Raw genomic sequence first — 72,089 nt, 5'->3', positions numbered from 1 at the left:
TTGGCTTCTCACTTCCCATGTCTTCACATTTCATTTTTTGAGGGCTTGACTACCTGGAGCTTCGTGTTATCCTCCAGTCCAGATGACCATCACTTCTTTCAACCTGTTTTATTATGTGCACCTCCAAAGATGAATTTTAATTTTTGTTTATTAATTGGCTATCTTCACGCAGAGAAACAAAACAATAATCATGAAAGATGAAGAAGTGACAATTCATATATACGTATATATGTATATATACAATTATATATATATATTTTATCACTTTTCCCTGTATGACTTCCCCTGTATAATTATATAATTTTGTGAATCATCAATAATAGTACTTTATAATTTTTCCTTTTCTCTCTTTTGTCCCTCTGATACAGGATAACAAAGTGATGGATAAGAGTTAAGATTTGCCTTTGGAATTGCACACAATTAAATAATGTGAATAAAGTGAAGTACAGTGTGTGGTCTGGAGGGTTAGGATGATGAGTCTGATGTTCAAGTGCATAAGAAATAAGATATAAGACTTGAAGAGATGGAAGTAGAAGTCTAAGTAAGAAGCAGAAGTATTATATCCTTTAACTCCTCAATACTTCATTTTAGTTTGTGAACATTCTTCACTCCCTTATATATAGATACTCATTTGGTATAATTTGATCCTCTAAATGCTACCAATTTGACACATGAAAGACAGTGGATTTTTTTTCACTTTTATATTTTTAAATAACTTACTAAACTAAAATTTTGTTGGTAAATGTGCCCATTATTCAGTGCCCAAGATAAATAAGAGCATCCAGAGGGACAGGCCTATAGGGAAAGGAAAATGCAGGAGACAGGGTGATAACTAAGACTGAGGGTAAATACCTATCTACACTGAAAGATGAGGTGCATTCTACACTGGGTGGAAAGTAAAATAATCTGCTTCAGAGCTGAAAATTGTACAGGACCTACATGTTTCCAAAAGACAGTTTCAGCCCTGGGACAGAGTCCAAGAGCTTGACAAAGACAGAATTCCTGAGAAAGGCCAGGTGTGGTGAAGTACAAGGTTTTCATCTTGCTGCCAATGTGGAAGTGATGAGGAAGAGTGGGAGAGGAGATGAGTCTAGCTGTGAGGATATAGGAGACTGTTGCCAGGAGCAGGGAAATTCAATAACTGCTAGGAGGGAGCTGAATTGGTGAGATGTTCTCAATCCCACACTTACATTCTAATAGGCCTCTCACCTAGGTCTCTATATACTGAAAGCAGTACTAAAGCTATAAAACCTTTATTTTTTTTCTATGAAACAGCATGGTTCTGAGACTGACCCTCTATGATACTGCCATATCCTTACCATTGAGTATGATTTAGTATGAGGTAACCTTTACCACATTCAAGAATTTCCTTTATTTAATCCACATTGCCTCTTTCTATATTTGATTATAAATGTAAGGTTTAAAAGTATAAGTTAATGATAGAATATTCATTGTATACATGGTGTCTTCTTGGGTGATGGGCTTTAGCAATTTTCTAGTACTGTGAATACTGCTTGGGACACTGGAGTGTGTGATGTCATCAAATAGGTCATAATACACTGCTGAGGTCTTAACAGTAGCTGGTCTCATAACAATCCTGATGTTGTGCGGAGCACTGCTCAAGTCAGAGATTTGGCAAACAGCCTCTCCTCATGTTATTTCATGTTTTTGAAGGTGCAGATTTCATTCTTAGCCCTCATCAACTAACTCTTGGAGACTTGAACTTCAGAGAGAAAGTTACCTGGTCTGAGTAAGCCTACAAAGAGTTGTACCATGGGAAACATCTAGAAAACACCTTCATCATCCAGCCATCAAAGAATTCAAGGGGTTTATGTAGAAAATTCTCCTGTCATGAAATATCCAGGAACTGCCTTCTAAAAAAGAAGAGAACATTTCTAATTTGTGATGGATGATGTGAGGAGAGAGGGAGAAAGGTCAAGAGAAATGAAAGAAGAAGGAACAAAGAAATGTTTGCCTACAGGGTTCCTGAGGTCTTCCTGAGGAACCAGGTTGTCTGAGAGTGAAGAGAAGATTCAAATGAGTCAGGTCTTGACTTTGTGACTTTGTCTCCAGGCCACATACACCAAGTACTCTGTGTCTGTCACAGGCATAGTGACTGGTCTAGAAAAACTTTCATTGACTTCTTCCTAAAGGAAATGGGTAAATAAATGTTGTGAATTTTCTTACAGTACTATTTTCTGCTAAGGAAGATGAAAGTGTGTCTCATAAAAATGAGGGAAACATTGAGAAACGTTTAAACCCTTAAAAAGTGGTTGTGCAAAGATGAAGATAAAGACATATAGAATGTATATGCTCAGGAGTGGAAAGTAATTGTTCTGTTTAAGACTATGAAGATGCAAATTATGGCTCTTGTGTGAAATGGAAAGACTATAAGAACACACACACACACACACACAAAAAAAAAAACACAAAACACTATTGAACCATGATGGCTAAGTTGAGGAGATTAGTTTTGGCTCTTTATGGGAAAAGACACAGCTGTGATCAACATGAAGATTAAGAGTAAACAAATCTCTGGCAAAAATCACCAGTGTTCAATGGTGGTTGTGGGAAAGGTTGATGCCACCCTTTACCCTTTTAAATTGTTGGTCATGTTTCTGAAGCTAATCCAATATTTCCAAAAATGTTTGTGTCTTGTGTGTTCTGATGGTCCCTTATACAGAAAAATGGAGAGAGAAGTTGTCTTCATTCATCTTCAGTAAAATCAATATGTATTCAAGATGTTACTGAGTATAAGCTCGACATGCCCAACACATACACCTATTCATATCCACACACACACACACACACACACACACACAAACACACAAACACACACATCAAACATATAAATAGTTAGGGGATGACATTTATTTACATCTAAGATAACTGAACATGTACAGTATATCAGGCAGATTATTTGCCTTTTAAAATCATATGTGGATTCTGTTCAACATAGTTCTCGAAACACTGGCCAGAGCAATTAGACAGATGAAAGAAATTAAAGGCATAAAATTGGAAAAGAAGAACTTAAATTATCACTATTTGCAGATGACATAATTCTATACCTAGCAGACCCAAAAGGGTCTACAAAGAAACTATAAGAGCTAATAAATGAATTTAGCAAAGTGGCAGGATATAAAATCAACACGCATAAATCAAAGGCATTCCTGTATATCAGCGACAAATCCTCTGAAATGGAAATGAGGAAAAAACATTCCATTCACAACATCCTCAAAAAAAATAAAATACTTGGGAATCAACAAAACAAAAGAGGTGAAAGACTTACACAATGAAAACTACAGAAAAATAAAGAGAGAAATAGAAGAAGATCTTTGAAGATGGAAAAATATACCCTGTTCATGGATAGGCAGAACTAACATCATCAAAATGGCGATATTACCAAAAGTTCTCTATAGGTTTAATGCAATGCCAATCAAAATCCCAACGGCATTTCTTGTAGAAATAGATAAAGCAATCATGAAATTCATATGGAAAAACAAAAGACCCAGAATAGCAAAAACAATGCTAAGCAGGAAGTGTGAATCAGACTTCAAACTATACTACAGAGCAATAGTAACAAAAACAGCATGGTACTGGTACCAAAACAGGCGGGTGGACCAATGGTACAGAATAGAGGACACAGAAACCAATCCACAAAACTACAACTATCTTATATTTGATAAAGGGGCTAAAAGCATGCAATGGAAGAAGGATAGCATCTTCAACAAATGGTGCTGGGAAAACTGGAAATCCATATACATCAAAATGAAACTGAATCCCTTTCTCTCCCCATGCACAAAAGTTAACTCAAAATGGATCAAGGAGCTTGATATCAAATCAGAGACACAGCCTCTGATAGAAGAAAAAGTTGACTACGATCTACATACTGTGGAGTCGGGCCCCAAATTCCTCAATAGGACAACCATAGCACAAGAGTTAATAACTAGAATCAACAAATGGGACTTACTAAAACTAAAAAGTTTTTTTCTCAGCAAAAGAAAAAATAAGAGAGGTAAATAGGGAGCCTACGTCCTGGGAACAAATCTTTACTCCTCACACTTCAGATAGAGCCCTAATATCCAGAGTATATAAAGAACTCAAAAAATTAGACAATAAGATAACAAATAACCCGATCAACAGATGGGCCAAGGACATGAACAGACAATTCTCAGAGGAGGACATACTATCAATCAACAAGCATATGAAAAAATGCTCAGCATCGCTAGCAGTCAGAGAAATGCAAATCAAAACCACCCTAAGATACCATCTCACTCCAGTAAGATTGGCAGCCATTAGGAAGTCAAACAACAACAAGTGCTGGCGAGGATGTGGGGAAAAGGGTACACTTGCTCATTGTTGGTGGGACTGCAAATTGGTGCAGCCAATTTGGAAAGCAGTATGGAGATTTCTTGGAAAGCTGGGAATGGAACCACCATTTGACTCAGCTATTCCCCTTCTGGGTCTATTCCCTAAAGACCTAAAAAGAGCATGCTACAGGCACACTGCTACATTGATGTTCATAGCAGCACAATTCACAATAGCAAGACTGTGGAACCAACCTAGATGCCCTTCAATAGATGAATGGATAAAAAAATGTGGCATCTATACACAATGGAGTATTACTCTGCATTAAAAAAATGACAAAATCATAGAATTTGGAGGGAAATGGATGGCATTAGAGCAGATTATGCTAAGTGAAGCCAGCCAATCCCTAAAAAACAAATGCCAAATGTCTTCTTTGATATAAGGAGAGAAACTAAGAACAGAGTAGGGACGAAGAGCATGAGAAGAAGATTAACATCAAACAGGGATAAGAGGTGGGAGGGAAAGTGAGAGGGAAGGGAAATTGCATGGAAATGGAAGGAGACCCTCATGGTTATACAAAATTACATACAAGAGGAAGTGAGGGGAAAGGGAAAAATAATACAAGGGGGAGAAATGAATTACAGTAGAGGGGGTAGAGAGAGAAGAGGGGAGGGGAGGGGAGGGGAGGGGGATAGTAGAGGATAGGAAAGGCAGCAGAATACAACAGACACCAGAATGGCAATATGTAAATCAATGGAAGTGTAACTGATGTGATACAGCAATCTGTATACGGAGTAAAAATGGGAGTTCATAACCCACTTGAATCAAAATGTGAAATATGATATGTCAAGAACTATGTAATATTTTGAACAACCAACAATAAAAAAAATAAATAAATAAATAAATAAATAAAAAAAATCATATGTGGAGACTTGGAAGTTGGCAGAAAGGAGCTACACAGCAATTCCTGATGTCCTCACAACATGGAAAGATGACACGAAGAAGCAATAGATCTGAGAGCTGTGTGACAAAATAAATGTACTAAGACCTAACAGTACAAGTCTGGACCTAGAGAGACTTGAAGATTGGTTACCAGAGTTAAAAAGTAAGGGCAGAGTTTCGCCACCCCAAATCCAGACCAGGGTGGGGAAGTGCACTGAGACAAGAGAAAGAGGGAGCAGAAAAGTGCACCCTTAACAACACTTGGAAAGAAAAGGAGAAAAATGTGTCTGGAACAGTGGTCCTTGAAGCAGACCAGATTTATAAAATCAAATTGTGAACAGAAAGCCCTGCTGGGCACTGCAGGGGAGCCCACATTTTTGGGGAGCTCACAGTTGACCAGATCTGATCAATGTATCTCCACACTCCAGAGTGAGCAACCGGCAGTAGGTCCTCACAGGAATTCAGCTACAGAGAGGGCAGATGGCAAGGTAGAGGACAGTGCCGTCCACGTCCCTCAGTGTTATTGGACAAAAGCAGCATGTGGACTGCTTCTGAGCGAGGAGGGTGAAAGAGGGATTTTACTAAAATTCAATATTGGATTCTCAAAGTGGTTCAGGGAATCAGAAATTTGGGTACAATAGCTGGGTATGTTGGTGTACTTCTGTAATGCCAGCAGCTCAGAAGGCAGAGGCAGGTGTGTGGCAGGTTCAAAGACAGCCTCAGCAGATTAGTGAGGCTGTAAGCAACCAGTGAGATCCTGTCTCAAAAATAAAATTTTAAAAAAGGGCTGGCGATGATACTTAGTGGTTACGTGCCATTGAGTTCTACCCCAGATACAAAAAAAAAAAAAAAAAAAAGAAAGAAAGAAAGGTGAATCAAGCAAAGAAAAAAGAATACATAAGAGCCAACCCAGCTGCCACATCAACCATCAAAAGCAGCAATAGTGGCCCAGGATTCATCATAGAGGGAGGGAGAACTCAGAATGGGTATGGAAAAACTTGAGATCAAAACAGTTGCCTAAACATGGCTGAGAGAGAGGCGCACTATACACTGCTGCTTGAAAAGCATGTTGTAATCTCAACTGGCTGGGAGGAGCTAGGGCAGGCACCATCTTGGGGCAATCTTGCTAGAACAGTGTCCCAATAAATAGGAGATTGGAGCAAAGTGTGTCACAGTATTCCAGCAGGTGACAACCTGGTGGCCCAGGGGGTGACTGGAAGAACATGAGTGAAATAGGCATATACCTAGGAGGATTCAATTCAAAAGGGGGAAGGAGAGCCCAACTCACTTCACCTTTGAGTCTGGTGGTTTCCATGACCAACTGAAGTGGGATGGGATTCCGAGCAATGGGAGCAAATTCACTCAGGGACTAAGCCTGGGAAGGCCATGCTCATGGGCAGCAGTGAGTAGAGGACTGGCCCCCATTCTCCATGATTTGGAGTTCTTCTGAGGCTTCCTGAGAACCAGGACCCCTATCAGAGATCAGCTACTGTCCCTCCCTAGAGGCAGGTGGATCTAATGTCTCCAAAGCAGACACCACCCAACAAAGCCTGATTACACCTGAGGCCTGATTGGCCCTCAGCCCCACCTGCTGGAACTCCCCTCACAGATCCCGCAGAAGCAGTACCTTGAGAATGCTCCAACTGGTCTGAATGGACAGAATGCCAACTGACAGCCCATCCCAACTCACCCCGCCTCATACTGGTGAGAAGGGAAGCCGAGTCTTACATCAAACAGCTTCAGTATTAGGCTGCTCCAACTGGCAGCTCAGAGAGCAGCACAAACACTCCTTGCTCTATCAGTGCATAACTCAAGTTAACTGGAAATGAAGATTATTGGACATGGACAGTGACAACCCAATCTTGTCAACTCTTTTGACCATCTCAGTGGAGACGGTTCCTTTATTCTTTAGATTTTTTTTCTTTTCCTGTGTGTGTGTGTGTGTGTGTGTGTGTGTGTGTGTGTATCTGTCTGTGTGTGGAGATTCTTCTGTACTGATTGGCTCAGACATATACACATACACTAACTTGTTTGTTTTTCTCTAGTTTTTAGCATTTTTAAAATGTAGGGTTTTTTTTTTCTTTGCCTTGTCTTTTGAGGGTTAAGAAATTTTTTTGGATTGTAGTTCTTGGTTTGATTTTGTATTATTTTTGTTAGTGTATTTCTCTTGTTTCTCTCTCTTATCTTCTGCTCATGACGAAATTCTATTGCTTTCCAGAGTGTTTGCACCAGTTTGCAGACCCACCAGCAATGTATGAGTGCACTTTGTCCCCACATCCTTGTCAACATTTATTGTTATTTGTATTCTTGATAATTGCCATTCAGACTGCAGTGAGATGGAATTTCAATGTAGTTTTAATTTGCATTTCTCTAATTGCTAGAGATGTGGAACATTTTTTGATTCATTTGTTGATGATTTTATTGCTTCTTTTGTGAAGTGTCTGTTTAGTTCCTTATGTGATGGTACCTTTCACTCATTGTTATACCTGAAAAATTCAGTGATGCTGCATGTGACCCTAGTTTGTTCATTCTCATTACATCCTATGCTACACAAATATAAAACAACACATTAATTACACATAAACTTGTTTTCAAACCCCATTTTTTACTTATAAACATCTAGTTTCACATCTTCATATTCTTGGATTTTTTTCTCCTAAGATGTCACAAATACATTAATTGCTCTAGTCTCTGAGAATATTTCATTAATTACATTGAACAGATAAAACCTATTAAAATGAACAGTGCACACAGGCACAAACACACCAACTACACACACAGAAACACTCAAGTCCTTCACCACAGGTCAAGAAATCCATGCACATAGATATGTGTCAAACTAACAAAGAGACACAAACTACATTCATTCTTGCCCAAACTATACTTTCTCCATGTTCCCATCTAAACACCTAGTTCACATTAAACCAGGATCCAATTTTAACCAACGTGCTATGAACTCACTCATGCCAAGCTCACTCATTCCCCACACACCATTTGGCTGCAGTGTGTGCCATGCCAAGCTCACTCATTCCCCACACACCATTTGGCTGCAGTGTGTGCCTAGCATATGTGCAGAAGCATTAATGAGAGACCGTGATCATCTCGGACAATTAAATATTGGCCGGAATGCTTAGTAAACAGGGAGAGTGACAAAAGATTATAAATATTTAGTATTTTCAAGAATCAGATTTTACCAACTATTTGAGTTGAGTCTGTGATTCTCTAGGATATGAAATGGAGAAAATGAATGTATGGAAATTCAGAAAAAAGCAAGCAGTTCCCATGATTTTCACCAAGGTTTGTGGGCATGTGGAGTCTAGAGGGTAGGGTCATGGTGGAAGCACAGAGTATTGAAACATACCGGTTCCCTGTTCAATCCAGAGGTGATTGTACAGAACAAAATAAGTATCTATGGGCAGTGTCAGAGAAGGAGAATGGGGAGGTGAATGCTAGGAGCTGAGCAGCTGTTTTAGCTGTAAGATCTTATCCCTGATGATTCTCTAGAGTTTGCTCGGGTATTTTAGTTCATCAGGGTATTTTAGTTCATTCAGTCAGCAGAATTTTCAAAGCAAAATTTGGCAAAATAATGGAAGTCAACAGTTGTACTTCATAAACATCATAAGTAATAGAGCTTTAGTGGATGGCACAGCGTCCTATCCAAATGAAGGAAGTTTAATGCAAACCCCAACACGCATGAGAATATAGTGCTCATATAGCTTTGCTGTGTGGCAGGAGATGCAATTTTTTAAAAATAATGTCACGGGTCTTAGAACTCAGCACATGATATTCAAAATTTTTTTATTTGAATAAATGAGTGCACTAAATTTCTACTATAGCTCCACAATCTTTGTTCTCATCTTTAGGAGCTTTAAACTTACACATGAACTATGGGAGACAGTGTCCTGGTCCATGATATTATTTTATTCTCTGATTTGGATATCTTCTCCTGAGACTCCTCTCTACACACACACTCATGCTGGCAGGGGGCCAGGCAGAACAGCAAACTCTAGATCAGTAGAATAGGGATCTGAGAACAGGAACACCTGAAGAAATCCAGCTCAGCATCTCTGCTCAGTCCCTGAAATAAAGGCGTAGTCTGAACCCAATCCTAATCTTCCATTCCTCTGTCTTTTGTTATGGTCTCTGTTTCTGTCCCATCAACAGGATCTCATCAATAACTTTGCATTTTGGGAGGAAGAAGAGGAACTCTATGGCTACATTTTTTTTTTTGGAGAAAATGTCAAATGTGAGAGGAGAAGAGATGAATTCATGAGAAATGATACTTCAACTTGTATTTTCAGTCAGACTTAAAAGCAAAGAGTAAACATAAAATTAACCTCTGCCAAGTAGAAGCCCAGTAACATCTGGCATGTCAGAATGTGGAACTATGAATAGTCAGTCAATCATCCTTAAGATGGTTCTAAAGACAATGCCTTGAGAAAAAGGAGTTAACAACCTAAAACTACAAAACATGCAACCATAATGTCAATTCTTCCAACACAACAAACAACATATTTTAAGTTGTAGAAAGACATATTAACCAGCAATTTTGGGGGGATGGTACATAAGTATGTTTAAATCTACTGAGGCTATAAAAATACAATCAAAATACTATCATGAAAGGATTTTAAAAATAGTAACATTCTAGAAAACTTATTTTATCTTGTGAATGAATGAAAACATCCTATACTCCTCTATGGTTGGTTTCTGGGCCCAAATGTGAAGTAAAGAGATGAAAACATTCTTTTGACTCTAATAAAGTTTATGAATTCAAAGAAAATGGCCCTTCCCATTGGAAATATAGATGCACCAAAATATTAAAAGCTAGAGATTTTTATGCTGTATTTTAAATCTTAGATGCAGTAAAATTTATTCAAAAAGATAGAAAACATGGAAGAAAAAACACCCAGCTACTCAAAGTGCTCTTCCATTGGGAATCTTCCAAGGTAGCTTCTGAGTATAATGAGTAGAGATGAGAAGCTGAGAACACTGTGGGCAGAGGATATTTTGTGATATGGGAAAGGTGTCACAACTGAGTACTAAGTACTGTCATCACACAGAGATGCAGACACTCATACAGATACACAAAACACACATAGTGATACATGCTCATCATGACTCCCTTTAAACAGCACCACACATAGAACATGCATAAAATTTGGGAAGACATACCACAGCTTCATATTCTCCACATTTATATTTATTTTTTTTTTAGTTCTCGGCAGACACAACATCGTTGTTTGTATGTGGTGCTGAGGATCGAACCCGGGCCGCACGCATGCCAGACGAGCACGCTACCGCTTGAGCCACATCCCCAGCCCTCTCCACATTTATGCCAGGATGACATCTCAGATAAGACATGCCACACAGACAATTCTCATACTTCACAGATACATTTACCCACATTCCACAAGCTCTTACACAGGAACATTCTCATGGCCATTCTGTCTCCTTACATTTGAAAATTTCTTTCCTAGAAATCAATTAATTACATTAAAGTGTTCCATGACCTGGTCCCTCTGAAATGACTCTATAGAATACAGAATTTGGCAGAATCTGAGTTTTCTTCCCTTTTCCACATATTCAATTTGCAACAGCCTTGGCCAGTAAGCCTTTTCCATCCTCAGGACAAGTGAAAAAGGAAAGAGTTATGAAGGTTTACTATATGCATGTCCAAATGAAGAGGGGCATGTCTGTCCTGTAAGAGACCAGAGAAGCCCTCCAAGGGAAGGCAAGAATTCAAACCATTGCCTTTTTTCAGAGGTGAACTTGTCCCATGTGTCCACAAAAGAGCACTAATGGGCAGTGATGTCAGCTTGGATGGTGTAGCACAAGAGGGGAGGAAGGGAGTGGACAGACCAGCAGAGCTGCCTCCTCTGGAGGAGAGTCCAGAGCCACATCCCCTCTGTGGCTGGCTGTTGGGTCAGCAGAGTGGCTACAGGTGTATGGTTGCTGCTGGGTCTTCCCAGCTTAGATACCCATCTGGATCATGTGCAGCATGGGGTCAGAGAGGGCTTTAGCTGCCAGGCTTTCCATCTCACCTTTGCCAAATAGAGAAGCCAAAGGAGGAGGAAGAACAAGAACGACAGGAGGAAACAGAGGAAAATGGAGGAAATGATCTCCGGATTCAATTAGTAAAAAGAGCTGGAGATGAGGAAAGGCTTGTGGAGCAGTGAGCCATGTAGGTAGAGAGACCTCAGAACCCTGGGAAACATGCTTTTCATGCCTAGAGCTGTGAACGAAATAGAAGATTGATGACATCTTGGCAGGAGGTTAGACGAACAGCGTGCTGATGACGAGGATTTAGAGGGACATGGCACTTTGGTATCTCACTGCTCAAGTCTCCATATGTCATCTACTATGGGTGTGAACACCTGGCTCTTCTGTTATCCTTCAGGCCAGATTGCCTTCACTTCATTCAATCTATTTAATTCTGTGCACTTCCAAGGATAATTTTCAATTCTTGTTTGCTACCTTGCTGTCTGCAATCAGAGAAACAAAAATAACATGATAATTTAATTCACAGGGTCACATGCTTAATTTGGTATGAATAACTTCATTTTATGACTTTCCCCTGTATGAGTATAAAACTGAATTGTCAGTAATAATGGCTCTTAAATTTTCATTTTCTTCTTCTTTTTTTATTACTGAAATTAACCTTTATTTTGTTGTACTAAAACTTTTTGATACAAAGTAACATTTTAGTACAGAACATCCCAGGCTGTCAAATCCGTACCCGCCTGCTCACTGCCCATCACAGCCTGATCTGCCTGCATCGTAGTAAAAGAGCATGCAAGCAATGCCTCGAGAATGGTCTACACTTTTTCTCATTTGTCTGAGCTAGAAAACTTGTACCTGGAAAACAAAGGACAGCACTGAGGACTGAGACTTGTTTCTCTTGAACAGCTGTGCAAGAAAATATATCCTTTTTTTAAAAAAATGTCAGTAATGACTAAACTACAATCTAGTTTCTAGAATCACAAAGAATCAAATCAAATCAAAGACACCTTGCTATTAAAATGAAATGTTAGGAACAGTATTAAAATATAGGTCCTACTCCAACGACACTTACAGAGTCTGGTACAGAGCCTGGTACAGTACCTGGTACAGGACACACCATTTAAGGAGGAACCACATCAAATCTTCAGCCAGACTCACCCGACATCGGAAGTGCAAAGGAAAGAAATCGAGAGAAGCCCAATGAGCCCAAAGTAACCTGACAAATGCCAAAGTCAGGCCCATGCTGTGAGCCCTGGGACCAAGATGAACAAGGTCGCAGGTTTTCTTTTTAGATATTCAATAGTGGCTACGCTAACCATTAAACTCCCCCTACAAGCTCTCATTCAAACATCTGAAACGTGAATGTTTTCACTTCTAAAAGAACGGATGCACCTGCCCTGCTCTGCGAAGCTGAAAAAGGCTGTTGGGACTCTCAGAACCTTGAGGGGAGCCATGGCAGGCGTCCACCCTTGCTTGACACCCTGCCCAGGACCCAGCTCTGTGGCTGAGACCCGACGGGGACATGATGGACCAGACAGAATGTTTAAATAACAAATACAGCTGGAGAAGAGTCAGGAGACCGATGAGCGCTTGGGGAGTGGAGGAACAGGAGGGAAAGGCCAAGAGGTGAGTTTGTGTGGATGCCCAAGCTGCCCTCCCGGGTGTGGGAGGAAAACGCAGTGCTGGTGAGTTGACCCCACCCAGGCACTGGTTCTGCCATCTCCAGCAGTCTGAGCACCTGAAGTGATGATGTCCTTCGAGGAGAGGTACCGCCTCTGAGGAGCAGGACGTCTACCGAAGATCTGGTCCCACTGACAAGAACCTCCTGAGGCGGGACAGCCTGCCCCACCCCCCAACTAAAGCAACGGGGGCGGGGGGAAAGAGGGTGGGGTGGGCACCAGCAGCATGGGGCGACCACCTAAACATAACCACCAGATACTTAGAAAAGGCTTGTAAACGTGTGATCTGAAAGTCTCTCTGTGCAGCATCACTGATTGGCTGGCTATAGGAAGGTGGGTGTTGTACCCCACTATCAAGTCTTTTGCGTTTTCTGCTTTGTTTTGTCTTAAAGCTCATGTGAGAGGAGCGGTCTGCTGGCCTGGGCCCAGATCAGAACCGCCAACCCCCTCTGTCTACAAAGGAGGGGCTTCTGGAGTCCTGGTCTGGATCCTTCCCCTGCATGTCCATAAACAGGCCCATCTCTGTTTTCAGTTGCTGGAGAAGAGCAAGCTGGTCTCCACACCAGTGGGTGGTCCAGTCGCCTCCTGGTGCCCACTTCCCCTAGAGTGGGCAAGCGGGGATCCACAGGACTTTATTTTGTTCTTGATTGGCAGTTGCCAAGATCTGAGTGCAAATGCTCCACAGGGCTCCTCCCTGGACCACCCCTATGAAGTACCTGCTGAATTCCTGTTCAGTCTTCTGAGCTGTCTCAAACTGCTCTTTGGAATGCCTCTGTGTCACCTTGTCCCTCAGGTGGATGGGGTCTCTCTGCTCCTTGATGTGCTTGGCCCTCTTGTAGTGGATGAAGATGACAATGGGGTATGTTGGGGTTTGAGTGTGCAGAGTTTAGCTCCCTCAGGACTGACATTTTGTAAGAGCTGTGGTTGTGATTTAGGTCAGCTGAGGCAGACCTCAGTTAGGAGGAGAAAAAGTTCTCTTCCCCTTATCTCAAGTCACAAGTTCTGCATGGTTTGGCTAGGAGGAAGAAGCTTCCTGCATACTTTTCCTGGGAACAGTACATTCTAAAGAAACAAATGAATCCTCAGAGGATTAGATAATGTCTACAAAGAACTTTGGGAGGGTACTTATCAAATAAACAGGAACGATCTGAATTTAGCTCTGTGTACCCGCTGAGGCATGATATTTGGGCAATGTGGGTAAAGTGTTATTGAAGAATTGCTTGCTTTGTTAGAAGAAGAATATAAAAGGAACTTGCAAATAAATCTCAGCATGCAGTCGCAACTGTTGCCTTTGCTCTGCATCCCCTGTGTCCTGGTTATTTCGCGACCCTTACCCAGGGACCCGAACGCTCTAGACGTTCACAGGGTAGATGTGCATGTGGTGTAGGCGCTCGATGGCGTGGGGGGCGACATCCAAGAGGCAGTGTCGATTCTTTTCTGTGATCTCCTTTATTGAAGCCACCGTGGTCACATCAAAATGGCCTCTCCTCCGCTTGTAGGCCTTCATCACCTCCAGCGGGCATCTGCAGAACTTGCCAGGAGCCTCGTTTATCAGCATTTCCTTCACCACATCCAACAGAGGCCCCAGAATCAGGACAGGACTCAGAGAGGTGCAGTCCACCTTCTGGACCCGCTGATAGGGCAGACTCACTGAATCTTCAGAGTGGGAGGGAGTCGTTGGAGAAGGTGTCCAAGGCCAGGAGGTCTTTCCCGTCTTTGGACCCACTGCGTTTGTGCTTGTGCTTCCTTTGAAAGAAGGACTGGTGAGCGGCTGCTGACAGCATCTTGGCGACGCTAATGTCATCTTTGACCTCAGACATGCTGAGCCTCCTGGAGAATTCTTGGTCCATCACATATTTGCTGGGAATCTGCCCACGCTGGATCTTCTGGGCGTTCTCATCCAGCTGCCACGCCATCCAGGACCCGAACCTGCCCTGGGGCAAGGTGCCTTCCACATAGAGAATGTTGTCCTTCATAAAGCTCAGCTCATGCTTCACCTCGGCCAGCTGGTCATATAGGGCCCTGATGTAGAAGCTGTCACCAGGCAGGCCCTTGATCCTGGTGAACTCCTCTGGGCGGTACTGCACCTTCAGGCTTCAGCATCTCCATGTAGACTTCCTCACCGTCTTATTGCGCACATCCAGGTTGCCATACTCAAGGATCAGGTCCCCTGGCACCAGGCCATCAGGACTCCTGGCAGGACTGTCATCCTCTACTTCGGCCACAAACATCCCGTGCAGGTTCCCACCACACAAATGCACCCCAAGGTCCAGTTGGGACTTCTTGATGAAGACAATGCGTGGTTCTGGGGTCTTCTTGTTGGCATCTCCCATGATCCTGGGGCGGGGGTGCTCTGCTTGGCTGGGGGTGTGCCAGAAACTTCATCCTGCTCCATGAGCGGATCAATGACAGAGGGGTGCTCTGGGGTGGTGCTACCACTGCCCTGGAGAGTGACGTGGTTACCGGCAGGGTCCAGGAGGGAGCTGGAGTGGGAGTGGCTGCCAAGCTGGTGCATATGTGGGTTGTACTGGGCCAGGATGGTGATGGTGTCACACTGCTGCCCTATGATGAGCCGGGCCTCCTGCTCTGTGGCACTCCGCAGGTTAATGCCATTGAACTCAAGTAACTGGTCCCCATACTCAAGGCCAGCCTGGTGGGCAATGCTGCCCGTGGTCACTTTGGAGATGTAGATGCTTCCCTTCTCTCCACTCACAATGAAGATGCCCAAAGGCTCTGAGCTCTTCTGTACCTTCACATGGCGTGGTTCCTCCATGTAAGGCCTGTCCTTCCTTCGCTCCCCGAGGGATGCAGGGTTGACAGCAATCCTGGGCAACGTAGAGGCAGAGGTCTGGGACTGGCTACAAGTGGACAGGGTGTCAATGTTGAGGGGCAATTGCAGAGGGGTGCTGCATTCGGAATGTGACAACGAACCTCTGTCAGAGCCCATGACAGACTGAGGGTACCTCGGCGTTAATGGGATCTTAATGCATTCTGCCTTGAACTGCAAGTTACTGGAAGACCCCAGGCTGGCTCTGGAAGGCAGCGAGTAGGACCCATGGGAGGCTCTCAACTCAGCATAGTCACTGCTGGCCCTGTGGCTGAGGTCCAGGCTCAGGCGGCCTTGGTGCTGGACACTGGGAGGCAAGCCCTGGGGGCCAGCATCTTGGGGCACAGGTGGAGAGCTGCAGGGGCCAAGATGGGGTTCTGCAGGATGGAGCTCACAGCAGTGCTGGGGGTCATGCTCTGGGGAACAGCTCCCACAGATGGTCTGTTGGAGTAGAATGGGGGGGTTCCCATGCCGGCTGGAATGCCCTGGTGAGTCAGGGGACCACTCCTGCACCTCGGGGGAGAGTTCTCCACTAGCTGGGATGCACTTCTGCTCCTCCAGGAATTGAGCAGGAATCACTACCAGAGCAAGGTCGGGCTGAAAACTAGGCCCAGACTTTGGCCGGTGGCGCTTCTGCCCCAGCTCATCTGCCTTCTGGGAAGTGAGGTCCTCATCACAGGACTTCTTGGCTGGCAGGTAGGAGGAGTCCTCATCCCCTTCGGGGTAGTAGCTGGAGGCGATGCGGACCCTGGCCTAGCGAGGGGGTGATGCATGCATGGGTTCTCCGAGGTCAGTGTCCGGGGGCGAGGCACCTGGTGGGCTGGTAGATGGAGAGCTGCCCACCAGTGTGGCCTCTTGACTCAGAACTGGTTTCCAGTCTGTGCTGGAACTTGATGGAGTCGCTTCTCCTGTGGGGCTTTGGGGTTGTCAGAGGCCCCATCCTCTTGGAGGGCTGGGGGAAGTGAATAGGCCCAGGGCCTGGGAGCAAATAGTCTATTTTGGGGGGCGTCTGGGGACATTTAAAAGTGTTTGGGTCAAAGATAGACTTTCTTTGCTTTGGCTTCTTGTAAACGGAGAGCTTCTCCGGCCCTGCTGTGGAGCCGAGCACGGCCTTGGGCCAGGTCCCACCGCTGTTGGAGCCCTCAGCATCCACCTTGTCTAGAGGGGCCTCCACCACCCCACAGGGGCCCACCTCGGTCTCAAAGGGCATCAGGGGCCGCCTGCTCCGCATGTCCACCAGCCCGTAGCCACGCTCCCCAGAGGCATTGGAGTGGAAGGAGCTCAGGCTGCGCTCCGAGGTGCTGGGACAGGTCTGGGGGGAGACAGGAAAGGAGCTCCCAGGGAACAGTTTGTGTAGAAAGGAGGTGCTGCCTCCAGGGGGCCCCGCTCTTTCCTGTCTTCCAGCCCAGCACAGAAGAGCTCCGTCTCCGTGGAGCTGTAGTGCTGCATTGAGTTCCGCTAGTGATGAGCCTGGGCCTCCAGGCCATGGGTCCAAAGACTCAGCATCCTATCAGAGTCCTTGATGTTTTCAAAGATGTTCTGGCCTCTCCACGAGGAGCTCTGAGGGAACACCTTCAGGAGGGAGAGGGTTAAGGAGTCCTGGCAACTGCGCAACAGAGAGTCACATTCATTCAGGGACTTGTTGTCCAGTGCGATGCCATTGATTGCCAATGGCATCAGGGCTTCGAGGTATCACAGCAGCAGCATACACTCCACTATCCAGACTGATGCCGCTGTCTTTCTGTCCATTGAGGTTTATGTGCAGGGGTGTGACCACCTTTCCACCCAGGGACTTCTTCCACCGCAGGACCATGCTGATGGCCCCCTCTCCATTGAGGAGGGCCTTGATGGCCTGCTTCTTGTCCTTGTTGATGAAGTCCACATCGTTGATTCTCAGCAGCTAGTCGTTGACCCTTAAGCGGCCATCAGCAATGCTTCCTTTGTCCACTTTCGTGACAAATATGCCAGAGTCCCCTGGGAAACAAGGCTCATTCACACCTTCTGCCATGTCAAACCCAAGTGCCTTCAAGTCAACATCCTCCGTCTCCCTTTCAAACTCGATGACTTCTGTTTCCCACTCCATGGAATCTGTATCCATGGCAGAGTCGTTGGAGGTGTGGGCCATCAGCTGCCGGAACCAGGCCTCCTTCTCCAACTGGGATTCCATCTGCTCCTTGAGCTCCTTAAGCTCCCGGCTGACGTCGTTCTTCTGTTTCCGAGTGTCATCCAGGCTGTGCAGGGCCTCAGCCAGCTCACTTACTTGTCCTTGTAGATGAGGTCCACATCATTGATTCTCAGCAGCCAGTCATTGACCCTTAAGCGGTTAACTTGCGCTCCTGCTGCAGGTTGTCACAGTGTCTGGATGCTGTTGCGCTCCTCCACACTCTTGTCCAGCTCCTGGAAGGCCCAGCCCCAGCGGCACTTGGCCCTGCTGCCAAAGAAGGGTCCCTCGCTGTCCCTCCTGCAGGGCTTCCTTCAGCTCCTGGCACAGAGCCTTGCACTGCTTTAGAAGGATCTCCACCTCCTTGTTGGCTCTCCCGCATCCATTGTCACCGGGTCTTTGATCTGCCGCAGCGCCTCCATCTTCTCGCTGGCCGCCTTCTTCTCAGATGTGCTGCTCTTGAGCTTGGGACTCGGCCAACTCCACTTCGGTCTGCAGCTTATCCAGCTCAGACGTGACCTGGTCATGCTCGCTCATGATGAGCTTATACTCGCTGTGCACCGCGGCCAGCTCCTCCTTGTACTTCTCAGACTCCTTTGGGGTTTTGACCTTCCTGGTCCTCAGCTCCCTCAGCTCTGACTGGAGCAGCTCCATCTCCCACTGCAGGTCCTTGTTCTGGGCTGTGGCCTTGTTCAGCTCATGGTGAATGGCCTCGAACCTCCTCAGGGACAGGGCACACTGGTGCTGCAGCTGGATGGCCGTGTCCCTCTGCTGGGTCAGCATCTCCATCTGCTTCAGTAGGCGCTGGTTCTCCTCGCTCAGCTGCTCCAGGCGGCTCAGGTCTGAGTTGTGGATGGCGACCTTCTCCCCGTACCGCTTCTGCAGGGCGTCGTAGTCCTTCTTAACCCCCTCCAGCTTGTCCATGGCAGTGTCATACAGCTTGTTGAGGATCTCTGATGACCCGTTGTGCTTCAGCACCTGCTGCTGCTGCGCTGGAGGTCTCGGATCTCCATCTGGTCCTCCTCATGGAACCGCTTCATGTCTTCCTAGGACTGCTGCAGTAGGTTGCGCTCCCACAGCAGCTGCCCGTTCTCCCGCCTCAGCATGTCCACATCATCCTTCAGCTGAGTCTGGTCACTCAGGAGCCGGCTGTGGAGTGTGTGGTAGAAGTCGGTCTCCTTGGCCACCTCCTCGCACCTCTTCAAGGCATTGGTGTGCTGGTTCTAGAGACTCTGCAGGTCCGACATGGCCCGCACACACTGGATCTTCAGCCTCTTGTAGTCAGGATTCAGTCTGTGGTAGGGCCTCTTATCAAAGGTCGTCAGGTGGGTCGCAAAGGCCAGGCGTTTGCGCAGCTCATTCCTCTCGCGGATCATCAGCTGCAGTTGAATGGACAGGTTCTCCACCTTCTCATTCGCCTGCTGGTCGTTGAGGAGGGGCGGCGGGGACGGCACCTTCCCAGTGGTGCCCACACTGCTGAGGGAGCTGCTGCTCTCTGAGTCTGAGGGCATGATGGACAGGACACTGTAGGTGGAGCTGGCGCCCTCGCCGGGCTGCGGCGGCCCAACGTTGCTGTTCAGGTGAGGATGGGCAGCAGGTGAGGCTGCGTCTTCTCCAGCACCGCTTGCAGGTCCTGGAAGTGGTCCCGCTCCTTGGCCAGGAGCAGCTTGAGCAGCAGCTCCGCCTTGGTGCCTCCCGCCTCCTCGTCCAGCTGTCGCCGCTCGCCGGGGCTCAGCTCTCCTGCGGCCTCCAGCAGTCGGAGCATGGCTTCCACCTCGGTATGGCCTGGGCCAGGCTCTGCACCCGTCGCTGGGGCTCCATGGTGGCGGGCCGCGCCGCCCCGCCCCGCCGGACAGCGCCTGGGCTCCCCAAGACAGGCAAGCGTCCGGGCCGCAGCCTTAGCGCGCCAGGAGCTGTGAGGCGGCAGGGACCTTGGGCCGGTGCCTGGCCGGCTGGGGCCGGGGGCGGCGAGCGGCTCAGCAGCGACCGCCTCCCGGGCTCCTGAGCGCAGCCATCTCATTTTCTTCTTTATGTCTCTCTGATTGGAGATGGCAAAGTAGCAGACAAAAGTTAAAATTTGTCTTTAGAACTAAACATAAATAAGTTGAATGCAGTGAAACTTTGTGCTGATATAGTAAAGAATATCTTTAACCTCAGTGGATACAATGTGTTCTTGATGCATTAGGGTCATGCATTAAGTATGGTTGGAGGTGAAAACAAAATGACAACTTCAACAACAATCCTGTGAAATTAAATCCTTTCTTATCATTAAACATCTTTTTACCCTGTCTGCATAAGTTCTTTTATCTTGAAAATGGAGACTTTATTATTTAACATGATAATATTTGTGAGACACAGCATAAATGGTTATTCAATGAATATTTTCACTCTTTTAACTTTGAGACATTTACCTGAGAGTTGGATATATTACAAAGTTTTTAATCTACTTACTTCAGAAACCATACTTTATTGCATCATTTGGCTTTTCTTTTTTTTTTTTTAAATCTATCATTTTTGAATCATTATAAGTTTGTTTCTTTTCCAACCCCTTGCCGTATAGTATATATATTTACATAACAATATTAAATCGTAAGCTTCATTCTATTTCTTTCTGATTCCTGTTTATTTATTCTGTTATAACTTGTTAAGCCTGCCTATTTTATACAAGCCTAAAATTTCCCATATTCTTTGCATTGACTTGTCTTGTCTTAGAGTTCTCACTTATTCCATCTGGTTGCTTAAGTTTTGTACCTTGAAAACTATTTTTGTGATTGCCCTTCCGTTTTTTTGGTTAAATTTTAATTTACAACTGTTACTGTTTCATTATTTTATGCTGCTTTGCTCTATTCAATATGTTTATACAGTTGCTATATCATTTTTCCCCTCTATTGGTTAACTCAATGTTGGGTTTCTACTCTCATAGTACTGTATTCTACCATAGGTGAATTCTCTTTGATACACTCTGACTTTATTTTGCTGTAGTAAGATGAAGAACACATCTTTTCCCCCTATAAATATCAACCTCTCAATTCCTGGAATCTATGAATATGTGACCTTGTGTGGCAAGAGAGACTTTCCAGATGATATTAAGATGATGATTTGGAATAGAAAGATTTTCCAGGATCATCTGAGTACAAAGTCTTCACAATGGCCTTTATGTGAGGCAGCTAAGAGGGTGCTGGTCAGAGAAGAGAGTGACCAAGGAAGCGGATGTTAGACTGTTGGACTGATGACTATTGAAGAATATGAACAATAGCTAAGGATTGCAGCCAGCTCTGAAACTAGATAGATAGATAGATAGATAGATAGATAGATAGATAGATAATAGAAAGAAAGAAAATAAATAAAGGAAAGCTCCTCCAGTAGAACTTACCATTAGGAGTAGCCCTGCTGACACAGTGATTTGGCTCTGAAGCTTAGAATGGAGCTTTGTTTCACCTTCAGAACTTCAACATAATAAATTCATATTGTAAGTCATAAATTCCTGGTAGTTTTCTATGGAAGCAGCAGGAATCCAGCATGATTAGAACAACCCTTTCCCTTGAGAGGTATGTGTTAGCATATTCCCTAGGCCTAACATACCTAAGAACTGACTTCTAAAAAGGGAGATGTGTGGATTTCCAGTTCATACCAGAGAAGAGGAAATGAAGGTGACAAAAAGAGGAAGAGAAGTAACTGAAAAAGGGAAGGAAGAAGAAAGTGGTGTTTTTCTCTATAGTTCTTGAAATCTCCAGGTTTGTCTGAGAATGAAGAAAAGATTCAGATGATCCAGGTCTTGTCTATGAGGTTTTGGATCCAGGCCACCCATACAAAGGCACTGTGTGTCTGACACAGGCATAGTGGTTGGTCCATATTATTTTTCTTAAAAAAAATCACATTTTCTTTCATTAGAGTTCTTATGAAGGCAATTGGGGAAATAAATGATGTGATGAATTTTCTAATAGTTCTTTTTCTTTCATGAAGAGGAAAATGGCTCCCATAAATGAGAGAAATATTGAAGAAACCCTGCAGGCTGAGCCCAGATACAGACTCTGAACAGCTTCAGGAAATGGGCAGGGCTGCCTCACCTCAAAGTGCAGATTGTACTATGCTGAATATTCAGGGTGGACACCAGCAATCAGCAGGAACTGAGATGTTACAAGCACCCCAATTCTCATCTGGACCTCTGTTCACGGCAACCACCTGTGTGCAACTATCTAGAATAGTTTAAGATTCAGTGGTGTGTGTGTGTGTGTGTGTGTGTGTGTGTGTGTGTCTACAGGTGGTGGCCTCACTCTCTTAACTATTTATGTTCTATGTGCATATTGGAGAGATATAATTGCTAAGTGAAATTATTTAGTCTTGTTTGGTCACAGAAACTGCAATCACACACTCACCATAGAAAATAGGATGTGACCTCTCTATATTTAAAAAAAAAAGTTCTGTAGAGAAATCAATATCTACCACCCATCTGATTTATAATAAGAGAAAATTAGTGTATACTCATTGACCACAAAGTTAATCTAATTCATCATGTCATTTTTTAAAAATTTTTTATTTATTTATTTTTTAGTCATACATGACAGTAGAATGCATTTTGATATATAATAAATACATGGAATTACATACATCAATCATGTTTTCTATTCTATTCTGCTGCCCTTCCTATCCTCCCTACTCATGTTATTTTATTAGTACTGCTTTTTAGGGCCTATTGCTTTCCTAGAACCCACATCAGTAGGTGACTGGGTTACTGTGAAAATGAGCCAATGCTGAGATACCTTGGAAACATGGAGGGGAGTCTATGTGAAACCAGTCAAACCTTTTGGAAGAAGCAACTTAGCAACATAAAAATTAAAAAGTGCATGCTTCCTGGGCATGGTGATACATGCCTGTAATCCCAGTGACTTGGGGGATGAGGCAAGAAAATAGCAAGTTCAAGTAAAGCCTGGGAAACTGAGCAAGACTATGTCAAAATAAAAAAAACGTAAAAATATCTGGGGATGTTGCTCAGTTGTCTGGCACTCCTGAGTTTAATCCCCAGGTTCACAAGAAAAAAAGTACATGTTCCTCGGTAATTGCATCCAGATAAATATCTTGGAATCATTCATCATGTGTACAAAAATGAATATTTAATATATAAATATGACCACAAGTGATAAATCACCCAATGGCTCATCTCCTGGGGACTGTTAAGTAAATGGTGTCCATCTGTTCTCTGTGATTCTAGGCAGCAGTGAGAGACAATGAAGTAGAGCCAGCTGAACCAGCCTGGAGAGCTCTCTAGGGCACCATCAAGGGAGGAAATAGCTAGGTAGATAAACACTGCCAATATTTTTTAAATTGTCTTAAAAATATAAACCAAAACATATCTCATGTATTTCTACATATTTACATAGTAAATCCATTCACAGGATCTAGAATGAGACCAAACAGAGAGCATCTCAGAGAGGAGACTCAAGTGTGGGTATGATACTCAGGATATGTTTGTATTGTTCACATTTTAATAAGTAAAAAGTAATTGAATTTATTTTGAAATTAAATTTAAATATCTTAAATTGTTTTTATTTACCTACTTTTCCTTTTTTTACTCGTTAAAAAAAATCTATGCAAAATGCATTATCTTTTCTACAAACTGCCATGGTGTTTAAAGGCACATTTTTTACATCTGATCTTCTACCCACCTATGTTTCTATTATTTTCAAACTACCCTACAGACCTGCCCACTTGAGTAAGCAAGTGGTGAGAACAGTAAGTTAATTTATAATTTTGAAGGATAAATGAATTGTAAGGAATTACTCTCAGATTAGAAAAATGGATTTTTATTTGGATTTTAGTGTGTTCTCACTATTTTGTGCATAAAGTTCACGCATTAACAATGTAATTGAAAAAGTCCAAACCAGTGATTTCCTTGGGTGATTTTGACACCCAGGATGTTTGGCAATATGTAGAAACACTTTTGGTTGTCAAGCTGGGGGAGCAGTTGCCACTACCATTTTCAGGGTAGAGACCAGGGATGCAGTTAAATATCCTGCAATGCACAGAACCATCCCACATTAAAATATATCTGACTCAAAAACAGTGTTGAAGTTACAAACTTCTAAATATACCACATGTGAGTAACATGTAATTAGTTAGGTTCCACTTACTGATTTTCTTCACTCCTCTAAGAGGATGGGGGGAGGCCTGGGCTCACACCTGAACAATGAACTGGTAGATCCTGACCAGGCTGACCAGCATGCTGATGTTGGCCAAAAGGGAGAAGATGGACAGGACCTAGAGGTTCCTGATGGACACCAGAAGCACCAGAGAGGGCAGAAAGGTGAGCATGTAGAGTCTGGAGTCTGTGGTGGGTGTCAGAATCACCATCTCATTGTCATGGCACTTGTTGTTGGTCCCAGTGGCTGCTTCTATCACCTAGAAGAGAGGAAGAAAGAAAAAGGAAAAGGCCTTCAATCATGAAGCTTGTGACTGTCCTGCTGGAAGAGGCTGCTGACCAAAGGCTCAGAATGTGAACCAGGACTTAGAGGCACCCGTGCTGGTGAACACTCCTTGAGGTCTTCATGGATATTGTTGTTAGCAACCCACCTGTCTGAGCTGGGTGTGGTCTATCCAAGACAGAAGAATGGAGAAGACATCTTGAGGTTTCTCTACACCCTAGGTCTTCAGATGAGAATCAAAGAAAAGAAATGTACATAAAGTGTTAAAACCTCAACTCTTTTGTTGACCAAAACTGGCTTGGAAGCAGTCCTAAACAGAAATTCCTCTCGTGTGTGATCATATTCTTTCTTCTCACCAGAACCCTCCCTGTTTAAAGTTATCAGCCAGAAACAGAATAATTACAGCAAAATCCTGGCTCAGTGAAAATCAGGAAGAATTCCTTTATGTGCCTGGAGATGGGAAGGTGTGGTGAGCCGCTTCGGCGGACTGTGGTCGCCATTACAAGATGGCGCTGGCCTCGTTGTGACAAACAACTCCTTATTTGGGAGAGTTGGCGCATGGTTCTTTAACACCCTATGAGAAAGCTCCACGTGGCAGCTTTGCATTGGGCCTTGGGATACTTTATTAAGGCTGGGAGGGGCTTCCGGGGGTAGTAGAAGAAAGTTCGAGGATCCGAATAAACGGCTGAAAGAAGATTCCTGGTGTTGCGTCTTCCTTGCGGGCAAGGGGGTCGCGACAAGTGGTGCCGAAACCCGGGAAAACCAGGACTCTCAGTCGTCAGGGGTGGTGCACCAGATCGTCCCGGTGAGTGGGACCCCATCGTCCCGGGGAGCGGGACCCCATCGTCCCGGAGAGCGGGACCCGCAACCAAAGCGGAATCAGCTCCTCTACAAAGAAAGAGAGAGCTTCATATTTTATTGCAGCTGCACTGTGTACTTTCATTGTTGTTTTCTGTGTGCTTTCATTTTTGTTTTCTGTGTCTGTTTTGTTGTTGTGTCATGGGTGTCACATCTTCAAGTCCACTTCTTCTGGCCCTAGACGGCCTGTTACGCTCCAATGGCCTGAAAGTGAAACATAGCACTTTACAGAGATTTTTACAGAAGGTGGATATTGCTGCACCGTGGTTTGCATATTCGGGCAGTCTTACTATACCTAGTTGGGATAAATTAGGCAAAGATATCGATTTTGCTTCTGAGCAGGGCATATTAGAGGGTGGGGTGATACCCCTTTGGAAAATAGTCCGTAGTTGTCTCACAGATGACAGATGTCATGACGCACTTACTAAAGGACAGGAAGTTCTAGAACAATTACATGAGGAGAGATCAGAGACGGCAGGAAGTGAGGTATCTCAGGGGGACAGGAGCGTGCGGAGCGTGAAACAGGGGAGGAGACGATTGTCTCAGGCAAAAGGTGAGGTATCTCGGGAGGATGGAAGTGTGCGGAGCGAGAAGCAGGGGAAGAAACGCTTGTATCCAGATCTCAGTGCGCTGCGCACGCCCCCATGTGAAAGTGGGTCAGAGGAAGAGGAGGATGAGGAGGAGGAGCTTGGGAGGCTGTCTCGCCAGCTAGGGAGTTTAGCTGTAGGAGAAGGAAACAAAGATAGACAGGGGCTCAAGAAATGTGATCCTCCGGATCCACCACCGTATGGTGGGGGTGTTTCGGGGAGAGGTTTCCATGCTCAAACATGGAAGGCTGTTAACGCTGAAATGGGTCTTGCTTATCCAGTTTTTCAGGATGAAAATAGGGGAAGATTTCAGGAGCCTTTAGATTTCAAAATTGTAAAGACCCTGGCGGAGTCTGTGCGCACTTATGGGGTGGATGCCGCCTTCACACTAACTCAGGTGGAGAGTCTGTCTAGATACTGTATGACTCCCTCTGATTGGGCTAGCCTTGTTCGGGCTTGTGTTTCTCCAGGTAAATATTTGGACTGGAGAGCATTTGTGCTAGAGGGCGCTATAGAGCAAGCCGCCCAAAACCATGCGGCAGGACATCCTCATTGGGATAAGGACATGCTTTTGGGGCAAGGTAGATTTGCTAATCAACAGACAGGATTCCCTCTTGAGGTATATGATCAAATTAATAACATTTGCATTCGGGCATGGAAGTCACTTCCAAACAGAGGAGAGGTATCTGGTAATTTGACCAAGATTATACAAGGCCCTACAGAACCCTTTTCAGACTTTGTAGCAAGGATGGTGGATGCCGCTGGAAAGATTTTTGGGGATCCTGATAGAGCCATGCCCCTTGTCAAGCAATTGGTTTTTGAGCAATGCACCAAGGAATGTAAAGCAGCAATCGCTCCTTATAAGAACAAAGGCATAGAAGCATGGATGAAGGTGTGTAGAGAGATTGGAGGACCTTTAACTAATGCAGGTCTTGCAGCTGCTGTCCTTCGGATTACAAAAGAGGGCGGTCCTGCCGCCGGAACATGCTTCCATTGTGGTCAACCCGGTCATTTTAGACGTGAATGTCCCAAAAAAGACACTTCCAACAAAGACAATTTTACTGGACCTCCTCACGGTGGCCCTTCCAATGGCCTTCGTCCACCGGGATTGTGTCCAAAATGCAAAAGGGGGAGGCATTGGGCAAGAGAGTGTAGATCAGTGAGGGACATCCATGGACAGCCTATTTCAGCTGGGCCAAAAAACGGCCGACGGGGCCCCCGACCCCAGGGCCCGCAAATATATGGGGCAGTGGAGAATGTCACACCCGAACACGAGACATGGCCATCTCTACGCCATCCCATGAAACGCGGAGAGCCACTACAGGTGCCGCGGGATTGGACCTCTGTTCCACCTCCAGACTCGTATTAACACCTAAGATGGGAGTCCAACTGGTGGAAACTGAGTTTACAGGGCCTCTACCACCTGGCACTGTAGGTTTGCTAATTGGACGTGCATCCTCTATTTTACAAGGTCTTCATGTTTTCCCCGGAGTCATAAGTCCTGATACTGTTGGGATAGTAAAGGTTATGGTGGAAGCTCCAAGGGGCATTGTGTCCATCTCCCCAGGGGATCGGATTGCTCAATTACTAATTTTGCCTAGTTTACATGATCAGTTCCCTGCAGACTTAAGGTCACGGACAGGGAATGAGATTGGTACCACCGGAGGGAATTGTGCTTATTTGTCACTAGATATGAGCAATCGCCCTACTTTGGAATTAAGTATAGAGGGTAAATCTATTGTGGGCTTGCTTGATACAGGGGCAGACCGTAGCATTATTGCACTTAAGGACTGGTCTAAGGGATGGCCAGTGCAGACTTCTGATCAGTCTCTGAGAGGACTTGGATATGCCCAAGCTCCTCAGATCAGCTGCAGGCATCTATTCTGGAAAGACCCGGAAGGACATAATGGTACTTTTCAGCCTTATGTGCTTGATTTACCTATCTCTTTATGGGGCCGTGACCTGATGAAAGACATGGGGTTCACTCTTAGTAATGACTATTCCCCAGTGTCCCAACAGATTATGCAAAATATGGGGTATAGGCCAGGTCTAGGACTAGGAAAACATTTACAGGGACGTAAGCATCCTGTACAAGGTCATCAAAAGCTTGACAGATTTGGTCTGGGTTTTTCCTAGGGGCCGCTGAGGCTCAAATATCCATAACATGGCTTACCGAGGAGCCTGTTTGGGTGCCTCAGTGGCCTCTTCCCTTGGTTAAATTGGCAGCAGCCCATGCTCTAGTTAAAGAGCAACTTGACTTGGGTCATATCCAACCCTCTACTTCTCCATGGAATACTCCCATATTTGTCATTAAGAAAAAATCAGGGAAGTGGCGCCTACTGCATGATCTACGAGCAGTTAATGCTCAAATGCAACTTATGGGGCCCATTCAAAGAGGGCTGCCTCTGCTCTCCTCTGTTCCTCAAGGCTGGCACATTATTGTTATTGACATTAAAGACTGTTTCTTTTCTATTCCTTTGCATCCTAAAGACTCGCAGCGTTTTGCCTTCACCCTTCCCTCGTGTAACCACGAGGAGCCAGATCAAAGGTACGAGTGGGTAGTGTTGCCGCAGGGAATGGCTAATAGTCCCACGATGTGTCAGATGTATGTGGGGAAGACACTCGCACCTCTCAGGCACAAGTATTCCTCCATCAAGATCATTCATTATATGGATGATGTATTATTGGCTGCTAAATCAGAGCAGACAGTTCATGAGGCCTATGAAGACCTAGTGAAGTTGTTAGCTCAATTTGGACTGCACATCGCACCTGAAAAGGTTCAAACAGGGGACTCTATTAAATATTTGGGAGCAACAATTGGGTGTGACAAATTACGACCACAAAAAATCACCATACGAACTCAGGATCTCCAAACTCTAAATGATTTTCAGAAACTGCTGGGAGATATTAATTGGATACGAGGATATTTACATATTTCTAATGTTATGCTACAGCCTTTGTACGCTACCCTTAGGGGTGATCCAGATCTTACCTCCCCTCGTAGCCTCACCAAAGAAGCTAGAGCGGCCCTTATGTCAGTAGAAGAAGCTATACAACATGCAACTTTATGCAGGCTCCAGAGTGATAAACCTTTCCAGCTATGTGTGCTTGCCACTATGCGGCAACCTACTGGAGTACTATGGCAAGAGGGACCTTTGCTATGGATACACCCACATGTATCCCCAGGAAAATCCTTAGAATATTATCCTGATGCTGTTGCAGCATTAGCACTTAAAGGGATTCAACAAAGCATTCAATTTTTCGGACAATCACCTTCTTCTCTTATTATACCCTATACTAAAGCTCAACTTAGTGTTTTGTGTGCTACTCTAGATAACTGGGCTATTTTATGTTGCTCGTTTCAAGGGGACATTGATAATCATTACCCTTCTCATCCGTTACTCCATTTTGTTAAAGAACATCCTATCATTTTCCCCAAAGTAACTTCATCCAGTCCGATTCCGGGGGCTGTTAACATTTTTACTGATGGTTCCAAGTCTGGAATGGGAGCTTATGTAATTAATGATTCTCCCCCTGTTCAGCATCAATTTGCTCCTGGAAATCCACAGTGGGTAGAACTGCAAATTGTTATTGAGGTTTTTAAGCAGTGTTCTTTTCCCTTTAATCTCATTTCGGATTCCATCTATGTAGTACAAGCACTAAAAATCTTGGAGGTTGTGGGAGCTATTAGTGATGCCCGTAATGTATCTGCTTACTTTAATCAGCTTCAACAGCTTATCTGTAGCCGCACTGCTCCTTTTTATCCACTGCACATCCGGGCTCATACCTCTCTCCCTGGTCCATTATCGCAGGGTAATGCCTGTGCAGACTTAGCCACTAGAGGTCAGTTGATCTGTTTGGCTTCCTCCTTAGAGGAGGCTAAATTGTTTCACCAAAATTTCCATGTTAACGCTTTAACACTGCGCAGGCGTTTTTCCATTTCGAGAGCAGATGCTCGGCAGATAGTATTACACTGTCCCCATTGTGTCACGTTTCTTCATCCCCCTACTTATGGAGTGAACCCACGGGGATTGAAACCATTGGTTGTCTGGCAAATGGATGTGACACACATACCTGACTTTGGTAACCTCAAGTATGTCCATGTTTCTGTTGACACGTTCTCCGGAATTATTCATGCTTCTGCTTTATCAGGAGAAAAGGCACGTAATGTCATTACTCATTGCCTGGAGGCCTGGGCGGCGTGGGGTGCGCCCACGTCCCTTAAGACTGATAATGGACCTGCTTATACTGGCAGACAATTTACGTCCTTTTGTTCTACTATGAGAGTACAACTTACTCATGGTTTGCCTTACAATCCTCAAGGGCAAGGCATTGTTGAACGTGCTCATCGCACCTTAAAGGAAACTTTACAAAAACAAAAAGGGGGAATAGGAGCTGAACATACTCCTAAAGAATGCCTGTCTTTAGCTCTCTTTACCATTAATTTTTTGAATTTGGATATTCATGGTCGCTCTGCGGCTGATAGACATGTGTCCCCTCAGCCCTCTGTGATTGGCTATGTTAAGTGGAAAGATGTTCTTACGGGCCAATGGAACGGCCCTGACCCCGTGCTGACATGGGCACGAGGATCTGTATGTGTTTTTCCTCAGGATCGCACGGAACCATTGTGGGTCCCTGAACGCCTGACAAGAAGAGTCTTGGCGCCAGCTACTCAGCAACAAGAATTACCACGGCAATCCCGCGATGAGGATCTTCATTCTGCTGAGTGCTCTGGCTCTGGTGCTGATGCCGATGACGCAGACGACACCAATGCAGTGGTGGGCAGTGGCACGGGCTTGGCCAATGCCGATGCCGGTTCATGGTAATTCTAGTGTCCTTCCCACTCTTTTTTCTACCTCATGTGAGATGTCTGCTCCCTGTGCCTCTCCTAGAGGGGACGTGGAAAGCATTTTCAATCAGTCTCAAGTTAATCTCACAGGAGTTTTTTGTTTTAGCCTTGGGAACACTCATTGTATCAGTCTTAAGACCAAGAATTTGACTAACTGGGAGGATCCATTGCGGTCCAGTCAGGTCTCAGGGAGCATTCTCAGTGCTGTATTGAGCCAAGTAGTCTCGGGGGAACAATCTGGCTCAGGAACCCCTGCAAGTAGCTCTGCTTTAAACATAACTACCTTGGCTATTATCTCTGAGGTACTAATCCCAGTGCCTCCTTCTTCTAATAATCTTTATAATGCCACTCATTTTAAGGCCTCTCCTTACTGTACCCCTAATCTCGGTTTCCCCCCAACATTCACGCCTTGTCAGGATCATTCTTGGGAGAAACGTCAAGTTGCTAAAGGTTTCTCCTTTTCCCCCTCTCTTAAGAGGCATGTTTACAACTTTAACAACAGTGCCAACTCCTCTACAGGAGCGGGTTGGTCCTGGTTTCAATGGCTGATTTCCAACAACAAGGGGGCTTCAGCTGATATTTCTGCATTGGCTCGATTGCTGGGGGCCAAAAGTTGGCTGGCTAATGTTTCTGGCACTGTTTACGAGAGTGAGCGAGGTAATAGACTCACATCTGTTTCGTTCAACTCTCTGTTAGATAATGCCACATTGCCCCCTGCAGCGGTTTGTGTTCAATCCCCGTTCTTACTCCTTTTGGCTAATGACACCTCGTCAGAGATGCTGGATTGTTCTAATGTTACCTGTCTCTTAGCTGAATGTTGGGATGGTTCCTCGACTGTGGCAGTGGTTATGAAAATTCCAACTTTTGTCCCAATCCCAGTCACTGCGGACCCTGACAAATTCCCCATTGTTGAGCTACTTAGAGTCCGCAGGGATTTTGGAATCACGGCTGCTATAGTGACAGCCGTGGCGGTATCTGCTGCTGCAGCGGTCGCGGCCGGAGTGGCCATGGCCAATCAAGTGCAGACTGCTGCCACTGTTAATCAAGTTGTTCAACAAACTTCCACCATACTTGAATCCCAAAATGCAATTAATAAACATATTTTGTCAGGGATTTTAGCTGCCAACCAAAGAATAGATTTACTCCAAGCTCAGGTAGAAGAATTGGCTGACCTAGTGCTTTTGGGCTGTGTTGACCAACGTGCACATTTATGTATAACCTCTGTCAGATTTAATGATTCCAGGAATGCTTCCCGTATCATTGGCGAATACTTGGCCGGAAATTGGTCCATGGCAGCGGAAGACCTGATCCAGTCTCAACTAACCCAGATAGCTGTCTTGAATAGTACCCATGTCGATCCCATAACTTTGGGTCAATTCACCGATTGGATATCTTCTGCCTTTTCCTTTTTTAAAGAGTGGGTGGGGGTAGGCATTTTTGGTGCAATGTTTTGTTTCGGTATGGTTCTCTGCTTGTGGTTTCTCTGTCGCCTCAAGGCCCGCAATGCTCATGATAAGGCTATGATCATACAAGCTCTTGCAGCTTTAGAAAATGGCAACTCACCTCAAGTTTGGCTTGCGCAAATTAAACAGTAAATCTTTGACATGGTCGTTGCACCCCAAGTTTTACGGACATTGCACTGGGAACGACATGTCTCTTCTTGCTATTCTCTTAGTGTTGGAAAGCCCTTGCACTCTGCCGGCTTTACTGCCATTGCACACAGATGGGTTTCCACACTAGTGCTTTTCTATCGCTTTAGGACCCGTGCCTTTCTTTTAGGGTGTTACCAACTTGTTTGTCGTTGTATTTCTAAATAGCCACAGTTCAGCCTCGGCTATCCCCCTTCGTCCACCATCGTCACGATACAGGATGCGAGGCAAGGCACTGCACTTGAGTGATCCTTGGAGTGGACCTCAAGGAGAGCATGTCCTATTGCATGCGGGTTAGACGCGTCCAAGCCCCGTCCCACGGGAAAAGCGTCGGCTGATATGGCCTCAGATCTGGGGAAGGCGCCTCCTTGGGGCTGAGCCATACTATGCAGCCCTTTCTGCACAGTGGGATAGGACCTCTACTCTCGCCTGTATTGTTTTTAGAAAACAATAGGGGGAACTGTGGTGAGCCGCTTCGGCGGACTGTGGTCGCCATTACAAGATGGCGCTGGCCTCGTTGTGACAAACAACTCCTTATTTGGGAGAGTTGGCGCATGGTTCTTTAACACCCTATGAGAAAGCTCCACGTGGCAGCTTTGCATTGGGCCTTGGGATACTTTATTAAGGCTGGGAGGGGCTTCCAGGGGTAGTAGAAGAAAGTTCGAGGATCCGAATAAACGGCTGAAAGAAGATTCCTGGTGTTGCGTCTTCCTTGCGGGCAAGGGGGTCGCGACAGGAAGGGGTAAGTACAAAGGTCATTAGAATAAAAAAGCAACCCCCCACCCCCAGAGAGACAAATGCTTTGTGCTTTTATCTAAATCATCACAGACCATTCCCAGCAGGTGACAAGAACAAGCACAATCTAGAGCTCTGGGAGGGGAGAGACACTCTCTGTGTGTTTTCTGAGATCCCCTTCCTGATTTCTCTAGGATGCTGTGTGAGGTCAGGGAATCACCAAGGCAGAGCACAGGCATCAGGACCCCTGCCTAGCCCCTTGTGCTCCTCTGTACCCATTTGCCAGCCTATTGCATTTCACACAGGGAGCCCTTGACATAAAAGGCCAGGAAGTGGACTCTTTCACAGCCTCTCCCTAAAACTGGGACCCAATAGCCAACCTAGAATTATATAAAGACACAGAAATAAATGTAACTGAACACAATGCTGGTGTAAGCACTGTTGTACATCAGCTGGTCACAACCTAAAGGGCCATCAAAAGGAAATTGATTACATTATCAACTTCTTAAATGGAACACTGTACTGCAGTGAGAAAGAATGTGAATTCCATATGTGCTGACAGAGGAAGAAACATCCAAGTGATTTAAGGGGGGGGGGAAGCAAGTTTCTAAATAGTATATACAATATGGTCCATTTGTACACACATAAAATTTTAAGGATGTATATATGTTTGTAGATATATAAAAAATTCTAAGAAGATATTCATGCAAATGTGTCCCGTATTTACTTTTGCTTTTCACTTTATGTCCTTCTCTCTAGTTTAAAAAACAATGCTTTTCCTACAAGGATACATTTTATTAGAAGGAAGTAGCATGTACAGAAAAGGTGGGAAGAAGAGAGCGAGGGAAGGAGGAAGGCAAAATGCCAAAAACAGGGATCACAAACAGCGGCAGCAAGAAAAACAGTCCCAGTTCCATAGGCTGAGCAGGTGGCAGGACCCCAGAGTGCTCATCACACACACACACACACACACACACACACACACACACACACAGCCTCTTGCCTACCCTTTTCCTCTGTTCCTACCACATGGTTTTTGTAGCTACATCTATTTATAAAACTCTTGAAAATTTACATTCTCTTCTCTAATAGTTTCTATACTGATTTGTCTTGTTTTTGTATATGCATGGATTCAGTGCATACCCCGGTCATTTGGCCATGTAAGAGCTGTTTAAATCATTTCTTAGTTGGCTGGATTTCACAGTCAAGCTATATTTTTGGATGCATTTTTAAATGAGACTCATGGGCACTGAATTGTTTTAGCTTTTCCAATTTTATGATTTTTGTATGTCCATTTTTGCTGAAGAATGAACACTGTTCTCCCTATTATTCCACCTGTTGCCCAATGTCAACCTCCGAATCCCTGAAAGCTATGAATATGTGACCTAGCATGGCAATAGAGACCTTGAGATAGAGACTCTGAAAATGAGATTCAGTTGATAATTTTGAATGAAAAGATTTTCCTAGATCATTTGGGTACAGCATAGGTCATCACAATGGCCTTCATGAGAGGCAGCTAAGAGGCTGATGGACAGAGTGTGATCATGAGTAGATGTTGGACCAATGCCTTTTGAAGATGAAGAACAACAGTTAGGAAGAGAGGCAGTAGAGCTTCCAGACAGGGGCAGCCCTGCTGACACAGGGAGGCCTGAGGTCCAGGGAGGGCTTTGACCTTCAGAATAAATTTTTATTTTAGTCCATAAAATTCTAGGAGACAAATATGACAAGAATAAACTTTTTTTCCTTATAGTTAGGTCAATGTGAGTCATTTTGATCTTGGGTGAGATTTTTTTTTGTTCTGCATTAAAATTATAGATGATTGAGTTAGTAATATGCTTAGTACATACTAGCCTGCTCATGAAGGTACTTGTGCTTATTTCATGGAGTTATATTTTCTCTTGATCCTGATGCTAAGGAATAATTTACTCAGCATAACCTATATCTTTAGAAATGAATTCTGCAGGAATAATCCTCCATACTTTGCTTATTTATTACTTTGTGTCAGAAATAAAAGTTCCAACTCCCCCAAAGCAGAAGTCATGTTACAAATATTAACCTTGTGAATGTCCCTTTTCAAACTGAGATTATAGAGTTATAAGACATATATTTTATTTTATGAAACATTTGGGTAATTTTTCTCTAATACAACTACATAGAGCAATACTTCACTTAGTTCATGAAGATTCCTTATTCCCTTATATCTAGATCATTATTTGACATAGAGTGACCCTCTGTATTTTACCAATTTGATTCAGGCAAAATAGTATCTTTTATTTTTATTTCTTTAAAAAGCTTACAAAGTTGAATATTTGCTGATAAATATGCCTGTCAGTGTTGGAGAATACCCAGAGTGATAGGGGTATCATGGGGTGAAGGAGACAAAACACATATTCAATTGAAAAGATTAAGTGCAATGTACATGGCATGGAAGGTCCAGTATAGCTCCCTCAGAGCTGAAAATCTGATGGGATCTAAATGTTTCCAGAAGACAGACTGGACTGTGGCACAAACTGCAGGAGAGTGACCACTTTGGGCTTGATAAGAGAGGAATTCCTGAGAAAGGCTAGGTGTGGTGAGCACAGGGTTGTCATCTCCCTAGCACTGTGGGTGTGATGAGGAAGAGTGGTGGAGGAGAGAAGTCTGGCTGTGAAGATACAGGAGACTGTGCTAGGATTAGGGGAAATTCAATAACTGCTGGGGTGGATGGATGGATGAGATGTTCTCAGCTGCACACCTACATTCCAACATGTCTCTTTCCTAGGTTTCTACATAATATAAACAGCACTGATGAAATAAAGTCTTTACCTCTTCTATGAGTCAAGCATGGTTCTGAGCCTGACCCTCTCTGATACTGCCGTGTCCTTACCACCTCTTCTTAGGGTACATTATGTGGTATCCCAAGACACATAGAAGAATTTCCTTTGTGTGTTTCATAATGTCTCTCTAATTTTGGTATCAAGTAAAAGATTGGAGAGTTCAAGAGAATAATAGAATTTAAACTGTATAAATGGTGTCTTTTATATGACAGGCTTTGGCAATGTGCAGTAGTGTGAACACTGCCTGGGTCCCTGGACTGTGCTGATGTCACCAATAGGTCATAATTCCCTGCTGAGCCTTAGTGAGAGCTGGTCTCCTAACAACCCTGATGCTGTAGTGAACACTGCTCAGGACAGTGGTCTGAAAAAAAGCCTCTCTTTATTTATTGTTTTTGAAGGTATAGATTTCATTCTCTGTCATCATCAATGAACTCCTTCAGAGTCGAGCTTCAGAGAGAAAGTTACCTGGTCTGAGTGACCCTCTGAAAGTTGTACCTTGAAGAGAAGCCAGAAGATGAAACATCTAGAAAACCCCTCATCACCCAGCTATCAAAGAAATCAACGGGTATGTATAGAATCTTGTCTGGGCATAAAGTAGCCAGCACTGCCTTCTAGAAAGAGGAGAGCATGTCTAATTTGTGATGGATGACGGAGGAGTGAGGGAGAAAGCATAAGGTAAATGACTGAAGAAGGGACAAAGGGACATTTTTCCGTATAGCTTCTGAGGAAAGAAAGTGAAAAAAAAATTAAAATGTGTCTGGAACCAGCAGTGTCCTGGAAGCAGATCAAGCTCTCTAAAACCAAATTGTAAACAGAAAGCCCTGCTGGGCACTGAAGGGGAGCCCACATTTTGGGAAGCCCACAGTTGACCAGCCATCCCCTTATATCAACAGTGCATCTCCCCACCTCCAGACAGAGCACCCTGCAGTGGGTTCTCATAGGAATTCAGCTATAGAGAAGGCAGATGGCCAAGTAGAGGACAGCTTTAGCCCAATCACGCAGTGGTACTGGACAAAAGCAGCATGTGGACGAGATCCTCAATGAAAAGAGTGAAAGAGGGATTTCACTAAAATTCAATATTGGGTACTCAAAGTGACTTTTGAGTCAGAAATTTTGATACAATGAACAAAGAAAGAATATATTGAAGCACCACTGCCACACCAAAGCCGAAAAGCAATGATGGTGGTGCTGATTCACCAGAGGGAGGGAGAACACAGATCTTATATGGAAAAACCTGAGTTCAAAAAACTGCCTCGAATTAATATGATCCAAGTGGCCCTACTACGCAAAGTGCTCTACAGATTTCATGCACTTCCTATTAAAATTCCAATGATGTTCTTCATAGAAACAGAAAAGGCAGCCATGAAATTCATTTGGATAAATAAGAGGCCCAGAATAGCCAAAGCAATCCTTAGCAAGAGAAGTAGAGCAGGAGGCATCACAAAAGCAGATCTTAAATTATACTACAGAGCTATAGTAAAAACAAACAGCATGGTATTGGCATATAAACAGGACCAAAGAACTTCAAAATAGAAGACCCACAGACAAATCCACTTAAATACAGTTATCTCGTCCTAGACAAAGGCACCACAAACATACATTGGAGAAAAGATGGGCTCTTCAACAAATGGTGCTGGGAAAACTGGAAATTCATGTGTAACAAAATGAAATTAAAGCTCTAGCTCTCAACCTGTCCAAACCTCAAAGTGGATCAAAGACCTAAGCATTAGACCAGAAATCCTGCACGTATTAAAACAAGAAGTAGGCCCAACTCTTCATCTTGTAGGTTGAGGAACTGAATTCTTCATCAAGGCTCCTAAAGCACAAGAAGTAAAATCAAGAATAAATAGGATGGATAAAACTAAAAAACTTCTTTACAGGAAAGCAAATAATTAAGAACATGAAGAGAGAGCCTACAGAATGGGAATAAATCTTTGCCTCCTGCACCTCACATAGAGAATTAAGCTCCAGGATATATATATATATTTAAAAAAACCTCAAAAAACTTACCACCACAATAAAATAAAATAACCTAAACAATAAATAGGCTAAGTAACTGAACAGAAGAAGAAATACAGTTTCTGTATTTCTGTATGTTCTGAACTACACAGAAGAAGAAATACAGTCAACAAATACATGAAAAAATGTTCAACATCTCAAGCAATTACAGAAATACATATCAAAACTAAACTGAGATTCTATCTAATTCCAGTCAGAATGGCAAATATCAAGAATACAAGTAACAATAAATGTTGGCAAGGATGTTGCTGTTGGGACTCCATACTGGAAAGCAGTATGGAGATTCCTCAGAAAACATATATACCCAAAGGACTTCAAATCAGCAAACAATAGTGACCCAGCCACATCAATAAATGTAGCACCTGACTCACAATAGCTAAGTTACGGAAACAACCTAGGTGCCCTTCAACAGATTAATGAATAAAGAAAATGTGATATTTACACACAATGAAATATTACTCAGCCATAAAGAAGAATGAAATTATAGCATTTGGCTATAAATGGAAAGAATTGGAGACTATCACGCTATGGGAAATAAGCCAATCCCCCCAAATCAAAGTCCAAATGTTATCTCTGATATGCAGCTATCAACCCATTTTAAGCAGGGAGTGGGAGATAGAAGTTTATTGTATTAGACAAAGGGGAATTAAGAGATAGGAGAAGGGATGGGAATAAGAAAGCCAGTAGAATGAATTGGACATAACTTTCCTATGTTCACATATGACTACATGAGCAGTGTAACACCACATTATATACAAACACAAGAATGGGAAGTTGTACTCCATGTATGTATATAATATATCAAAAGCAGGTGTATTCTTTTAAAAAAAATGCTGCCTAAACATAGTTGATCCAGAGGCTGCACTGTACACTAGTGCTTGAAAAGCACTCCCGTTATCCCACTGACCATGAAGAGCTGAGGCAGGAGCAATCTTGGGGCCGTCTCTCTGCAACAGTGGCTCAGGAGGCAGGAGAGCAGAGCAAACTCCATTGCAATATCCCAGCAGATGCCAACCAGGTGGGAAGGATAGCCCAACTCACCTCTCCTTTGAGTCTGGTGGCTCCCTTGACCAGAAGTAGTCCAGGAGTCTGAGCAGGAGCCGTGATTTCACTCATGGACTAAACCCAGGAAGGCCGTGCTCAAGGGCAGCAGTGAGAGATGGATTGGCCCCTATGCCCCATGATTGGATTTCCTTGAAGGTTGCTGAGAACAAGACCCACATCAGAGATCAGCTGCTGTGAAGCCTAGAGGCAGGTGGGTCTAATGCCTCCAAAGCAGACACCACCCAGCAAAGCCTGATTAGCCCTCAGCCCCACCTGCTGGAAGTCTCCTCCCAGATCCTGCAGAAGCAGTACCCAGAGAGTGCACCAAACTGGCCTGAATGGACAGAATGCCAACTGACAGTCCATCCCAACTCACCCTGCCTCATACTGGTGAGAAGGGAAGCTGAGTCTTAAACAGCTTCAGTATTAGGCTGCTCCAACTGGCAGCTCAGAGAGCAGCACAAACACAGGAAGAGGCTAACAACCCCACCCCAGCTCTATCAGTGCCTGATTCAAGAAGGACTGGAAAGGAAGAGTACTGGACATGGACATGACCACCCAATCTGGGCAACTGCTTACCATCTCAGTGGTCAATCTATTCTTTAGAATTTTTTCTTTATTCTTTCCTTTTTTTGTGTGTGTGTATGTGTGTGTGTGTAAGTATGTATGTGAATTCTTGCTGTGCTGCTTGGTTCAGGAACAAGATACATATACTTATTTGTTTCTTTTCTCTAATTTTTAGCATTTTAAAAATGTAATTATTTATTCTTGCTTTATCTTTTGAGGGTTTGAGTTTTTCAGACTATAGATGTTGGTCTGATTTTATATTATTTTCATTGGTTTATTTCTCTTTCTCTCCTGCTAATGACTAAATTCTATTGCTTTTCAGAGTGTTTGTACCAGTTTGTGGACTCACCAGCAAGTATGAGTGCACCTTTGAACCCACATTCTCATCAACATTTATTGTTATTTATATTTTTGATAATTGTCTGGAGTGAGAAAGAATCTCAATGTAGTTTTAACTTCTCTAATTTCTAGACATCAAACTTTTTTTTTCATACATTTGTAGACCATTGGTCTTTCTTCTATTGAGAAGTGTCTGTTTAGCTCCTTTGTGTGTGGCTTCTTTCATTCATCATTTTATATGAAGAATTCATTCATGTCACATATGGCTTAGTCCGTCCATTCTCTTACTTTGTATGCTACGTGAATTACACATAAACATGTTTTGAAAAGTCATGATTTTTGTTTAAGCACATTGATTTTAATATCTTCCTATTCTTTGAAGTTTTTCCTTAGATTCCACAAATATAATTGCTCTAGTCTCAGATAATAGTTTATTAATTACATTGATCAGATAATCCCCATAAAAATGAACAACACACACAGGCACAAACACAAAACTACACACACATAAACAAGTTCCTCATCACAGGACAAGAAATCACTGCACACAGACATATGTCAGTCTAACCAAGAGACACAAACTATATTCATTCTCACTAAAATGTACTCTTGCCCAGACTCCCCTTTGGAAAAAAAAAAACTAGTCTATTGTACATTAAGCAAGGATCCAAAATTAACCAATGTGCTATGATTCTACTCACACCAAGCTCATTTGCCACATACCATTTGATTGAAGTGTGTATATAACATACATGCAGAGGAATTCATGAGAGATCTTGATTACCTTGGACAGTTAAATACTGGCTGGGGTGCTTGGTTAGCAGTAGGGGCAGTGACAAAAGACAATAAATATTTAATGTCTTCAAGAACCAAATTTTACCAATGTATGATTTGAGACTGAATCTGCAGGATGTGAAATGAAGAGGATGAACGGATGAACGTGTAAATGCAAGGGAAGGTGAACAGTATCCAATATCTTAACCAGGATGGTGGGTATGCAGAGACTTGAGGGCAGGGTCTAGATGGAAACATACTAGTTCCCTATTCAAGCCAGAGATATAGAACAAAATAAGAATCTGTGTGTGCAGGGCTGGAGAAGTAGGAAGGGGAGATGTATGCTAGGAGGTGAGCAGCTGTTTTAGCTGTAAGTTCTTGTTCCTAATGGAGCTCTAGAGTTTACTCAGGTATTTTGGTTCTTCTGGGTATGCAACTGTGTCTTAGAAACAAGGAACTGGAGTGTGTGAGCCTTCAAGCTCCATGTCAGCAGAATTTTCAAAGCAAAATTTGGCAAAATAATGGAAGTCAACAGTTCTGCTACTTCATGAGCTCTGACACCATCAGGAATAGAGCTATGGTGAATGGCATGGAGTCCAATCCAAATGAAGGAAGTCTACTGCAAACCCCAATGTGCAATGAGAATATAGTGCTCATATAGGTTTATCTTTTAGCAAGATATAGAATTTATTTTCTATAAAGTCATGGGCCATCTCTATTATTAGAACTCAGCACATGATATTCAGAATTTTTTGTTTAATAAATGAATGCACTAAATTTCTACTATAGCTTTATGATCTTTATTCCCTTATTTAGGAGCTTCAGACTTACACATGTACTATCCAAATCCTGTGTACTCATTGGAGGACTATGTCCTGGTTCTTGAGGATAAAGATTCGTTCTCTGATTTATATAACTTCTCTGAGACTCCTCTTTCTACATACATTCTCTCATGATGGCAGGGGACAGGTAGAACAGCAAAGTCTAGATCAGTAGAGTAGGAATCTGAGCATGCCTGAAGAAACCCAGCTCAGCATCTCTGCTCCTTGATGGATTAGGGACATGCATTAAGTATGGTTGGAGGTGAAAACAAAGGGACAATTTCAACAGCAATCCTGTGGACTTCAATCCTTTATTACCATTAAGTATTTTTGTACCCTTTCTAAATAAGATCTTTTATTTTGAAAATGGAGACCACATTACTTAAAATCATACTATTTTTGATGGTAATAAGACCCAGGTAAAATGGCTGGAGTGTCGCATAATTCCTCAATGAAAAATTTTCACTCATTTTTAACTTTAACCCGTGACTTGGATATATCACAAAGTTTTAAATCTATTTACTTCAGAAACCATAATTATTATTTATTACTTTATTGCATCATTTGGCTTTTCTTTTTAAAAAGCTATCATCTTTGAATCAATTATAACTTTGTTTCTTTCCTTCCCTTACTTTATGAAAATTAATATACCAAATATTAAAATATAAGATCATGCTATTTCTTTTCTGATTCCTATTTGTTTATTCTGATATGAACGTGTTCATCATGTCTATTTTACACAACTCTTATGTTTTCCCTTTTCATTTCTTTGCAGTGACTTGTCTTGTCTTGGAATTCTTGTTTATTAAATCGGGGTGCCTAAGTTTTGTACCACAAAAAATATTTTTGTGATTGCCCTTTCCATTTCTTTGGCTAAAGTTTAATTTCCAACTATAGTTCTGTTTATTTCATGCTGCTTTGCTCTATTCAATATAATTATACAATTGCTGTGTCATTTATTCTGTATTGTTTTGCTCATTGTTGGTTTCTTCTCACAGAGTACTATATTTTACCACAGGTGAATTCTCTTTGATACACTCTGACTTTATTTTTGCTGTAGTAAGGATGAAGAATGAGTCCTCTCCTTCAAAACATTTCACAAATCCTGGACAGTGAATATGTGACCTTGTATGGCAAAAGAGACTTTGGAGATGAGAGTAAGACAAGGATTTTGAATGGGAAGGTTTTCCTGGGTCATCTGGGTACAGTCAAAATCTTCACCATGGCTTTTATTTTATTTTATTTTATTTTATTTATTTATTTATTTATTTATTTATTTAGTTCATTTATTTATTCGTGTCTTTTCTGCCCTTCCTTATTCCTCTTCTTGATCTCTCCTGGATGGCACTATATGTAAGCTTCTTTATTTATTCTTTATTTATTAGAGTGTTTCTGTGTCTCCTTATGTCTTTATCAAAATTGTTGCTGTATTATTTGGTATATAGATATTCATTAGTTTTATATTCATGGTGAAATGTAGATTTTAGTGGCTTTTTAAAAAATATTATTATTATTTTTTTATGACAGAGCATAATTTTATTCTTTAAAATTATCTTTAAATTTATAGCTGTCCCACATCTTTGCTTTTATGACATTTTTTTCTATGGTTTATTTATTTCATTTTTATTTATTGTTTTTGAGAGGCAGATAAAAGGGAGCTCATCAGAGAAGAGTGTGATCAAGTGAGCAGATGTTGGACTGATGCCTGTTGAAGTTGAAGAGTGTGAACAACAGCTAAGGATGGCAGCCAGCTTAAAACAAATAAATAAATAAAGGAAAGATCCTCTAGTAGAGCTCCTAGACAGGAGCAGCCCTGCTGCCACACTGATTTGGACTTGAAGCTCGGAGTGAATTTTTGACCTCCAGAACTTCAATATAATACATTTGTATTTTAAGTCATAAATTCCTGTACTTTTCTATGGAAGTAGCAGGAATCCTGTATGATTAGAACAACCCTTTCCCTTAGATCTAGACCTAATGAGAGTCATTAAGACCTTGGGTGAGATTAATATTTTTCTGTCCTGTTTAAAAATTATAAATCACTCAATTATCAATTATCAATGTTAGTGTTACATACTTCCCTGGTCATGGGCCACCTGTGCTTATCTCATGGAGTTATATTTCTTTTTGAAACCTGATCACCAGTGCCCTCCTGAAGCTGCATTCTAGGGAATATTTTACTGAGTTGGACCTGTATCCTTGGAAATGGATTCTAGAGCAATCACCCACCATAATTTGTTTATTCATTGTTTTGAGTTAGAAACTCTGAATACTAACTCTCCAAAAGCAGAAGTCATGTTACTTATTTGATCCTTGTAAATGTCCCTTTTTAAAGTGAGCTCATAGAGTTGTAGGTTGTGTATGTACTTTATGAAATGTTGCCTAATGTTCTCCAATAAAATCAACGTAAAGGAATACATTCAGTTCATGAAGATTCCTCATTCCCTTATAGCGATATAATTCTTTGGTATAGTTTGATCCTGTAATTTTTATCAATTTAAAACATGCAAGATAGTATTTTTATTTATTTTTATTTTTTAATAATTTATTGGTAAATTATATTTGCACATAATGGTGGGATTTGTTGTTACATATTCATATACACACAATATAACAATATAATTTGACCAATGTCATTCCCCAATATTTCTCTTTCCTCTTTCCACCTCCCTTCCTCTGATCTCTTTCCTCTACTGAGGTCCCTTTGATTTTCATGAGACCTCCCTCTTTACTTTTTTTCTATGAGACAAGCATGCTGCAGAGCCTGACCTTCTCTGTACTGCCATATCCTCACCACTGAGGAGACTGAGGAATGCAGTCTCCCTAGACACACAGAAGAATTTCCCTTGTGTAATCCATATCATCTCTGAATTTGGTATAAAGTGTCATATATGAAAGTTCATGTTAATAATAGAATTTCCACTGTATAAAATTCAGCTCCTTAGGTGATGGGCTTTAGCAATCCTACAGTACTGTGGACACCGCCTGGACTGTGCTGATGTCACCAACAGGTCATAATACACTTCCTTAGTGACAGCTGGTCTCCTAACAACTCTGATGCTGTGCTGAGCACTGCTCAGGACAGTGGTTTGTCAAAAAGCCTTTCTTTATTTCTTTTGGAGGTAAAGATTTAATTCTTGGTCATCATCTACTAACTTTTTGAGACTTGAGCTTCAGAGAGGAAGTTACCCGTTCTGAGTAACCCTCCAAAGAGTTGCACCATGAAGAGAAGGTAAAAGAGGAAACATCTGAAAGCTTAATCGTCTCCCAGCCTGCTAAGAAGTTTAGGAGTATGTGTTAATATATTCTCTGGGCCTAAGATAATCAGGAACTGCCTTCTCAAAAGGAAGATGTGTGGATTCCCAGTTAGTGGCAGAGAAGGGGAAGAGAGAAAGAGCCAAGAGCAGTCACTGAAGGAGGGAAGGTAGAGGAAAGGGGTGTTTTTCTGTGCACTCCCTGAGGTCTTCCTGAGGGCCCAGGTTGAGAGTGAAGAGAGGATTCAGATGATCCAGTCTTATCTCTGTGGCTTTGGATTCAGACCACCCACACAAAGGCACTAATGTGTCTTGTCACAGGGATAGTGGTTGGTCCAGATTACTCTTCCTTTAAAAAAGATTATATTTCCTTTCATTAGACTTCTTATGAAGGCGTTTGGTCGCTTCTCCCAAAGGCCATTGGGGCATAAATGATGTGATGAATTTTCTAAAGATACTTTTCCTTTTAATGAAGAGAAAAGTGGTGCCCATAAATGAGGGAAACATTGAAGGAACCCTGCAGGTTGAGCCCAGACACAGACTCAGAACAGCTCTCAGGAAATGGGCAGGGCTGCCTCACCTCAAAGTGCAGATTGTACTGGGTACAATGTTCAGGTTGGACACCAGTAGTCAGCAGGAACCGAGCTGTTACAGGGATTGGAATTCTCACCTAGCCCTCTGTTCATGGCAAGCACCAGTGTGTAACTAAAACACAAGGGTTTAAGATTCAGTTAGGCATGTGTGTGTGTGTCTACAGGAAGTGGCCATCACTCTCTGAACCATTTATGTTCACTGGAATGTCCTATGTACACACTTGAGAGATATAATTACTATGTGAAATGATTACTAAGTGAAATTATTTACCCTTTCTTTTTTGATCATGGAAATAGTCAATCACACATTCATCATAAAAAATAGAATGAGAGCTCTTTATGTTTTTAAGGAAAATTGATACACAAAGGAAACAATATTCACCACCCATCTGATTTACAGTAAGAGAAAACTAGCATACACTCACAATGAAGTTAATCTAGATTCACCATGTCATTTCCCTAGTCCTGCTTTTCAAGGCCTACTAGTTTCCTAGAAACCACATCACTAGGCGACTGGGTTTCTGTGGGAAAATGAGGCAATGCTTTGTGCCATGGACGCATGGAGGGGAGTCTATAGGAAACCAGTCAACAACTTTTGGATGAAGCAAGTTGGCAATATAAAAATTCAAAAGAGGGTGCTTCCTAGGCCTGATGGTCCCTGCCTATAGTCCCAGTGACTTTGGGGATGAGGTAGGAGAATAGCAAGTTCAAGTCTAGCCTGGGCAACTTACCAAGACACTGTCTTAAAAAACAAAGTTCTAGGGATATAGTTTAGCCATCTGACACCCCTGAGTTTGATGCTCAGTATCATAAGAAAAAAAAAGGGCACATTTTTTTAGTAATTGAACCTCTGATTAAATATCTTATAGAATCATTCATCATGTCCACAAGAAATAAAATTCACTGTCTTAATACTGAAATCAGACTACAAGATATAAATGACCCAATGGTCCACTTACAGGGGACTGGTTAAGGAAATGGTGTCCATCTGCTCTCTGTGATTCTAGGCAGCAGTGAGAAACAATGAAGTAGAGCCAGCCGAACCAGCCTGGAGAGCTCTAGGGCACTGTCAAAGGAGGAAATAGCTAGTTAGATGAACACTGCCAATAATTTTAAATATTATTTAAAAAATATGAAACAAAGCATATTTCATGTACTTCCTACATACTTACATTAGTGTGTAAATGCATTCACAGAACCTAGAATGAGACCACTCACACAGAGGGCATCCCTGAGAGGAGATGCAGGTGGGAGAGTGGTACTCAGGGAGTGTTTGTGTTGTCCACATTTTAACCAATAAGAACTAATGTGAGTTAACTGGGAAGTTAAATTTAAATATCTTAAGTTATTTTTATTTACCTACTTTTACTCTTTTTTATTTATTTTTTGAATCTTGGCAAATGCACTATCTTTTCCACAAAGTGCCATAATGCTTAAAGGCACATTTTTTCACTCCGGATTTTCTACCCACCATGTTCTTAAAACTACCCTACAAACCTGCATACCTGGGTAAGCAGGTGGTGTGAACAGTAAGTGAATTTATAATTTTGATGAATAAATAAGTAGGTTAGTAAGGAATTACTTTACATAAAGATTAGAAAAATTTATTTTTACCTTGATCTTAGTACGTTTTCACTATTTTCCAATTATGCATAATGATCATTAACAATCTAATTGGAAAAGTACAACCCAATGATTTCCACAGGAGTGATTTTGCCCCCCAGGATTTAAAAATGTGCAGAACCAATTTTGTTTGTCAAGCTGGGGGAATAGCTGCCACTAGTATTTTCAGGATGGAGACCAGGGATGCAGCTAAATATCCTACAATGCACAGGACAATCCCCAAATTAAAATCTGACCCAAAATGTCAATAGTGTTAAGGTTAAAAACTTCCAAAAATACCTCAAATAAGTAACATGTAACTACTTAGGTTCCACTTACTGGTTTTGTTCACTCCTCTAAGAGGATGGGGGAGGCCTGGGCTTATCCCTGAGCAATGAACTGGTAGATCATGACCAGGCAGACCAGCATGTTGATGTTGGCCAACAGTGAGAAGATGCATAAGATGTGGAGTTTACTTATAAAGACCATCAGCACCAGGAAGGCATGAAGGTGAGCATGTAGAGTCTGGAGTCTATGGGGGGGGTGTCAGAATCACCATCTCATTCTCATGACAGTTGGTGTTGTCCCATTGGCTGTTCCCATCTCCTAGAAGAGGGGAAGAAAGAAAAAGGAAAAGACCTCCAATCACAAAACTTGTGACTGCTGGAAGAGACTCCTGACTGAAGGCTCAGAGTGTGAACTAGGCCTAGAGGCACCTGAGCTGGTGAGCACTCCTTGAGGTCTTCATGGTTGTTGTTGTTAGCAATCCATCTGACTGGGCTGTGTTTGGTCCATCTAAGACAGAAAACAGACAATACATCTTGAGGTTTCTCTACACCCTAGGTCTTTAGATGAGCTCAACCAAAAGGCCCTGTACATAAAGTGTTAAAACCTCAACTCTTTTGTTGATCCAAACTAGGTTTAGAAGCAATCCTAAACAGAAATTCTACTCATGTGTGATCATACTCTTGCTTTTTACCAGAACACTACCTGTTTAAATTTGCCAGGCAGAAACAAAATAGACACAGCAGAATTGCAGTTGAGTAACTATCAGGAAGAATTCCACAATGTGCCTGGAGATGGGAAGGAGGGAATACAAAAGTCATTATAATACGAATGCAAGACCCCTCCCCCAAGAGAGACAATGCATTGATTGTGCTTTTTCCTAAGTCATCACAGACCCTTCTCAGCAGGTGACAAGTATAAGCATGTCAGTCTAGAACTTTGTGAGGTGAGAGACAGTATCTGTGGGTTTTCTGGGGTCCCCTTCCTGGTTTCTTAGGATGCGGCATGAAGTCAGAGAATCACCAGAGCACAGCACAGACAACCAAGATCCTGCCCAGCCCTTTGGGCTCCTCCATACCCACCTGCCAGCCTATTCTACCTCACATAGGGAACCCGTGACATAAAAGACCAGCAAGCGGACCCCTTCACAGTCTCTCTCTAAATCGTGGACCCAAGAGACAACCTAGTCTCATGTAAAGATGTAGAAATAATGTACCCGAACCTATTGCTGGTGGAAGACTGCTGTACAACATTTGGTTACAATGTAAAGGGGGAAAAAAAGGAAATTGATTACAGTATAGAGTTCTTAAGTGGAACACTGTACTGCAGTTAGAAATAATGTTAGTTCCACATGTGCTGATAGGAAAAAAAGATCTAAGTGATTTAATAGTGAAAAGCAAGTTTCTGAACACTATACACAGTACTGTTCATTGTACACACACAAAATTTTTAAAATGTATGTATGTTTGTGGATATATGGAAAATTTCAAGAGGATATTCATGCAAATATGGCCTGTATTTACTTTTGCTTTTCACTTTATGTCCTCTCTTGTTTAAAAAAATCCTTTTCCTACAAGCACACATGTTATTAGGAAGTAGGGTGTATCGACAGGTGGAAAGAAAAAAGGGAGAGAAGAGGGAAGCAAAATGCCAACACAGAGGTCGAAAGCAGTAGCAATATGGAAAACAGTCCCAGTTCTATAGACCTAGGAGGTGGCAAGACCACAGAGTGTTTCTCTCTCTCTCTCTCTCTCTCTCTCTCTCTCTCTCTCTCTCTCTGACACACACACACACACACAAATACACAACTTGTCTGTGTACCTGATCCCAGGTTTAATGTCTAGCGGTGACAGACGAAAGGAAGGAGAAAGGAAGGAAAAACAGATTGGAACAAAGGCCCAAAGTTACTGGGAGGGACATGTGGAGGTGAACAGGGGCTGCTTCAGGGACTTGAAAGTGAGAAAGTCCCAGGCCTGTTCCACATCCCCAGTGCTGGATTCTTCTCTTAGCAGCCCAGGTCAGCTTCCTTCCATTGGGGATCCAGAGGCTGGGAGGACAGCCTCCGCTGTTCTCCTCACAATGTCCTCCCTGCCCTGGCCTAGGACCCCAAATCGGGTCCCTTTCACTCCTGCTTAGGGAGGTTGCCAGGCGAGGAGCAACCTTTGCAAAGTATTCTTAAGGGTTGGGGGGGGGGGGGAGCAAGTGCAGGAGAGGAGCATCTTCCAGGCGCCCATCTGGTTCCCCAAGTTCTCCTCTGCTGACCCCCCACCCCAGGGAACCCCTTCCTCCCACACCACACACACTCAGAATTACAGAGGCACGCTAGCATTCACCTTCCAACCATCCCAGGTCCCTCCATGAAACCTCTAGTTGATTTTCTTTCTGATTGAAAAAAGAAAGTGCAGCGACTCCTCTCAGGAGTCTCCTGAGCAAAGAAAGCCCACCCGAAGGCGTCTTCTGTAGTTCCCAGGAACGGGGAAATCTGGAGATCCCAGGAAGCCCCAGTGGATCAAGAGCCGGGAACTCCCTGCTAATTCCCGCGCCTCTCACCTCAAGTTCTTCCACCAGGTAGGTCCTTCTAGTCGCCTGGGGCTAATTGGGGCTAATTCCAAATCCTTGGCAATGATCTGACCATTTCCCTCATCTTGCTTTTGGAGGCTGCTGGTGCTGCTCAGCTGGACCAGACAGGACGCTCCCCTTAGACTTGGCTGGCATTCTTTGGCTGCAGTTAGGTCGGGTGGGACTGGACAGAGAGGCTGAGGCACAACCCAGACTCTGGCCCTGCTACAGCTGCTTCTACCACAGAGCACCCACATCTTGGGCGCTCCCAATGCAGCAGCATATGACTAGGTTCTTTGGTTGTTGTTGTTCAAGGATTGAACCCAGGAGAGCTTAACCACTGAGCCAATCTCCAGCCCTTTTATATTTTATTTAGAGACAGGCTGTCCCTAAGTTGCTTAGGACCTTGCTAAATTGGTGAGGCTGGCTTTGAATATCCATCCTCCTGCCTCAGCCTCCTGAGCCATTGGGATTACAGGCCTGCCTCAGTTCTTGTCCAGGCGTCAGCGCTCTCCTGCTGCATCAGGATGCCCACATATGGCCTTTGGCACAGGGCTGTGGACCGGCCAGCAGGGCTCCTGTAGCTCCTGCTTCCTCCTGCAGCTCTCCCCTCTCACAGGCCACCTCCCAGGGGTGCAGAGGGCACAGGTTAGCAGACTCCACTGTCAGAGGTCAGGCGAAAACCATGGCAGAAGGGCCTGGTGGAGGAGCCGCTAAGCTCGTGGCAGCCAGGAAGCAGAGAAAGAGGCAGGAGCCTGGGAAGAGATATATTCCAAGACCACACCCCAACGACCTGCCTCCTCCAGCTAAGTCCCACCACCCACGGTTGGTACCCAGCTGTCCATTCAAATCATTAATCCTTCAGATGGACTCATCCACTGAGAGGTTACAGCTCTCATGACCCAGTCTTTCCATCTCTGCCCATTGCCACGGTTACCTAACACGTGAGCTTTTCCGGGGACATTCCTAGTGTCAAACCATACAGCCAGCAATGTTATGAATGTGTTTCTACATTTTATTTATCAATTTGTGTTAAAGTTTACATTAGAACCTAATTAATCACCACTTTTATCTTTAGTTAATAAGAAAAAAAGATAAACATCTTCATTAGGACTATTTTACTCCCTTAAAAAAATCAGAAACGTGGTAATGTGATGATCTATTATTAAGCAAAAAGGAGATATTTTAGCAAAAGAAATGCTAACCTATGCAGAGGTTTTAAAAATATCTTCCCCAGACTACTTCTCTTTTGCTCTTACCATGAGCTAGTGTTTTGTATGACTGATACATATTCACATAGAAATTCAAATGTTATTAAGAATCATACACTTGAAAATTACCTGAGTTTATTACTCAAATGTAACCATTTTGAATAGATGGGGCAAACAGTTACAGGTCATCCCAAATAAATATTGTTAGGTGCAGGACAGGCTGAGTAAGCTGTCTGCAGGTCATGCCAAACAAAGTTAGCTGAAGGGTGACCTGGTCACTCAAACCCTCTGTCTGGCTCTTTATCACCTGTTTGCTTCAAGCCCAAAGGCCCAAGCCCCTACTCAAGGCTGAGCACTTCGGCACCCCCCCCACACCCAAGGCTGAACACTCAACCCCCTGCTCAAGGCGGAACACATAACCCCCCTTGTGCCAACAAGGCAGCTTGCAGACCCAGAGACCTCATTAGATTTGGGCTATAAAAACTCCCTCCTGCCGGGCCCCTCTCTCTCTTGCTTTCTCTATCTTTCTTGCTGTCTCTCTTGCTTTCTCTGTCTCTCTCTTGCTCTCTCTCTCTCTCTCTCTCTCTCTCTCTCTCTCTCTTTTCTCCTCTGTTGCACTGCTGCAATAAAGATCTCTTGGTTGCTCTGAGTGTTGTGGTCACTTTTCTTTCAAATATCATACCTGTACTTACTTATAAATAGAAGGCAAAATGAGGAGCTGAATCAGACTCAGAAAATTGTATAAGTGATATATGTAGATTTTTATGTATATCAATTACACATCAAGCTATTTAATGTGCATGCATGAAGAATGGATGATGGAAAGAGAAATATACTATTCTCCCCAAACTAAGTCATACTATCATTATTTAAATCATATATAAAATTTGATAATCCTTAAATATGTCAGAAAAAATGAAACTGGAATAAAAAAAACAATGTTGTTGAACTTCAAGTTTTTCACAGAAATGAATTTATTAATACTTAATATTTCCCCAGTAAAGATAAAGATTTAAAATATTGAGGCCCAGTGCTGTGCTGTATGCCTGTAATTCCAGTGTCTTGGGAGGCTGAGGCAGGAGTACTGCAGGTTCAATGTCAACCTCAGCAAAAGAAAGGTGCTAAGAAACTCAGTGAGATCCTGTCTCTAAATAAAATACAAAATAGGACTGGAGATGTGGTTTAGTGGTCAAGTGTCTCTGAGTTCAATCCCTGGTGTAGTGTTAAGTTTCATTCTGAGTATAAATGAAATCCTGACATTAGAGATGAAGAAATTGACACATTTTACCCTTTTCCTCTGTTCAATCTTATGATTTTTTTTTGCTATTTCTACATTGTAAAACTTTATATATATGCACACACACACACACACACACACATATATATATATATATATATATATATATATATATAATATATATATTTGGGGTTGTAGATGGACACAATACCTTCATTGTTTTTTATTGATTGTTCAAAACATTACAGAGCTCATGATATGTCACCTTTCATATATTAGACTCAATTGGGTTTTGAACTCCCATTTTTACCCCAAATACAGATTGCAGAATCACATCTGTTACATACTCACATTATTACATAATGGCATATTAGTGACTGTTGTATTCTGTTACCTTTCCTATCCCCTACTATCCCCCCTCCCCTCCCCTCCCCTCCCATCTTCCCTCTCTACCTCCTCTGCTGTTGTTCAGTTCTCTCCCATTTTCCCCCTCCCCCTTGCCCCTCATAACCTCTTATAATTTTGTGTATCATTGAAGGTCTCCTACCATTTCCATATGCTTTCCCTTCTCTCTCCCTTTCTCTCCCACCATTCGTCTTTGTTTAGTGTTAGTCTTTTCCTCATGCTCTTCCTTCCTGTTCTGTTCTTATTTGCTCTCTTTATATCAAAGAAGACATTTGGCATTTGTTTTTTAGGGCTTGGCTAGCTTCACTTAGCATAATCTGCTCTAATGCCATCCATTTCCCTGCAAATTCTATGATTTTGTCATTTCTTAGTGCTGCATAATACTCCATTGTGTATAGATGCCACATTTTTTTTTATCCATTCATCTATTGAAGGGCATCTAGGTTGGTTCCACAGTCTAGCTATTGTGAATTGTGTTGCTATAATCATTGATGTGGCCGTATCCCTATAGTGAGCTCTTTTAAGGTCCTCAGGGAATAGTCCGAGAAGGGCGATAGCTGGGTCAAATGGTGGATCCATTCCCAGCTTTCCCAGGAATCTCCATACTGCTTTCCAAATTGGCCTCACCATTTTTCAGTCCCACCAGCAGTGTACAAGTGTACCCTTTTCCCCACATCCCCTCCAAGAAGATGGAAAAATGTACCCTGTTCATGGATAGGCAGAACTAACATCATCAAAATGGCGATATTACCCAAAGTTCTCTACAGGTTTAATGCGATGCCAATCAAAATCCCAACGGCATTTCTGTAGAAATAGATAAAGCAATCATGAAATTCATATGGAAAAATAAAAGACCCAGAATAGCAAAAGCAATTCTAAGCAGGAAGTGTGAATCTGGAGGTATAGCGATACCAGATTTCAAACTATATTACAGAGCAATAGTGACAAAAACAGCATGGTACTGGTACCAAAACAGGCAGGTGGACCAATGGTACAGAATAGAGGACACAGAGACTAATCCACAAAGTTACAACTATCTTATATTTGATAAAGGGGCTAAAAGCATGCAATGGAGGAAGGATAGCATCTTCAACAAATGGTGCTGGGAAAATTGGAAATCCATATGCAACAAAATGAAATTGAATCCCTTTCTCTCGCCATCCACAAAAGTTAACTCAAAATGGATCAAGGAGCTAGATATCAAATCAGAGACTCTGCGTCTGATAGAAGAAAAAGTTGGCTCCGATCTACATATAGTGGGGTTGGGCTCCAAATTCCTTAATAGGACGCCCATAGCCCAAGAGTTAATAACAAGAATAAACAAATGGGACTTACTTAAACTAAAAAGTTTTTTTCTCAGCAAGAGAAACAATAAAAGAGGTAAATAGGGACCCTACATCATGGGAACAATTTTTTACCCCTCACACCTCAGATAGAGCCCTAATATCCAGAATGTACAAAGAACTCAAAAAATTAAACAATAAGATAACAAATAACCCAATCAACAAATGGGCCAAGGACCTGAACAGACACTTCTCAGAGGAGGACATACAATCAATCAACAAGTACATGAAAAAATGCTCACCATCTCTAGCAATCAGAGAAATGCAAATCAAAACCACCCTAAGATACCATCTCACTCCAGTAAGATTGGCAGCCATTATGAAGTCAAATAATACCTTCATTTTATTTGTTTATTTTTACTTGGTGCTGAGGATTGAACCCAGTGCCTTACATGTGCCAGGCAAGTGCTCTACCACTGAGCCACAACCACAGCCCCCATTGTAAAGCTTTTTAAAATTTATTTTCTCTTCTTTAATCATAATTTTCACACTCGTGTGTCTTGTTTTTGTAGTATACATGCATTCAGCGATCATCCTAATCCCTTGGTCATAATCCTGTAAGAGACTTTGTAAGTCATTTCTTAGTCAGTTGGATTTCATGGTCTAGCTCATTTTTTGGAATGCATTTTCAAATAAGAATCATGGACAGTGAGTTATTCACAATTGTGTTAACTGTTAAAATTTTATGATGGTTCTGTGCACAGCGTCTTGGTTGAAAGGGATAAGAACCCAGTACCACATGACATCAGGTTTACAGAGATGTATTCATGAAAATTCCTGACCTCAAAAACTTTTGAATTGAACAATAAAATATACACAGTGCCCCAAACAAGAATAATTCGTCTCAGGATGTTATGTGAATCTTCAAGACAGGAGGAACAGATGGGGCAAAAGCACAACGTGAGAGATATCATATAGAGTTACCATGGTGACTGAGATATGCTGGAGTCCCTGATGAAACAGAGAAGGATGGAAGAAGAGTCTGCAGCAGCCATCCCTGATGAGGACTTACAAGACCTGAGGACAGAACATTATTCCTAGGAAACTGTATAATGTAGTTGGGCCATCAATTCCCACCCTGTCCCATTCTACCTGAATTCCAAGATGGTTTTGTCAAGATTTTACTGAACTTACTGTACTTATCTTCTTTCATGATATATCTATATATTTTTCAGTTGGCTCTATTACAAAGTTGTTGGTCTGTTTCCTTCAGAAGCTGTAATTATTTTTTTGCATCATTTATCTTTATTTTTACAAAATCTATTTTCTACAAATTATTTTCTTTGTTTCTTTCTTTGCCTTACTTTTTATCAATTGATATAATAAATATTAAATTTTAAGCTTTGTTCAATTTCTTTTGGATCTCATTATTTTCTCTGATAAACTTGTTCAGCCTATGTGTGATACAAATCTAAATTCTCTATATTAATTTCTTGAACCTACTTGTCATTTTTCTTGTCTAAATGTTTTTATTTGATACAAATTGATGTATTAAGAAAAACCTACTTTCTCCACTCCAAAATAAAACAGCACAATAAGGGCAAAACTCATTTGATAGCACAGTCTTAATTTGTGAAAATTCGCCTTCTCATCATGATTGTGGTAACCTTATTCCTAAGCAGATGTTCTTATGCAAAATATTACCCCCAGAGCTCTTTTAGAGCCACCATGCTGTTTGACTTCTTCCCAAAACTTGTCCAAACCAAAAGGATCTTCTTCAGACTTAATTGGTCCTTCTCGGCCTCTTTGTCTACTTTCTGAAAAAGAAAATTCCATGTTGGGAACACATCTGTTGGTCTTTATTCTGGCTTCTAATTCATCACCATAGTGACTTTGTCCAGATTTTTACTGGGCCTATAAATCCTCGGGGCCATACCTTTAACACCTTTCCAGGATTGATTGTAAACATTGTAAATGAATTCCATCTTCTCCACCTGTGAATACACTGTTCAAACTCTTGGTTTGGTTGAAAACCCTTTGGTCACACTGCGCTTCCTTGGAATTCTGAGAATTGGGCACTCCAAGAGCCCTGACTTCATTGACATCCATTTTCATTTCTTTGAAGCTTCGACCTCTTATCAGAAGCTTCCCTAGAAGGATTCTGCATCTCTTTTTGTCCATCATGATGGATTCCATTTCTCTCACATGCTTCCCATCCTCTTTTTCCACATGAGTTTTCATCCCTGTTCTCCTCTCTTTTTGACCCATTTCTGTAAGTTTCTCTTCATGTTTCTACTTTTCTTTTAGAGCCATCTTTTGCTCTACTTGAACATGCATTTCCACAGCTTCTCAAGCCTTCTAATAAGCAATATAAAGCACTTCAGCAAGTTTAGCAAAATTCTCATTTATGTGAACTGTCTGGAGTCCTCTTCCATGAGCAGCTGGACATGTCTCTAATGGAATTTTATAAACCTCTGCATTTTTCCAGTTGGAAATACAAGCAGCAATCTTCCACTCTTGTTGTTCCTTTAAAGTCATCTTTTGACTAGGAGAACCCAAGACAGGTACAGGAGAAGGTGGTCCCTGGGGAATTTTCTTATTAATCTTGAAACTTGGAGATCCTATTGGATATTTTTGCATTTCTACCATTCAAATAACCCTCTGTTTAGCTCCATAGTTGAAAGCTATTCCTTGCTGTGATGGTGTGTACAATATGTAATGAGCAGGAGCTAGTTTATCACCTGCTCAAAATGGCATGGCTACAGCAACCTTCTGCAATACAGATTTCTCTAAGGATACCCTTGTCTTCCGTTATCTCTTTAATAGCTTCTTCATTAGGTCTTTGTAGGTCAGGATAATCTGTATTCATAACCTCTTTTGGAACCAGGTCAATGTATTTGCTATAAATGACCTTGCCTTCTGACTGTCCTTGTGAAGAAATTGTATCACATTTAATTTTTTTCCTTCAGGATCCACCTGAGTAACCAGTGCATTTGACATTTTTTTCCTTTCATCCCATATTCAGTGAATAATGGGCCACATGGATCTCTGGAAAAGCAACCCATCTCCAAAATCTTGTAACAACCGAGGTATTTAGTCTTTCCGGTATCCATATGGAGAAGATTCTCTTCAGGAGGAAAAGAGTGAGGTGTAACATGACCTCTAAGAACTTGCTTTTTCTTCAGCCTCAAGCTGGTCTTGAGACAGCTGAGTAGGTGCAGATAAAAAGCACTTGAGCACCATCTTCTTCCGCTTCCTTGACTTGTCACCTGTCCTCAAGTTTTCATTTAATAAATCAGGGTACCTGAGTTTTATAGCTTGAAACATTCTTTTGTAGTTGCCCTTTTATTCCTTTGGTTAATGTTTAATTTAAAGTGTAGTTTGGGTTCTTCATTTCATGCTTTGTTTAATTCAGTGTTTAGACATTTGCTGTGTCATTTCTTTGCCATTGTTTTAGATCTCTTCCATGTACTCTGACTTGACTTTAGTGTAGTCAAATGAAGAATGAACTTTCTCTTCCCACTCTCCTCAAAAAGAAGAAAAAAACCCACATATTAACTGCCTAATCCATGGAAGCTATGAATATGTGACTTTGCAGTGTAAAAAGACTTTGCAGATGACATTAAGTTGATAGATTTGAATGAAAAGATTTTCCTGGCTCTTCTGGGTATAGCCAAGGTCATTACAATGGCCTTTATGAGAGGTAGCTAAGAGGCTGATGGACAGAGTGGAGCTGTGACCATGAGCAGGTGTTGGACTGATGCCACTTGAGGATGAAGAACAACAGCTAGAAAGGCAGACAGCTCTGGAACCTGGGGGAAAAAGTAAAGGGAAAGATCCTCCAGTAGAACTTCCAGACAGGGGCAGCCCTGCTGACACACTGAGGCCTGAAGTCCTAAGAGCACTTAGACCTGCAGAACTACAAGATCATAAATTTGCATTTTAATCCATAAAATTATAGAAAATGAATGTCAGTTATGTGCATATTTTATGAATCAATACTTAAATGTTCCTCAGTAGAGTTACTGTTAGCATAACTGCAGCCATCTTCCTTTCCCCCACCCCCACTTTATGAATACTGTTGTTATTTCCAAGAAATAGAAACTAGCCTAAAATAAACCTACTGGCCTGAAGATGTGCTGGTCTCTCCCCATTCTCTCATTGAGAGATAAGATACAAGGTACCAGCCCCTGAGATGGGGATGTACTGGTTTCCCTGTTCTTACCTTGAGAAGATAAAGGGACATGCCGGTTTCCCTGTTTTCCCTTCTGGCTCTGTTCCCAAGAAACAAACTCTCTTCCACAAGATCAGGGGATGCTTACCATGTCAGTCAAGACTAAACCCACCCCTAGCACGAGGCCATGATTTTAGCCTATAAAAGGTAACATTCAAGGGGCAGTTGCTGCTGCTGTCCCTTCCTCTGTGCAGAGCAGCCTTGTCAGGCTCCTGACAGTAAACCCGCTTCTTATCCCAGGTGTGTGTGATTAGCCTGCGCCACTTTTCTTTCAGTTACATAAATCAATATTTCCTTTTAGTTCATGAAAACACCCCATTATCTTATATCATCATTAGCATTTGGTATATTTTGACCCTTTTTTACCAATTTGATACATAAAAGAGAGCATCTATTTTTATTTTTGCTACTTGAGTAGCTACAAAGATGAAAACCTGCTGGAAAAATGTAACTATTATTCAGTGGTGGTGGTGACTATGAGAACACCAGAGTCATGGGCCTGGAGAAGTCAAGGAGAATGAATGGGCAGGGTCATGGTGATTAGTAAGATTTAGAGTCAACATTCAACTTAAAAGATGGGGTTGCATTCTACACTGGGTGGAAGATAAAATGAGTGTTCAGACCTCTAACTCTGTATAGAACCCACGTTTCCAAAAGATGGACTGGGTCCTGGGACAGAATCCAGGAAAGGGAGATCTTCAGACTTGACAAGAATTCAGATTCCTGAGAAAGGGTAGGTGTGGTGAAGCCTAGGGTTACCCTCTCTCTACCAATGTGGACATGATGAGGAAGAGTGGCAGAAGAGACCAGCCACGCTATGAAATACAGAACGTTGACAGCTGCAGGGAAGATTCAATAATTGCTAATAGTGTAGGGATGGATGAGATGTTCTGAAACCCACATCTTCATTCCACATGCCTCTGACCTGGATTTCTACACAATGTACACAGTACTAATGAGATATAGCCTTTACTTTTTCTATGAGTCATGCATTGTTCTCAGCCTGAACCTCTGTGGTACTGCTATATCCTTACAATTGGGAAGCTTGAGTAATGAGGTATTCCTGAGACAGAAAGAAGAAATTACTCTAGTAAATACATACAATATCTCTAATTTTGGTGTCAGTTGTAAGGTTTGAAAGTTCATGTTAATGACAGAATTTCCACTGTATATAAGGTATCAGTTTAAATGATGGGCTTTAGCAACGTGCACCACTGTGAACACTGCCTAGGTCCCTGGAGTGTGATGATGTCATCAATAGGTCATAATATACTGCAGTGGCCTTGGCAATAGCTGGTCTCATAACAACCCTGATGCTATAGTCTGGTGAACACATAGCCTCTCCTTATAAAATTTGTTCTTTCTGAAGGCACAGATTTCATTCTTTGTCATCAACAACTAACTTTTTTAGGAGTTTAGATTCAGAGAGAAAGTTACCTGATCAGAGTAACCTACCAAGGAGTTGCATCATGAAGGAAAAGCAAAAGAGGAAACCTCTGGAAAACCCACTCATCCCTCACACAAAGAATTCAAGCAGTATGTGTTAGCATCTTCTCTGGGTCTAAGGTAACCAGGAACTGCCTTCTACAAAGGGAGAAGAGAGGGTTTCTTATAGAGCAGAGGAGGATAGAGGAAGAAAAAGAGCGAAGAAGCTACTGAAGGAAAAGGAGGTGGGGGGAGAAAGCAGTATATTTTTGAACAGTTCCTGGTTCTTCCTGAGGGCACAGGTTGAGAGTGAAGAGAAGACTCAGATGATTCAGGTCTTGTCTCTAAGCTGTGGGCCCAGGCCACCTACACAAAAGTCACTCTCTGTTACAGAAACAGTGGTTTTGTCTAATTGTAATTTAAAAGAAAAAAAAAAGGTACTACATTTCCTTTCATTAGATTCCTTATTAATTTAATTGGGTAAATGTGGTTCTAAATTGTTAATAGTACTTTTTAAGTTTAATGAAGAAGGTGGTTCCTAGAACTGAGGGAAATATTGAGAAAAAAAAAAAAACACTTTAAAACTGGCTATACAATGATGAATGTAAAGTCAGAAAATTTATATACTCAAGAATAAAATCAAAATATTTTGTTTCAGACTCTGAAGATGGAAATGTGTGAAAGGTAAAGAAAAAAGACAAAGAAACACTGTTTGACCATGATGGTTGAATTGAAGAGATAAGATTGGTCCTTTTATAGGAAATGAGGAAAATTAACGGTGAACAAATCACTCCTATGAAACAGAACCATTGTTCAGTGTTGCTAGGGGACAGACTAAAGCCAGCTGTAAGATTCCAAATTATGGCTCATATTTATGAGGATAATCTGATATTTCCAACAAAAATTTCTGAGAATAAGCAGTTATTTCCAGTGAACTTTTGGTTCTTGAGTATTTCCCGATGGTCTCTTTGGAGAGGCCTGGAGAGTGAAGTTTTCTTCATTTACCAATAAAACCAATAATATTCATTCACCAATAAATAGTCAAGATACTATTGATTGTAACCTGAGATATGTCGGCACATACATCAATTCATATTCATGTGTACACTTAGGCACATACATCAAACACATAGCAGAACAGGGAAAGATACATATTTACATTATCATAATTGTCCACTTATTATAAACTAGGTTACATTATATGCCTCTTTAAAAATTCTTCAGGACTTAGAGCATCCAAAGCTATCGTAACTCTTCTGAGGAATCTCCTTAGTTAAATAATGAAGAGCATAGATGCAGATGGAAATGAAAAGTGTCCTCTGTGATATAAGTCATAATGCATGGATTCAGATGGAAGAAAACTTTGTCTTGATCACAGAGCATTCTAGGCAACCTTGGATTATTAACATTCCAGTCATCTACAAAATACAAAAGCATGGAGAAGTCAAAACAGCCACACTAACAAACCTGTTACACAGATTCAATGCGATCTGCATCAAAATATCAATGACACACTTAAATGAACTAGAAAAAATAACCTGGTTCTGAAATACATATGAAAAAAATTATAGACCCAGAACAGCCAAAGCAATACTGGAAAAAAAAAGGAGTGAAGCTAGAGCCATCACAATCCTTGACTTGCTACAGAACAATGGAATAGAAGACACAGAGACAAACCCACACAGATACAATTGTCTGATACTAGACAAAGGCACCAAGAACACATGTTGGAGAAAAGGAGAGTCTTTTTAAGAATGGAATTGAGAAAAAGTTAGATATCCACAAGAAGAAGAACAAAATTGGACCACTGTCTCACCCTGCACAAAAGTCAATTAAAAGTGGGTCAGAGATTTACGAATTGGACCAGAACTTCTGCAACTAGAAAAAAATGTAGGCCCAGCACTCCTACATATTGGCACAGGCTTCAACCTACTTATGACTCCTAAAATGCAATAAATAAACCCAAAAATCAGGATTGAAACCTGCAGCTACAGGTGTGTGATCCCCTAGCCTTCCCTCTCCACACATCGGGGAAACCTTATGGGCCCCTCCCAGCTCTCCCGTAAGGGCCCCTCCCAGCTCTCCCGTGAGTGCTACAGCCAGCCCGAGGGAATCAGAGGTGGTGCGGGACCCGTGGCGCGGAACTACCGCTCCCACCAGGGTTGACTGCTGAGGTCTCTTGCACCAGCTACGGGGAAGTGGATACCGGAGGGCAAGTAAAATCCGCTGAGGATTCTCAGCCCCAAGCTCTACAAACTTAGGGTTTGAGGGAATGGCAAACTGGAAGAGTGTGCCCAGTCATTCATGAAAACAGGGCTCCCGGGAGCAGCAGACCTGGCGTGTAGCCAGTATTGTGGTGAGAGGGGCCTGGCTAGAGAAAGAGTGGGAAGTGACTAGACACAAGAGGAGGCCCTAGACACTCAGGATTGGAGACTCGCCCAGTCTGGGAGGAGCTGCTGCATAGTGATTGGTTCCCGCGTATTGACAGGAGAAACTTGACATGGTGGGCACAGCGCCACCTACTGAAAGAGAAGTTAATCAAACTCTAAGACGGCATTTATTAGGTTTTTTTTTTCTTTTCTCTTTTTTTTTTTGATTTGGGTTTTTCTTTCACTTTCATTTTTCTTTCTTGTTGTTTTATTAATTTTTTTACAAAATATTTTTTTAATTTAATTTTTTTCTACTAATTTTAATTTTAACTTTTTAAAAAATTATTATTTTTTTTTAATTTTTTTCTTTTTTAGTTCCTATTTTTTTCTTCTTTAGTCTTTTCATTTTTCTTATCCACCTTTCCTTGAATTCTACCTGCCTACTCTCATTCTCTTTAGTGACTTCTTCCCTTCCCTTCAAATACCTTTCCTCCCAAGCATCAAATTAATTTATAGGAGTAAACAGTAACTCAGCAGTCAAACAGAACAAGAAGTAACATGAGCAGCTTCAAAAAACAAGGAAGAAAAGGAGTACAAACAATGCAGGGCAGCCTAAATATTCAGGAGGACCTAGAGTTATCAGAAAAATGGTCATATAAAGAACTCAAGGAACACCTTAGACAGTGGAATGGAACCTTAAAGAGGATAAAAGACAGCAAATTCAAGCAGCGAAAGAACACATTGAGAATGAATTTCATAAACAGATAAAAGAAGAAGTTAAGCATCTTTATCAGGAGATAGAGATTATAAAAAATAATCAAACAATAATTCTAGAAATGAAGGAAACGATAAACCAAATTAAAAACTTAATTGAGAGTATCACTAACAGAGTGGAGCAAGTAGAAGCCAGAACGTCAGATAATGAAGACAAAATATATCATCTTGAAAAGAGTCTAGCCAACTCAGAAAGGCTGGTAAAAAATCATGAGAAAAACTTCCAAGCGTTAAGGGATAACATAAAAAAACCAAACTTAGGAGTCATTGGGATAGAAGAAGGTACAGAGATTCAAACCAAGGGAATGAGTAACCTGCTGAATGAAATAATTACATAAAACTTTCCAGAAATAAAAAAGGAAACAGATATACAAATTGAAGATGCATATGGGACACCGAGCACACAAAATCACAGTAGACCAATGCCAAGACACATTGCTATGAAGATATCCAATATACAGAACAAAGAGAAAATATGAAAAGCTACAAGAGAAAGGAGACAGATTACATTCAGGGGTAAACCAATAAGGTTAACAACGGATTTTTCATCACAGACACTGAAAGCAAGAAGGTCATGGAACAATGTATTTCAAACACTGAAAGACAATGGATGCCAACCAAGAATTCTGTATCCAGCAAAATTAAGCTTCAGGTATGACAACGAAATAAAAATCTTTCATGATGAACAAAAGTTAAAAGAATTTGCAGCCAGAAAACCAGCATTGCAAAGCATTTTGAGCAAAACACTACACGAGAAAGAAATGAAAAACAATAACCAAAACCATCAGTGGGAAGTGCCTCAGTAAAGACAGAGGGTGAGGGGAAAGACAATCATGGAGAAACAAACTAAAATTTTTTTAAAAAAGGATAAACAATCAAACATGGATGGAAGTTCAAACCATATATCAATAGTAACTCTGAATGTTAATGGCTTAAACTCTCCAATAAAGCGACATAGGCTGGTATCATGGATTAAAAAAACAAATCCAACAATATGCTGCCTCTAGGAGACACATCTGATTGGAAAAGACATACACAGGCTGAAGGTGAAAGGATGGGAAAAAATATACCACGCACACGGTCCTCGTAAGCTAGCAGTGGTGGCCATCCTCATATCGAATAAAATCGACTTCAAGACTAAGTTAATCAAAAGGGATAAAGAAGGTCATTATATACTGTTAAAAGGAACCATTCACCAACAAGACATGACAATTATCAATATTTATGCACCAAATAATGGTGCTGCGACATTCATAAAACAAATTCTCCTCAAGTTCAAGAATCAAATAGACCACAACACAATAATTATGGGAGACTTCAACACACCTCTCTCACCATTGGACAGATCCTCTAAACAAAAGTTGAATAAAGAAACTATAGAACTCAATACCACAATCAATAACCTAGACTTAACTGACTTATATAGAATATATCAACCATCATCAAATGGCTATACTTTTTTCTCAGCAGCACATGGATCCTTCTCAAAAATAGACCATATATTATGCCATAGGGCAACCCTCAGTAAATATAAAGGGGTGGAGATAATACCATGCATTTTATCTGATCATAATGGAATGAAACTGGAAATCAATGATAAAAGAAGGAAGGAAAAATCCTACATCACATGGAAAATGAACAATATGTTACTGAATGATCAATGGGTTACAGAAGACATAAAGGAGAAAATCAAAAAATTCTTAGAGATAAACGAAAATACAGACACAACATATCGGAATCTATGGGACACAATGAAAGCAGTTTTAAGAGGAAAATTCATCGCCTGGTGGTCATTTCTCAAAAAAAGAAAAAACCAACAAATAAATGAGCTCACACTCCAACTCAAAGCCCTAGAAAAGGAAGAGCAAAAGAACAGCAAATGTAGCAGAAGGCAAGAAATAATTAAAATCAGAGCGGAAATCAATGAAATTGAAACAAAAGAAACTATTGAAAAAATTAACAAAACTAAAAGTTGGTTCTTCGAAAAAATAAATAAGATCGACAGACCTTTAGCCATACTAACGAAGAGGAGAAAGAACTCAAATTACTAACATACGGGATGAAAAAGGCAATATCACAACAGATGCTACAGAAATACAGAAGACAATTAGAAATTATTTTGAAAACCTACATTCCAATAAAATAGAGGATAGTGAAGATATCGATAAATTTCTTAAGTCATATGATTTGCCCACACTGAGTCAGGAGGATACACACAATCTGAACAGACCAATATCAATGGATGAAATTGAAGAAGCCATCAAAAGACTACAAACCAAGAAAAGCCCAGGACCGGATGGGTATACAGCGGAGTTTTACAAAACTTTTAAAGAAGAATTAATACCAATACTTTTCAAGTTATTTCAGGAAATAGAAAAAGAGGGAGCTCTTCCAAATTCATTCTATGAGGCCAACATCACCCTGATTCCGAAACCAAAGACACCTCAAAGAAAGAAAACTACAGACCAATATCTCTAATGAACCTAGATGCAAAAATCCTCAATAAAATTCTGGCGAATCGAATACAAAAACACATCAAAAAAATTGTGCACCATGATCAAGTAGGATTCATCCCTGGGATGCAAGGATGGTTCAACATATGGAAATCAATAAATGTTATTCACCACATCAATAGACTTAAAGATAAGAACCATATGATCATCTCGATAGATGCAGAGAAAGCATTCGACAAAGTACAGCATCCCTTTATGTTCAAAACATTAGAAAAACTAGGGATAACAGGAACTTACCTTGACATTGTAAAAGCTATCTATGCTAAGCCTCAGGCTAGCATCATTCTGAATGGACAAAAGTTGAAGGCATTCCCTCTAAAATCCGGAACAAGACAGGGATGCCCTCTATCTCCACTTCTATTCAAATATAGTTCTCGAAACACTGGCCAGAGCAATTAGACAGACGAAAGAAATTAAAGGCATAAAAATTGGAAAAGAAGAACTTAAATTATCACTATTTGCAGATGACATGATTCTATACCTAGAAGACCCAAAAGGGTCTACAAAGAAACTACTAGAACTAATAAATGAATTCAGCAAAGTGGCAGGATATAAAATCAACATGCATAAATCAAAGGCATTTCTGTAGAAATAGATAAAGCACTCCATTCACAATATCCTCAAATAAAAATAAAATACTTGGGAATTAACCTAACAAAAGAGGTGAAAGATTTATACAATGAAAACTACAGAACCCTAAAGAGAGAAATAGAAGAAGATCTTAGAAGATGGAAAAATATACCCTGTTCATAAATAGGCAGAACTAACATCATCAAAATGGCGATATTACCAAAAGTTCTCTATAGATTTAATGCAATGCCAATCAAAATCCCAACGGCATTTCTTGTAGAAATAGATAAAGCAATCATGAAATTCATATGGAAAAATAAAAGACCCAGAATAGCAAAAGCAATTCTAAGCAGGAAGTGTGAATCAGGCGGTATAGCGATGCCAGATTTCAAACTATATTACAGAGCAATAGTGACAAAAACAGCATGGTACTGGTACCAAAACAGGCGGGTGGACCAATGGTATAGAATAGAGGACACAGAAACTAATCCACAAAGTTACAACTATCTTATATTTGATTAAGGGGCTAAAAGCATGCAATGGAGAAAGGATAGCATCTTCAACAAATGGTGTTGGGAAAACTGGAAATCCATATGCAACAAAATGAAACTGAATCTCTTTCTCTCACCATGCACAAAAGTTAACTCAAAATGGATCAAGGAGCTTGATATCAAATCAGAGACTCTGCGTCTGATAGAAGAAAAAGTTGGCTCCGATCTACATATTGTGGGGTCGGGCTCCAAATTCCTTAATAGGACACCCATAGCACAAGAGTTAACAACTAGAATCAACAAATGGGACTTAATTAAACTTAAAAGTTTTTTCTCAGCAAAAGAAACAATAAGAGAGGTAAATAGGGAGCCTACATCCTGGGAACAAATTTTTACTCCTCACACTTCAGATAGAGCCCTAATATCCAGAGTATACAAAGAACTCAAAAAATTAGACAATAAGATAACAAATAACCCAATCAACAAATGGGCCAAGGACCTGAACAGACACTTCTCAGAGGAGGATATACAATCAATCAACAAGTACATGAAAAAAGGCTCACCATCTCTAGCAGTCAGAGAAATGCAAATCAAAACCACCCTAAGATACCATCTCACTCCAGTAAGATTGGCAGCCACTATGAAGTCAAACAACAACAAGTGCTGGCGAGGATGTGGAGAAAAGGGTACACTTGGACATTGCTGGTGGGACTGAAAATTGGTGTGGCCAATTTGGAAAGCAATTTGGAGATTCCTGGGAAAGCTGGGAATGGAACCACCTTTTGACCCTGCTATTGCTCTTCTCGGACTATTCCCTGAAGACCTTAAAAGAGCATGCTACAGGGATACTGCCACATCGATGTTCATAGCAGCACAATTCACAATAGCTAGACTGTGGAACCAACCCAGATGCCCTTCAATAGATGAATGGATAAAAAAATGTGGCATCTATACACAATGGAGTACTATGCAGCAATAAAAAATGACAAAATCATAGAATTTGCAGGGAAATGGATGGCACTAGAGCAGATTATGCTTAGTGAAGCTAGCCTATCCCTAAAAAACAAATACCAAATGTCTTCTTTGATATAATGAGAGCAACTATGAACAGAGCAGGGAGGAAGAGTAGGAAGAAAAGATTAACGTTAAACAGAGACATGAGATGGGAGGGAAAGGGAGAGAAAAGGGAAATTGCATGGAAATGAAGGGAGACCTATACAAAATTACATATAAGAGGTTGTGAGGGGAATGGGAAAATAAACAAGGAGAGAAATGAATTACAGTAGATGGGGTAGAGAGAGAAGTTGGGAGGGGAGGGGAGGGGGGATAGTAGGGGATAGGAAAGGTAGCAGAATACAACAATTACTAATAGGGCATTATGTAAAATTGTGGATGTGTAACCGACGTGATTCTGCAATCTGCATTTGGGGTAAAATTGGGGGTTCATAACCCACTTCAATCTAATGTATGAAATATGATATGTCAAGAGCTTTGTAATGTTGTGAACAAACAATAAAAAAAAAATAATATTGAACCTTTAAAAAAAACCCAAAAATCAGTAAGGGGGATGGCATCAAATTAAAAACTTCTGCACAGCAAACAAGGGTCTAAAGAGAGAGCTTAGAAAATGGGAGGAGAGCTTTGCTAACTGTCTTGACACGGGATTAAGATCCAGAATATAAAAAGAACTAAAAAAATACTGCCCGCAAATAAAATTTAAAAACCCCATCTATAAATAGACAAAAGAACAATAAGTGTAAAATTCTACAAAGAAGAAACACAAATGGCCGACAAATATATGCAAAAATGTTCAACATCTCAGTGATTAGGGAAATGCAAATAATACTACACTAAGTTTTTTTTTACTCCATTCAAAATGGCAATGATCAAGAATATAAGTAATAACAAATACTGGTGAGGATGTGACAAAAATGTTATGCTTATACATTATTGGTGGGTGGGAATGAAAATTAATATAACTACTATATGACCCAGCTATCCTACTCCTTTATATTTACACAAAGGAATTAAAATCATATGCTCTAACAATATAGACACTTCAATACTTATACACACGCAATAGCTAAATTATGGAGTCAATCTAGATACTTGTCAACAGATGAATGGATAAAAAAATGTGACACATATACACAATGGAATATTACTCAGTCATAAAGAAGAATGAAATTATTGCATTGGCCAGTAAATGGATGGAAAAGAAGAACATTATTCTAAGTGAAATAATCCAGACTCAGAAAATCAAGGGTCAAATGTTTTCTCTCAGATGTAGAAGCTAGAACAAAATAAGGGAAAGAAGGCAGTGGGATATATTGGACATCATAAATATATAGGGAAGATCAGTGGAATAGAAGGAGATTGAGTGGGAGGAGGGATGGGAAAGAGGAAGAATATGGAATGAATTTAACAAAATCATGTTATATGCATATATATATATATATATATATATATATATATATATATATATATAAATGTACCATAGGACATTTTACCTTTATAGGTAGAAAGTATCAATTAAAAATAAATGATTGAAAAGAAGATCAAGAAAGAAGAGAAGAAAGAACAGGCAGATGAAGAAGGGGAGGGAAAGGAGGGATGGGTATTGAAATAAAGTTCCACACTTATATGATTTTGTCAAAATGAACTTAACTACTACGCATAAGTATAATTCTCTAATAACAAAAAGAACACACACATACACAGGAAGGGAGGGAAGGGAGCGGGAAACAACCAAGAGTATAACAAAAAATCTGCACATCCCCAAATCTTCAGTTCTGGATTAATTAATTAATGTTGTAAGTATGTGATTTTAGTCAACAGATCTTTTTGGAAGGGAAAAAGTGTTCTTATTTATATTTTCAAATTTAACATCAAATCTCTTCTTAGTACATTGATTAAATTAACAGTATTTAGCTTTTTAAAAAATGTACCTTTGGAGGTACCCTTTATACCCTTTCTGAGTAAACTCTGTCATCTTAAAAATAGAGACTATAATACTTAAAGTGAGAGCCATTGTGGGGGTAATAAGACAACATAAAAACCTAGTAGAGGGTGAGGCATGAAGGATTTCTCAATGTATTTATTTCTCTTTTTAAACCTTTAGATATTTTATCTATGATTTTCAGCATTTTGATTAGAATAAGTTTGGATGTATTTTTATTTCCTCATTTTAAAATTGATCTTGATTGAAATTGTCTCAGTTTTCAAAAAAATGTTAATTTATGCAAATTAGAGTCACAAATATTTGAAAAAAATAGAGAATTTCTATGTAACCATTATTTAGCTTCCCCCAATATAGTCAATAATATACTTGTCAAGAACAACTTAGCTAAATTTTATTTTATTTTTTAAATTGCTTTTACTTTTTTAAAGAGTTGACAGCAGAATGCATCACAATTCTTGTTACACATATAGAACATAATTTTTCATATCTCTGTATATAAAGTCTGTTCACACCAATTAATGTCTTCATACATGTACTTTGTATAATGATGTACTTATCTACTGAAGGGCATCTTCAAGAGACTTCACATACATGTGCTCATCTACTGAAGGGCATCTATGTTGGCTTCAGAGGTCATAGTGCATGATCACCTGACTCCAGTGTTCTGGGTCTAAGTGGGGCATAATACTATGATGGAATGGTGTATCAGAGGAAAGTTGCTTACCTAATGGCAATCAGAAAGCAGAGGGGGACGAGCAAGAGACAAGTTATAGTCCCAAGCCATACTCACTGTGACCTACTTCCTCTAGCCATGCACACCTGCCTACTGTTACCACCCTATAGTCTATTCAAACCAATTATCCTGCAAGCGGATTCATCCACTGCTAAGGTTACAGCTCTTGTTACCCAGCCTCCTCATCTCTGCACATTACTACATTGCCTACAACGTGAGCTCTATTAAATTGAGGGGATATTTTTAGACCTAAACTGTAACAATCAGTAAAGTTATTGAATGAGTTTCTCTATTTTTGTTTGTCATTTTTATTGATATTTATATAATTTTAATCTAGTTATCACTTAAATTTCTTCTTGTGTTACTAGGAGAAAAGTAAGATAAACATGTTCATCAGGACTGTTCTGCTGCCTTGAAACACTGGACACTTGGCAATATGATTATCCATTATTAAGCAAAGAATTTCAAAAAGGAGGTACTTAGCAAAAAATTACTAAACTATACAAATGTTTCAAAATATTATTCCTACTGCCATGATTTAGTGATAATAATTGATACATACTAAAATTGATTTCAAAAATTATTAAAAATTATAAATTAAAAAAATACTCCAGATTTTACTTCTCTAACGTAAATATTCTCATCTCAAAAGAATATCATCTGTACCTGTATATGAATAGGAGGTAAAATAGTTGAATCAGACTTATCCAATTGCATCCCTGAACTATGCTGTTTTAATGCATATCAGGTATACACCAATAAAGATCTTTAAATGAATGTATGTGTGATAAATGTAGGCTAGAAAGTGAAACAAGTTGTTTTACAAAATTAAATCATATTGTAATTATTTTAATCACATGTTAAATTTAATGACCTTTTAATTTGTCAGAAAAATGAAACTGACCTGTTATGGATCTTTAAATGTTTCATAAATCCTACTAGTTTATTAATAGTTAAAAATCAACCCCGTATTTAAGAATAAAGATTTGAAATATTGAGATGGGTGTAGGGTTAAGTTATTTGGATACGTAAATATTTAATTGTGAGATTAGAGGTGAAATTGATAGTACAATATACTTCTTCTGTGCCTATCTCTTGGTTTTATAGGTATTTCTCTTCAAAATTTACATTCTCTTCTCAATCACTATCTCTATAGTTCTTTTCCTTATTTTTATGTACACAGGTTAAGTGCTCATTCCCGTGCTTTACCATTTTCAAGAGACTTCACATAATTTCTTAGTCTGTTCAATTTCATGGTCAGACTCATTGTTTTGGATGCATTTTCAAATAAGAATCATGGACAGTGAATTATTGACAGTCGTGTTGGCTGTTAAAATTTTATGTTTATTCATGCACAGACTTTTGGTTAAAGAATGCCCCTTAAATGGGAAAGCAGTACCGTGTGAGATCAGGTACACAGAGATGGATTCATGGAAATTCCTAACCTGGAAATTTTTGAGTTGAACAGTCAAACACAAACTGCACCCAATACAAGAATAATTCATCCAGGGATGTTATGTGGATTTTCAAGACAGGAAGAAAAGATGGAACAAAAAACACTAGAGTTTGGTGCTGGGAATGTGGCTCAAGTGGTAACATGCTCGTCTGGCATGCACGGAGTGCTGGGTTTGATCCTCAGCAACACATAAAAATAAAATAAAGATGTTGTGATCACCAAAAACTGAAAAATAAATATTTTTTATGTAGGTACTCAGTGCTATAAATTTTATAATTTAAAACTATTTTCATACAGTCCCAGAGATTTTGTTATGTTATATTTCTGTTCTCATTTATTTCTAAGAATATCCTGATTTCTAGTCTCATTTCTTCTTTGATCCATTTTTCACTTAAAAGAGTATTATTCAATGTTCATGTTTTTTTTGTATCCAAAGTCTGTTTTCTTTTTTTTAATTCTAATTTGTTATGTATGACAGCAGAATGCATTACAATTCATATTACACATATAAAGCACAGTTTTTCATATTTTTGGTTGTATACAAAATAGAGTCACACCATTTGTGTCTTCATACATATACTTAGGGTAATGATGTCCATTTCATTCCACCATCTTTCCTTCCCCCATGCGCCCTCCCTTCACCTCCCCTTCCCTTTGCCCTGTCTAGAGTTTGTCTGTTCCTCCCATGCTCCCCAACCCAACCCCATTATGAAACAGCATACTTACATCAGAGAAAAAC

General features: G+C 41.3%; 2 pseudogenes across 2 annotated transcripts; both read right to left on the bottom strand.

Annotated features, from left to right (window-relative positions):
* Positions 1-13,530: 13,530 nt before the first annotated feature.
* Positions 13,531-19,738, bottom strand: LOC308654031 (disks large homolog 5-like; annotated as a pseudogene). The gene is made up of 3 exons: positions 18,085-19,738; positions 14,293-18,011; positions 13,531-13,785 (listed from the first exon to the last, which is right to left on the bottom strand). The product of its transcript is annotated as a disks large homolog 5-like (transcript).
* A 4,434-nt stretch (positions 19,739-24,172) lies between these two features.
* LOC308652372 (SNW domain-containing protein 1-like) lies at positions 24,173-57,066 on the bottom strand (annotated as a pseudogene). The gene is made up of 2 exons: positions 55,528-57,066; positions 24,173-24,313 (listed from the first exon to the last, which is right to left on the bottom strand). The product of its transcript is annotated as an SNW domain-containing protein 1-like (transcript).
* Positions 57,067-72,089: the final 15,023 nt, after the last annotated feature.

Source organism: Spermophilus citellus (genome assembly GCF_964194105.1).
Source record: "Spermophilus citellus genome assembly, chromosome: 1".
NCBI lineage: Eukaryota > Metazoa > Chordata > Mammalia > Rodentia > Sciuridae > Spermophilus > Spermophilus citellus.
The sequence above is the reverse complement of the archived record's forward strand: the minus strand, read 5'-3'. Positions and strand labels throughout refer to the sequence as shown.